Source organism: Prosopis cineraria, unplaced genomic scaffold (assembly GCF_029017545.1).
Source record: "Prosopis cineraria cultivar Desert tree isolate PC_DT_omini unplaced genomic scaffold, ASM2901754v1 PC291, whole genome shotgun sequence".
NCBI classification, from domain to species: domain Eukaryota; kingdom Viridiplantae; phylum Streptophyta; class Magnoliopsida; order Fabales; family Fabaceae; genus Prosopis; species Prosopis cineraria.
Window position 1 is genome coordinate 1 of NW_026555618.1, and position 56,968 is coordinate 56,968.

The 56,968-nt window shown below is 30.6% G+C and overlaps 5 protein-coding genes across 8 annotated transcripts; 2 read left to right on the plus strand and 3 right to left on the minus strand.

Moving 5' to 3' along the window:
• Positions 1-21: 21 nt before the first annotated feature.
• Positions 22-3,906, minus strand: LOC129296263 (protein GIGANTEA-like). The gene is made up of 7 exons (XM_054934852.1): positions 3,724-3,906; positions 3,045-3,227; positions 1,685-1,756; positions 1,468-1,522; positions 1,205-1,347; positions 722-996; positions 22-61 (listed from the first exon to the last, which is right to left on the minus strand). Exons 2-7 carry the CDS (start codon positions 3,129-3,131, stop codon positions 22-24), a joined length of 672 nt encoding a protein of 223 aa, XP_054790827.1. The 5' UTR covers positions 3,132-3,227; positions 3,724-3,906.
• Positions 3,907-16,024: 12,118 nt separating this feature from the next.
• LOC129296265 (probable choline kinase 2) lies at positions 16,025-21,922 on the plus strand. Of its 3 annotated transcripts, XM_054934856.1 has the most exons (9): positions 16,102-16,154; positions 16,364-16,574; positions 17,087-17,452; positions 19,565-19,683; positions 20,441-20,645; positions 20,748-20,865; positions 20,947-20,994; positions 21,076-21,176; positions 21,553-21,922. In XM_054934856.1, exons 3-9 carry the CDS (start codon positions 17,093-17,095, stop codon positions 21,646-21,648), a joined length of 1,047 nt encoding a protein of 348 aa, XP_054790831.1. In that variant the 5' UTR covers positions 16,102-16,154; positions 16,364-16,574; positions 17,087-17,092; the 3' UTR covers positions 21,649-21,922. The 3 variants fall into 3 exon arrangements, with proteins under 3 accessions (XP_054790830.1, XP_054790832.1, XP_054790831.1); XM_054934855.1 differs by lacking the exon at positions 16,364-16,574 and having other exon boundaries at positions 16,025-16,154; XM_054934857.1 differs by lacking the exons at positions 16,364-16,574; positions 21,076-21,176 and having other exon boundaries at positions 16,025-16,154.
• A 430-nt stretch (positions 21,923-22,352) lies between these two features.
• On the minus strand, positions 22,353-26,668 carry LOC129296264 (UDP-rhamnose/UDP-galactose transporter 6-like). Of its 2 annotated transcripts, none has more exons than XM_054934854.1 (6): positions 26,541-26,668; positions 24,524-24,769; positions 24,221-24,405; positions 23,947-24,147; positions 23,383-23,544; positions 22,353-22,983 (listed from the first exon to the last, which is right to left on the minus strand). In XM_054934854.1, the coding sequence occupies exons 2-6, from the start codon at positions 24,651-24,653 to the stop codon at positions 22,693-22,695; spliced, it is 969 nt and encodes a 322-aa protein (XP_054790829.1). In that variant the 5' UTR covers positions 24,654-24,769; positions 26,541-26,668; the 3' UTR covers positions 22,353-22,692. The 2 variants fall into 2 exon arrangements, with proteins under 2 accessions (XP_054790829.1, XP_054790828.1); XM_054934853.1 differs by having other exon boundaries at positions 26,501-26,662.
• A 5,904-nt stretch (positions 26,669-32,572) lies between these two features.
• LOC129296261 (zinc finger BED domain-containing protein RICESLEEPER 2-like) lies at positions 32,573-33,416 on the minus strand. Its single transcript, XM_054934849.1, has 3 exons — positions 32,867-33,416; positions 32,720-32,773; positions 32,573-32,643 (listed from the first exon to the last, which is right to left on the minus strand). The coding sequence occupies exons 1-2, from the start codon at positions 33,414-33,416 to the stop codon at positions 32,730-32,732; spliced, it is 594 nt and encodes a 197-aa protein (XP_054790824.1). The 3' UTR covers positions 32,573-32,643; positions 32,720-32,729.
• Positions 33,417-41,629: 8,213 nt separating this feature from the next.
• LOC129296262 (uncharacterized) lies at positions 41,630-45,413 on the plus strand. The gene is made up of 3 exons (XM_054934851.1): positions 41,630-42,021; positions 43,015-43,095; positions 44,636-45,413. The coding sequence occupies exons 1-3, from the start codon at positions 41,632-41,634 to the stop codon at positions 45,017-45,019; spliced, it is 855 nt and encodes a 284-aa protein (XP_054790826.1). The 5' UTR covers positions 41,630-41,631; the 3' UTR covers positions 45,020-45,413.
• Positions 45,414-56,968: the final 11,555 nt, after the last annotated feature.

A 56,968-nucleotide genomic window follows, 5' to 3' on the forward strand; every position in this document is an offset into this window, starting at 1 on the left:
AAATTACCAGTTATAGGAGGCTTAAGTCTCCAGCGGCATATTACCCATGACTCCACTGCACCTGTTGATGCATGACAATATCCATCATTTAAGGGAAAGGAAACTTACTCGGTGCTCAGTGCCTAAGCCCACAACAGTGAATAACTATTATATGCAAAAAAAAAAGAAAAAACAGTTGACAAAAGGTATTCATCATAGTTAAGATATATGTCCATCACTTGTTCTCAGTTCAAGGGGAGAAAAGACTGAGGAAAACTAAGATTTGGAATGTCAACAATTTGATCTTCGTTCTTCAGACAAATCGAATATATTCAATAATTTTGTGGACCTAAATGATGAAATTCATGGTAAAAGGAATAATTTAATGAACTGGAACACTGCTAATTGACAACAACCTCCTTTTCTTATTTATATGCTGCTGTGAAAAATGCTGACAATTACATTAAAAAAAGAACAGATGATAAACTACAGAACTTTATATTCTTGTAAACTAATTTTTAGATGAAGGATGGGTGATCATAATCCCAGATTATTTTATATCCTTTAATATAGCAATGAAAAGGGTTTTGAGAAAATTACATTATGATTTAGAAGTCAATCAGTTTAGGAAGGAAAAACCAAAAATAGAGGAAATATACCAATAGAGGAAATATACCATCTTCCCAAACCAAAAGAAGAACCAAAATATTCATCTCTATGTTGTAAAAAAAAAAATACCCACCACCGGAAATAATCACTTCTAATGCCCAGAGGTGCAGCCAACAATATATCAGTTATCCAAGGAGACAAGGGCCTTATAGGTTTCCTCTCCAGTTGTGTCAAACAGCTACGGTCACGTTTCCCATCAACAGAATTGCTTGTTGTTGCATGGCTGCCACTAGTGCTTCTTTCTGTTTCACTGCACTGTCTTTCCGTTTTGAATATGGGACGATTATAATGAGTTAAAATTCTCAAAATTTCACCACATGCCAGAGCCCATTGCTCTGAATATTCATTCTGCCAAATAAAAAAAAACAAATAAAATTATTGATAGGGAAGCAGAGTGAAGATGCCTTGATTAAGCAATAAGAAACTGAAAGACAGAATGAACATTCTAAATAATAAACTTCAAACCATGAATCATACTGCTTATAATGAACAAGCCATATGTCCTGTTAAATTAAATCTTGTGAATAAAATTAGAACATCAGCCAAGGGATTTTACCTCACTTTGTGGGCAGAATAAGGAAATGAAAGAAGCAAATGGAGGACTAGTCTTATCATAGACTAGAGTCCCATCAATAACAGATGAAATCATTGGAAGCACAACCGCATGACCATGCTCAGGATGATGAAGGACGAAAGTTGCTGAATGAACATGTCAATACATAAGTAGTTGTTATGCATGGAACAAAAGTAGGTTCATCGTCAAAATATTTTCGTTGAATCAGACACAGCATAAACTAACATGAGTTAAAGCATAAGTACCCAGAACATCATCAAAGAGGAGTGTCTCCCTCGATGGATACCGGTTCCGGATTAACTGCCAAAGTCATACAGATTATTGAGCAAGTGAACATTTGATACAACTCTTGTATGGGAAAAAAAAAACCAAAATTTGATTGATTTGAAAATAAGATTAATTTGTGAATATTTCTCTTGAAACTTTAAATATTGTCTATAAATGAAGTTGCATTCGCCAGACCTCAGCAATATCATCAGGGAATTGTTCTGACGTGAACTGACCAAAGAACTCAACATAGGCAGCAATTTGATCCTAGGAAAACATTAAATTATATCATAAGAAACGAGGATATGGAATGATAATTATGAGCTTTCGAAATGGAAGAATATAAGAGAAACCATGAATATAGACTCGGGAACACTTATTCACAAAATGATTATGCTGTTATCTGACATCTAAAGCATGGAGCAAATAGCTATCCAATAATCTTTGGCGTGAAAAATTACTGAAATAGAACTTATGAATATATCGGAAAAATAGATGAGAAACAACAGGGAGAAAAGATAGCAAAATCATTTTCCAGTTCCAAGTTATTTCACAGTTTAGCCTGTGTCAGTTTAGAAAGACTTCCTAATTATATGTCTGAACAAATCCACCTTTAATTTGCATAATTCAATTTTTCAGATTCTAAACTTTTCTGTAGCAGTATCCTCTACAATTAGGCATTACCTCCAAATTTCTCAGGTTAGTAACTCAAGGCTGGCTCAAGTGGGTGCGAGTTCAGATACAAAGTTGCATATTTAATTCTCCTACTGTACTACAAAGATTTTGTCTGGATAAATAGCCATTAGTGTGATCTAATGATGATGCAAGACCTCCCAAATTAATCAAAACCTTCATACTGCTAAGTACAATAAAGGAAAATGCTTAACAATAACACGCCCCCAAGTAGACTGTGGGCCTCAGGCTTAGCATGGAATCTGAGATCAACTGCACTATTCATGACTTGTAAATATTGCAGCTCCCAATAAATTTTATCGCATATATTGATGATATTGATGTGCTGATTAGCTTCTAAAGATTTCCACCTAATGACATCCCTTCATACATGTTTCCTATGGTTGTTTTGATGAACTCCAGCCTTCAGTGCATATAGCATCAATGAAATAAGAGAATCTTGATGAGGATAACTAGATTGTGGGATTGTGCTTTACATGGAGCTGGAAGTGAGTTACACTATTCACTGTGTTGTATGTGTTTCATAGTTCGTTCTTGTAGTTCAAGAATTTTGAATATCAAACTATGGGAAACATAGGGTACCAAATTTTAAAGAAAATTTATCACTTCTCCTTCTCTTAGAAATAACGTAACCAAAAACCAAAAAAGAAAAGAAAGAAAAGAAAAGAAAAGAAGAAGAATACGTGGAAGGTTCTCCACCCAAATAAAAGTCCTGAAAATCTTCTTCCATTCTTTGAAATAGATGCTTCATATTGAATGTTGAAATTTTATTTATAATCTGCTATTCTGCTAGAAATATTTCTCGCTCAAATCCAGAAGTGACCGATAAACATTTGTAATGAAAACTGGAAGTAATAGGTACCTTTTTTTGTTGACTGTCTCGTGGGGGAGGCCAGAACAACGAGGAGAACTGAAGACGGTCAATCCACCTTTCACTTGGACCAGCCATGGAATAGGAAATATACTTCTAATACCAGAACCAATAGCCCAGAATCCGGCCGACCGGCTACCAATCAAGGATTAAAATATCGTAATTCAACATTCCCTGTTAGAAATGCCCACAGATGTTAGTATTTCCGTCTACTAAGAAAAATGGATCAATCGAGCAAAGCGAATCGCTGTATATTTCTTTCTTCCTTTTTTTTTCATTCTCGTGGGAACCAAACACAAGAAATTATTTTTGTGAGGAGGCAACCAAATGCATCTCCCAGAAAAACGCAGCAATTTACTGCAAAAAGTAGATTTCGACCAAACAACAAGCAAATCTTAGGGAAATAATACAACTGAACAAAACTGAAAGGAAAATGATACTGAATCCTCCCGGAGAGTTACTCAGTTTTCTTCAGAACCAAACAGTTCAGCAGCCAGAAAGAAAGAAATTTAAAGAAAACAATCACTGAAATATCTAAGAACATAAACAAAGGGAAAATTAGATCCACTAATCTAAGAAAACGGAATCATCATCAAAAATAAACAAGAGAACAGCAAAAAATTTTGTTCAAAAAAATGCAGCAGAATAACTCCCAAAAAAGAACCCGTACCTTGCACTCCGTGAATAAAGAACCGATTGATTAAGAAACTAATCACTCTGATTTGGAGGGCGATATGCTAAAACCTGGAAAAATGGGAGTGGTAAGTTCTATAATAAAAATATTTGGTGCATGAATTGGGAAAATTAAGGAGGTGGTGGAGGTTTTACTGAGAGAAAGGAGGAGGGGCAGAGAGATATAGAAGATCTTTAGGAGCTCTAAGAAGCTCGGATTGTGAGCTGACGTGGCAATGATATTTTCCTGTCGCCTCAGAGGCTGGGTGTCACGTCATCTTTGTCTACAGTACCGACCATGTATAGTGTATGCTCTAATCTTTGCTCCATTCCATTCACATGCATGAATTTGATTCACTGTCCGTCAGGCATCCAAAGAGAAAAATATAAATATTGCTTCAAATGCTAAAAGCCAATTTAAAAATAAAAATTCTTCAGGCCAAAAAAAAATTAAAAATAAAATTAAATTTGAAACTGAAATATTCATTCTCTTATCATGGAGAAGTAGAAATATATAAATTCAAACTAATGTACTGTATAAAAAAGCCCATGCATTTATTTTTATTTTTATGGCATCTAACATTTACTAAAAATGCTTTGCTATTTTTTTAAATAATATTTAAATTTGAATTTATGTTATCATTATTTATTTATAGTTTATAACAATTAAATTCAAATAAAATGCATCATAAAAGACGGAACTCAAGAGAGATGCAAAGAAAAGTATTAACATGGCTTAATTAATTTTAAATTACGGGTTCGGCATTGCAAATTTAAAAGAGAAAAGGCATGCAAGGAGAAGATGCTTGCTTGAGGTGGGTAAAAACGGACAAAGAGACTAGGGCAGCGAAATTGCCGAAAGAATCGGGGTGTTAAAATAAATGTATTGAAAATCAGATTAATGATTAAATTAATTGAGACATTAATTCAAAATTGATGGTGAAAATCATAATTAAATCATGATGAAATGAATTGTAAATAAAACAATTCATTGAATAAGTCAAAATGTTAATCCAATAATTTAATAGATTTGACTTCTTTAAAAGAAAAATTAAATAATAAATGGGCGGTGCGGAGGAGCTAGCTAGGGTGAGTTGAGGGGACACGGAGGCAATAAAAAAATAAAATAAGAGTAATAGGGAAGGTGTGCTTCCCTGTTGCGTTGTCAGCTTGTGCTAGATATTTCTGGGTGGTTTTATTTGGACTTTGCCAGCTTCCCTCCAGTTTCACTAAACCACTAAGTATTATTGACGTTTATTTATGCCGTCTAATTGATGGACTTCTCAATCATACCCGTGCGTCTCCTTTTTCATCCAACCTGAAAGTCTTGAACTGCTAGTTTGTGTTTGCCAGAAGCCAGAACGAACAAGAACAAACTACTAACTTGTGTGTTGCACAAATATCTCCCGAAGCTTGAACATGAACCCACGAGGCACATATATGGGAACAAGACACAGTGACACGCTAGCAAGGCACGTCATATCCATCAAATATTGTTAATATTATATGATGATTAATGCTTCTGCGTCAAATAATACACACTGTTTTGAATAACAATTTTTATATTCACAAGCTTAAATGTGTGTAATATATTTAAAATCACACAACAAACATTTATAAACATGAAAATAAGCGGCATATTTTTCTAACCGCGAGGGGTTTGTCATTTAATTTATTGTTCCTGAAAGTAAATTAGTCTCCGACTCTGCTATTGACAAAAGATACTTTCGTTAAAAAAAAAATAATGAAATAATTACGTGCATAGATAGATAACTACCTATTCCTTATTCGTTGTCTAGTTAGCCTTTAATCATGCAGACTGAATGGGGCAAAGATGATGCTTTATGAAGGGAATCATCACCCATCAAGTGGCACCAGAGTGGTGTCTTTCATCCAATGAATATCAATTTATGTGCCTAGTTTTAAAAGTTATGTGTGCATTACTCATTACTTATTATTTAAATTTAAATATATTCATATTTTCACACTACACGGAGGAGTTGACTTTTTCCCCATCAAATGTTTGGTGAAGTGGGATCTATTTATTCAAAACACTTCACACTAGTATAGTGGGTCAACTTGTTTAGTCGTACCATAAATATCTAAACGAATTCCGACCAAGTGAATGAGCGAAATCATAAATCAAGTTGAACCCGGCATACATATACATGTATGGATGTATGTTTATGTTTGAGTGGCTTTACTTGATTTGCCTCAACCAAAATCCAAAAGAGCTCACTGGTTTTTGCTAAATTAAATGAGGCAACCTCATATCTGGCACCCACCCATACACTATATACATCTAATCGGATCTTATTATAATAATAGTATGTGAGCAAATGTTAAGCAGAACATTTCAAATTTTTAATTTAAAGTTTTTGTTAATTAACTAATTTAGATCTCTTGATATTAATTACTCACTCCGTCTCAAATTATAAGGCATTTTTTAAATAAGTTTTTTTATCCCAAAATATAAAACATTTTGAGTAAATTAAGATTTCATTAAATATAACAATTTTAATATTATTATTTTTCTCTTTATAATTAATTTTCATCAGTTTTCTTTTTAATATATTAAATGATGGGTATTTTTAAAATATTATATTTTTATTTTAAAAAAAATAAGATTGTTAAATGTAATTAACGAGAGTTATTGATATGTAAGATTTTATTTAAAAGTATTTTATAATTTGAGATAAAGGGTGTATTAAAAATAATTAAACCCTTGGCTGGCCTGTTGGATGAAAAATGTTTTATCATGCATAACGCTACAAATCATATCATACTAATATATCATCATAAGATATTAGAATTATTGTTCATTTTACTTTTCTTTAAATTCTTTTAGCTAAACCATGCATACGATGGTCCCCAAGTCCAACAATATTAGGCCTTTTTCTATATTCACATTAAAAAAAAAAAAATCAAACTAGGCAAGGTAACAAGGTAGCTGCAAAAGATCATGGGGAAGAACAATCTAGAATCATGACAAGTAAGCTACTCTATCGTATATAATATGTTATGAAATATGTTTATATAAAAATAATAATCATGGCTTTGATGGAAAAGTCTGATCGATATATTCCTACCGGTATTTTCGAGGTAAGTCTTTTGTTGCTTTTTACATTACAAGTCTTTTAGAATCTCAAGACTATATTTTTTCCAGTCCTAATTATGGTGGGCAAAGTTTTAAACTTTATTTAATTTTGAATATAAGGTAAAGGTATAATACTTATTTCTTTTCTAATACTGTCCATCTTTAATGCACTAAGTCGTAATTTCTAGATAAATTTAATTGCAGTCATTAATTTTAGTGAAGGGGGAAAGTGAACCGTCCGACATTTTTTATATGTTTAAGGATATTAATTATCATTAACTGTGAAATTAATTACTTTTCTCATATAGCTAGAAATAGAGAGAAAATTAATAATATTTGTCTTGCTCTACGCTCATCTAATCTAACAATTTAACTATTTTATTTAATAAAGTTAAATGCGCATGCTTGTTATTCTAATGCAATTAAACGAGGGATAAATTTAATAAAGTACTATATTATATTTTTATATATTTAATCATGCAAGAATTTTAAAAGACCAAAGCAGCATTGAAATTTGGAACAGAGGGAGTAGATTATCTTAATTAGAAAGGAAAACGAAAGAAAAGTCTTGGTGGGAATCTAATCACCTGTCGGTCAAGAAAAATCAAGATTCAAATTATTATTAAATGAAGGCCAATTGAGGAGCATACAAGTGTTAAGGAGAGGGGGCCAGAATCAAAAGAGGAGGTTGTTTTTATTGGGGCCAGAAGTCAGAGGACAAAAGTAGACAGTTACTTCGTTGGTTACGGTTTGATTTACTCGGTGGAGCTGCTATATGGACAACGTGTCGCCTCCATATACGTACACGTATCACTGTACATAAAGCTTGGTGGGGCCGTGTCGGCAAAAGATAATGTTATTTTAAGAGCAATGGACGGCTTCAGAATTAAGATAAGCACCCGTGTTGATGTTGATGTAATGCTGGAATTGATTAATAACTAATTAGTATGGAGTATGGTTTAACAATTACAACTGCCAAGACTAATCCCAGTTTTCTATGAATCCATGGGCTCTTTTCCTACTGAAAAATCACAATCATCCATAATTCAGGTTAAAGTTAAGATTTAAATTGAAAGACCCCACAATAAAATAGAATGCTTGCGAGAACTATGAGTCACAATCTTTATAAATATCTGAAACTTACGCTGTTAATTTCTTCTTATTCTTTTCAAACAAATATGTTTTAGGTGCAGGGTGTTTTTAAGGTGGGCAAATTTAATTATGTATACTATAAAGTGAGGATTTTGAGTTTAGAAGTCACACGTGATACTAGAGAGACATGTGTTGCTTGTTCAAATTTAGTTGAAGGCAATTTCTGATGATTTTCCCCTTTTGAGCAAAGAAGGCAATTTACCGGCGGGTCGTTTAATTTGCATGAAACCCATAATATGCCGAATAAATCAAAATTGGAACGCTTCCAATAATCTTAATCCAATGCATGTTCTTGCTAATAGGAATAAAAGTCCACGTTCTAACTTACTCCCTCCGTTAAAAAATATAAGACATTTTTAATCAAATTTCATCCTTCAATAAAGTAGTTATCTATTTTTAAATTAATTAACCATTTTTTTTCATATTCATCCCTATTAAATACCCTACAATAAATATAAAATCATTATTAATAGAGGCACTTTTAAAAAAAATAATAATTACATTTTAAAAGATTAAAAATGCCTTATATTTTTCAACATTTAACTTTTTAAAAATGCCTTACATTTTTTAATGGAGGGAGTATATCCTAAACATCTAAATACTTAGTATATTTTGTAAAATTTAATCAAAGGAATTTCAAAATAACACCCAGAACGGGCTAAGGACATGAATTATGTTGACTCAAAAAATGGCACGTCACGAAATTTACCAGCAAAGCCATTAATTTTCTCATGTCATGAACTGTGAGTGTGTCGACCTTCAACGCTCTATTTCATTTTCAAAAGTAATTAAAGAAGCCTAAAAACGCAACTCAAAGGTGAAACAAATTTTAATTAAACGGGAAAAAGAAGTTGCAAAGAAATGAAAAATCACAAGCTTTGAAAAGTAATAAAGGTTGAGGTTTCAAATGTTCTGACATCATTTATTATATTAGAGCTGACACAATGAAAACACAAATGATATCCAAATTAATCAAATTATGCTATAATAATAACAACAGTCCTGCATTTTTTTTCTCATGCATGTGTGAAGTAATTTCCATCACCACGGTGCTTTGACATGGAGTTTAAAATGAATCACATTATTAATTACTTATAAATAACATGTAATTTTTTTATCACGCATGGTATGTTTTTATTGACAGTAAATTCTATTTAAAATATTGTCAAGAACTAAATATAAATATATTTCTCGATGAAAATTTGAAAAATAAAGCATAAGTTCATCACATTTTAATAACTTAGTCCCTATCACTAAATCTGATTTCATTGGTAATCAAATAACTTTTTCTTGCGTGACATGTGGACATTAACATGCGCAAAAACATGAAGCTGGCTTTCGTTTCTGTTTAGATTATGGGTGAACACTTCATTAGAAAACTACATGAAACCAACATTTGAGCAGAACTTTACAAGGACTAAAAACTGTCCAGACATAGACACGTGCAAATGTTCCCGCTATCCTGCCCATCACTGTTCTCATTTTATCTCACTGTGCTTCCTTCAGAACATGAATGAGATGTTGCTCAGAATATGTTGCGTCTGTGAATAAGTCTTTTTCAATTGCTTTATTCCAGCCCTCTTCGGTACCCAAAAAAAGTGTGGGCTGAGAATTCAGCCCATTAAAGAGTCAATTGCAACCATTTGGGCTTTCTCTTATCAAAGCGGCCTTCTTTAGGCCTTTCATTCTTCGGGTTCTGGGACATCTTGTGGCATTGGCAACTGCCTTCTGGTTCTCTGTTTTCTGGCCCATTTTGGTATTATCCTTAACAACATATAACAAACTTAAGCTTGAATTCTTATTATAAAAAATAGTCACGTTTAATACTCAACAGTTTCAATTGTTTTTATTAAAAGGATACCTGTGGATTGCCTGAAAGAGAAAAACCATATGTTTCAATTTTTTTAAAAAAGAATTTCCTTCTCATTCCAACAATTTATAAAAACGGCAAAATTTAGTACACTTTCCAGTTTTTTCCATTGACATCAGAATATAGGACAAAGTATGAGAACAAAAATTCAATTGTTTTGCCTTCATTTAAAAATATTAGATATATGAATTTAAATATCTAAATTTTTATCTTCCTAAAATTCTTGGGTGAAGCGAGAAAGGTTTAAACTTCCTTGTTAAAATAAATTGCCTACTCTGGCCTGTTTTTTTCACTGTACGAATATGTTTCTGCCAAGGATGTATTATTTCGTGCATGTAAATAAACCGAAATTTTGATGTGTGATAATACTTCATATTTCATGCTAATTGCATTGTAAATAAAAAAATCTATTTCTGGCTTAAGAATCATTTCAAAGTTTGATTCTTGAAAGTATTCATGGAGAGTATTATTTAAAGAAAATAATTCCTTAAATGATGCTTAAATTTTTTAAGAGATTAGTCTCATTGAGAAATAAAAAAAAAAATCTAGTATTCTTAGAAACTAGATCTTGACATACACGGGAATGAATTTTCACTCGTGCATAAGTACGGTAGAACCTACTTGAGATATTTTTGAGTATTTATAAGGATCTTTTATCATTTGAAAGGTAAGCATAAAATAAAAAAAATTAAAATTTTTAAAAAACTTATTTTTGTGTACTTGTAATATGTTGCTTTATGTGAATTTTAATTAAAAAAAATTCTATTTTAAAAATTGCTTTACACAAATATATTAAAGATATAAGTAATAATTTATTTTTATTTTAAAACATAATGCTCCCATATAATAGATTTAAGAAGGCAACACCTATATTTGTGCTTTTCTTTCAATTGATATGAGGGTGAAACTCTGAAATTGTGTTAAAGAATAAAGTTTCTTTACATTTTACCCCATAATTAATTGAAGAAGAAAATTTATTTTTCAACAAATATTATTAAATTTGTTACTATTTGCTCCATCTAAATTTCCAAGTGACAATTTTTATTTTACAATGTGTTTCCCTCATGCATACTAAAAATTATAAATATTTTTTAAAAATTTAGCATATCATGCAAAATAAAATTAGCTTATTTTCTTAAGAATTTGTTGGGCCATGCATCATGAGACAAATAAACCATGTACCCTAATGAATCATGCACTATAATTTATGTCATAATAATACCTATAAATCATGATTATAGCCAAAAGTAAAAATAAATATGAATAATGATTTTAAATTAAGCAAGTAGAATAACCAATATTATAGTATTATTTATTAATCATATAGATGCCTATAATGATAAAAAATAATAACTAAGAGATATTTAGAGTTAGGAGGTGTGCAATGAAAAATAAATTTATCAATCTCACAGGATTAAACTTGAAGTATATGATTGCAATATTTTTAGTAAGTTTTTAAGTTATGATATACTTGTATACTTCATCCGTTTAAAAATGTAATACATTTTTAATTAAATTTTATCTTTAATAAAGTAGTTATTTGTCTTCAAATTAATTTTATATTTTCATATTTATTCTTATTTAATGAGGTATTTTATCATAAAATAAATATAAAGTGATTTATTTAACAGGGTTACTTTAAAAAAATAATAATTACACTTTAAAAGACTAAAAATATATTAAACTTTTAATATCAAACCCTTCAAAAAATGCCTTATATTTTTAAATGCATGGAGTTTATTAATAATAAATTTGCTACCTCATGCATATTAAGAATATCGACAATAACTTATTTTGTTTCTAGGTATACTATTTTATAATTCATTACTCCTATGTATATGAAAAACGTAATAAACAATTCGTTATACATCATATGATGTGTTATTTTCACATAAATTAAAATTTAAATGATAATTTTTTTACTTTAAATTTTTTAATTTTGAAATAAAATTATATTTTATAAGTTAAATTTTAAAATTTACGTATTATTGTATATATATTAAAATTTAAATAACTGGTTATATTTTAAATTTTTCCTGCATACATGTTGAAAACATGAACAACATCCCCTGTATATTAAAAAAATTGTATTTAAATGATATAAAATAATATCTATAAATTTCAGTGAACTTTTCTTTTTTTAATATTTTTTCATTTTATTTTTTATAGAAAAATATAAAATTTTTTCTTTCTTCCTTAAAAAGCCAAACTTCACATAAATTTACTTTAAATCATGAACAATTATATATAAAAATATGTTACTAATGTATATTAAAAATACAAAAAATAATTTATTATTTCTATATGCGTTATTCTCATGTAAATTAAAATTTAAACAATAAAACATATTATATTATAATTTTTTTTAACTTTATATTTTATTGTACAATTTATTATCTTATATCCATACAAAATACAAACAACAAATAATATATCTCATACCTATAATTTTAACTATTAATCTTATATTTGCTATTATTATTATTTTTATCATGAACCCCACATTTATTTATTTTTTACTATAAGGCCCACATGATATTTTAACATACAAAATATTTCTTTTAACAAAATTGTTACAATTCACTTGAGTGTAGATGAGCAGAAATAGTAATACTTTCAAATCTGACTCTTAATAAAATAGTTGTTTGTCTTCAAACTAACAATATTTTTTTATATTTAATTTTATTTAATAGGTATTTCATTTTAAAATATATGTAAAGTAATTTATTCATTAGAAGCACTTTTGAAAAAAAAATATAATGATTATATTATGAAACATTAAAAATATCTTATATTTTTTAATATTTAATCTCTAAAAAACTTATATTTTTGAACATAGGGAGTATGCTTTGCATATATATATCTGTGTGTGTGTGTGTGTGTGTGTGTGTGTAAATGTAAGAAAGTTGCTAGAACATCTCTAGTGTCATTTTAATTTTTCCCCTTCTTTGTTATCAATTCATTGCATGTCTGATAATTATAATGAATTCAATGGTTTGAAACTTAAATTAAAATGTTCTATTCTACATTCTGGAAGAGATATTATGCTAAAATTTTGGACCCGTTGGGTTTTGAAGTCAGACAAATTAAAGTCCTTTTGAAATGAAATTTCATTTGAGACCTTTGATTTAGATTTAGATTTTCTTTAAAAGGTTAATTCCTAACTACTTTTCAAACCATAGTTAATTGTGCTTTTTAAAAATTTAAAAATAATCCTCGTTACTTTTTTTTTGTTTTGAAAAAAAAACAATTTATTTTTTAAAAAGTAAAACCATAACAACCAAAAGGCCCTTGGTTAATTTAAAAAAGGTTAATAGATATCATAAATTTTAAATTATTACGTAAGTAATACCTTAGACCTTAAATTTTTAAAATGTAAAACAACTTTCTTTAACTTTTAAATTTTGAACCCCTGAAATTTTGTATTAAATTAGAAAAAATGATTGTTATTTTTAAGAGGTAAGATGAGTGACTTATCAATGTGCGACTAGGTTCATAACAATAAAAATAATGATTATTTTTTAACTTGATGGTAAGATTTTAGGCATTTAAAAATTAAAAACTGAAAAAAAATGTATACATTTTAAGAATTTAAAATTTAAAATATTATTTGTTTGATATAGTTTAGGAACCGATGCCCTTTAACTTTATTTAAAAAAGAAAAAGAAAAAACAGAGATACATGAAAAGCAAACGGACAACTTGAACAAAGACCCGGACAAAAGACAAGACTACGAAAGAAACGAGGCTCCAACAAAGACACCAAAATTCAACAAACAACACGTGCAACAAGGAGAAGCCTGAGACATCTTTGGAAAGCGTCAGCAGGGGGAAAGATTTGTGAAGCAGCACCACCAGCCAGTCGTCATCTGCTACAGAGCTCCGCCAGCAAACTGGAGTGTTAGGATTTGACGTATTGCAGCAATTCATGAAGAAGCCACGGTCAGAGAAAAAAGCTCATCAGCTATAACAAGTCGAAGATAACTTACAGAAACAAATCAACTATAAAACCGTATCAGGAAAATTCCGAATTGGGGTACAAATATCTATTGTTTTTTAGACTTACCGTAGGTGCCTTCCACGTGTCTCAACCCTGTCTCTGTCAAACGAATCGTAATCACATCACCAGGCTGTGACCCAGGGAAGAACGAGGATAGGAAAATATCATTGCGTTAGATTTTACTTTTTTTTTTCGGGGGGCAAATATCCACTAAACTGAATTAATAGATGCACTGCATTATTCTAAATTGCAGGACAAGTTAAAATAATATTGCGTATATAAGTAAAATATAATAATAATATTTTTCAAATTTATTTTTTAAAAAATAAAAATATAAACTTTTAAAAATATCATTTATTTAACTTTATACATTTAATTCTACATGTGCTATACTTATTTCAATTCTTGTTCCACTTAAAGAGTAATATTAAAAAAGTATTATTAATAAAATTTTATTTTTTATTAAATTATCTTATATCTTGAGATAATAAAATGCTTGTAAAATTATCTTATAATTTGAAATTGAGATTATGATTATTCATTAGAAGTAGTTAATTAAATGTGAAAACTTGTTATCAGGAAAAAATAATAAAAAGGGAAAAATACATTTTTTGGTCGAAAGGGAAAAATACATTTGAGTCAATTAAATTAAATATTTTTTTCGTCCCACTCACATTCATAAATCATATACGATAATAAACTAATGGGGGGAAGCATACTCGAATGATCAATTAAAATAGAATTAATACTCATATCTTTTAAAGTCTAGATATCTGTATAAATCAATAAAAGTCCAGACATGTCTTCAAAAAAATAAATAAATACGCTGATTTGCTCATTCGAAAAACTTTGCATGACAACTATGATTTTTTTATTTATAATTTTTTGTCTATGAAATATAAGAATATCTTAAATTTTGATGTGTCCTGATTTTCAGAACCTTAATACAGTCTTGACTGTGTCTTTTCATTCAAAAAAAAAAAAAAAAGTCCACGCATCTGCCACCACGAAAGACGGAAGTTATGAAGCGAGAACATCAATGAATCATTCTTGAAAAAGTTTAAAATCTGATACCATTTTGGACAGAATGCATGCTGTTAAAACTTAAATTCACTTGTTAATTATTATTTTTTTCAACCCAAAACACCAACCATTTTCCTTTGGCTAATCTTGATTTAAAATATAAACAATTTGGTATATATAATTTTTTTTCATTTTATTTTTTTATTTATTAACTTAAATATTTGTGTAGATGTATCTCTCATTCATAAACTATATTGGTAATTAAAATTAAGGATAAAAAAATTACGTATTTTTATAAAAATGAGTGCTTTATTGATATATAAATTTTGTTTAAAAACTATTTATATTTTGAATGAAAGGCAATAATATTTAGTTGTTAAAAGTTCTCGCCACGTATGAAAATCTTTCAAGGTGGTTGATTGATATTCTCCCAACCATAAAATTCTTTTATATGGTCAAAGTGCTGTTTGCGGATCTTGAATTGAACGGTGATGAATGGATAGAATAGAATTTGGTGCCCTCAAGTCCAAGGAGCTTCACAATCCATTCTTTGAGCAGAGATCCTCTCAATTAAAATTTCTACTTTTCAGTTTCAAAAGTGTAAGCAACTTTCATGATTATCAGAAGGTATCTGGGCAGTCTCTAATTTTTTATACAATATTGGAATTCCCTTTGAAAGTTGTACAAGGTCCGTTTAATTAAACCAAAAAAAAACTTGCCATGCTCATTATTATTTGTAGATTTAAACTATATACCACAATTCAAATTGGAAATCTGATAAGGTAAATGGTAGCTCATATATTGTTCAAATATAAAAAGAAAATAGTTAAATACAAAGGAGGAGAAGTGCAGGGGAATCCTAAAAAAAATTGGAACATTTTTTATGCAATGTGATTTTCTTGTTCTGTTGGTAAAAGCATACTATTGAAAGTCAACTCAATCCAACCAGTTGAACCAATACTTTATCTGATAATTTTTTTTAGGCCAAAATACTTTATCTGATTTAATGAAGTAATTTATTTGTCCAGGTTTGACCATAATTTAACCACCATTTTGGTTATCGATTTTTAAACCAATATTTTGATCGTTATAATGACAGGAAGGTACAGTAAATAAAGAATTAGAGTGTGTGTGTTCTGATTGGTCCAGACTTCCCTTTTTCCAAGCATTTGTTGGTTCCATTTTCTGACTTTTCCCATAAAGATCGTCACCGTCCTCATCCCTCTGCGAAAACACTAAAATCTTTCTTCCGCAGCTCCGACTCTTCCTCTTTTCTCTGCTTTCTTTGGTCCGTGCGCCATTTCCCTCTCCCGTTTTTCTCTCTTAGTTTATGTTTTGTCAACTCTTGATGATTTCTATTACAATTGTGTTCCTTAATCATCTCACTTTTGTTCATGTTTTTCACTTCTGATATCTGCACTTCTCTGTTTCTTCTTTGGCTTGAAAATATCTCAGTCAAACCAGTTATGTTCCTAATATTATTTTCTCATTCTTCAGGTTTTTCTCTTTTTCTGGCGTGCTTCTAAAACACCAATTCAACCTTTAGACTTTTTTCTCATTGGATTCACAGCTGGGCTGTTGAATTTTTCTTCTTTGTTTCAGTGGGTCTATCTGTTGTTCCTTCATGAAAGCTTGGCTTTGCTCTGTTTCTCTCCCTCTGTTCTTCAGATTCGATTGAACACCGAATCAACATTTCACTACACAGGGGGTTTGTCTTGCATTGCAATTCTGCAACCTGTTTCTTAGAGCTAATAATCTTTCTGAGTTATTGAGATGGATGATTGAATTTATTCCAGTTTTTCTGGTCTCTAGAATTTTACCTCATCTTTGTCGGTATGCTCTGTATTGATGTTTTGAAATGATTAATATTTTCTGAAGTTGAGGATCATCTACCTTTAGAGGCAAATTTGATCGTCTAAACAGTACTCTACTCGAAAAATTTCTTCTTTCCTGGTGCATCCTTTTGGATTCTTTCAATCATCAAAGCATAGCTCTGGGCTATAACGTCTATTTCAATTTGCTCTGTTTAGGACCATCTAACTAGCTTGGAACTAAAAATTCTGCATTTCATTTATCCGTTTAAGATCAAATAATCCTTAATTGAAAATCCAAATAGCATTTCAGTCTGAAAAGTGTCCATCTTTCTTGACGACTCTTTCTGGGTTTAGCCATTCGTGAAAGCTTAACCCTACTGACTCTGTTTTCTCTGCATCAAATCAGCTTGAAATGGCGATAAAGACGATGGAACTGTTGAAAGGAGGAGGGGTGACAGGGGAGGAGATAATGGAGGTTCTGGCGACGGTGGCTGCGGAGTTGGGTGACTCCATAGAAGAGGCAGAGGAGACGATGCAGGTTATACCGCTGAAGGGAGCGATGACGAACGAGGTGTTTCAGATCAAGTGGTGGTCCCAAAACGACTGCGTATTGAGGAGAGTGTTGGTGCGGCTGTACGGAAGAGGAGTAGAGATTTTCTTCAACCGAGAGGAAGAGATCAGGACGTTTCAGTGCGTGGCGGAGCGCGGCCAGGGCCCCCGGCTTCTCGCCCGCTTCGCCGCCGGCAGAGTTGAAGAGTTCATCAACGCCACTGTATGTATCCAGTATACCACACTTTTCTTACCTCTACAGTTATATTCATATTGCTGGTGTTACTGGCTACTAGTTTATTTATGTTTTAATATGTTTCATATAAAATTGAATAATTTTACTTTAACTCTTTTTAAATGATAAAATGAATATTGAAATTAAACACAATTGAAGTTTCAATTTTTCGCTAAATTATTTTTCAATTGTAATACATAAATTATTTATTTTTATTTTCGAATATAAGTTTTATCAATAAATTTATGACAGTTAAGTTTTTAACAAAATTTTTAAAAAAATAATTATAAATATTAATTTAAATAGTAATAAATTTAAGAGTTATAATTATAAATAATACATTTAAAATATAAATATAATTGTTACTTTATGGCTAAGTTTTTTATTTTCAACATTTCAATTAATATTTATAATTTATTTTTATAAAAAATTGGTAAAAAATTAATTGTCACAAGTTCTCTATTACAGGACTTTATTGTCATTCTCCCACTTCTACATTCTATACCTTTCATTAAACATAGAGTCAGTGCTATTAATTCATGAGAATTTATGTTATATAAATAACCCATATTTAGTTATTGGGAGAATTTTAATAAAAAATCATTGTAGAGAATTAATTTTAGGTGGATTTAAAAAAATTAAAATTTCAGTTTAGTCCAAAGAAAAAAATTAAAAGATTTTTTATTATAAAATGATTAAAATATCCTTCACTTATTATACAAAATTATTAATTATTAATTTTCTTACTCTACTTGTTAATTTAAGAATATGAGTTGCAAATTATATGAGTTGACATGTCAATAATTATATAAGACTTGACATCAGTTTTTCAATCAAAAGCAGCAGCATCAATTATTAAATTATTAATTTTACTTATTAATTTACTCATATCAATTATAAATTATTGATAAGTCTTGTAATTTACTAACATCAATTGTAAATTATTGATAGGTCTTATAATTTATAAGTAATGTTGGTAAATTAAGAAATAAAGGTAACAATTTAATAACTAATGTTAATGATTTATTGACAAACAGATATAATTTACAATTAATATTGATAAATTAATAAGTGCGGTAAGAAAATTAATTAGTGATCTTGCGTAACAAGTTAAGGATATTTTAATCTCTTCACTATTGATATTCTTTTGATTTTTCTCTCTTAGCATAAACTAAAATTTTAGAATTTTTTTGGACCCATATCAAATTAATTTTTTATAGTGGTCCTTAATTAAAATTCTCCTTTAGTTATTTATATTAATTTAATGGATTATATATTCTTATTAGATATTTGGATCTGCACATAAAATAAATTAAGGATGGGCAAATGATTCAAGGCCAGATGGGATATGAATTTCGTTGTCTGAATTTTTGTTGAAAGGTCTGATTGGTTCCCCTTTTTGTTTTCGTCTCCGCTTTTGACCTTTTTGTTTATCTTTGAAAACTTTTTTTTCCCTCCTCTTTCTCCTCTTTATAATTAGCTTCAAGAAAAATGCTAAACACTAAAGTGAGAGAATGCATATCCAAAGTGATGATTAAATTCATGCGTTTAAGAGCTTTGGCGAATATATGCTCTACTAATGAGTGACTCCCTTTTTCCTTTCAAGGACTGAAGGGTTGGAATTGCCAGATACTGAAAATTAGATTTAAAAAAGATTTTTTTTTAAATTTTTTTGGAGTAAACAAACGAATTGCCATTTTAATAAAGTTTAAAAGCTCTATATAATTAATCTGATTGATATACATCTTTTTAATAAATTCAAGTGAATTTTGACGTGTGAATAGAACAATTTGTAGTCAGCAACTTGCATATTTACCATAAAGTCATTTCAAACTCTTTTAAGATTTGAATGATTAGAGGGTGTGGTGGAATCATGTCTCTTTCTCACAAAAGATGTTACATTGATCCGGAACTGAATTTTCTAACTAAGAAAGCTGATAAAATGATAGAATTTTGGCCACACACATGGAAGTTGTAACAAAATGGTAACTCAAATAATGTTATCTAAAGACGGCACATCACGTCGTATATTCTCACCAACTAAATGTATATAACGAAATGCTTAGTAAATAAATTAATTGGACTTTTTATGTTGATTAGACATTATCAGCAGCTGACATCCGTGATCCAGAAATATCTGCTCTCATTGCATCGAAGATGAGAGAGTTTCATAAGCTTCGTATGCCTGGTGACCGAAAAGTCCAGATTTGGCACAAACTTAGATAATTGATTTCTAAACTATAAATAGAGAGAGAAAAATAGACGTATGAGTATTATATATACTCCTCTGTTAGAAAGATATAAATGATTTTTATATTTGACTTTATTTAATAAAATATTTCATTTAAAAATAAAAAATTAAATAATTTATTTATTAAAGATATTTTAAAAAAACTCATTAATTATATATTTAAAAGTTAAAATTGTCTTATATTTTTTAACATCTAACATTAAAAAAATATTTTATATTTTTAAAAAAATTAAAATTGTCTGTTTAATTTTTATTCTCATTTTGTATTTTTAAAAATTGTTTTGCAATACAAGTTTTAGAATTGCTTTTCAAAACAAAGTAAAATAAAAATTTGTTTAGCTGTATTAATTTAAAAATAATCTTAAAATTAAAAAATAAGCTAATAATGATGATGGTTGGTGGTTAATGATAATGGTTTATGATAGAATTTTGTTAAACTAAGTATATTTCCTATAATCAAATTTAGTGTGATCACAACATTTTTGAAAACAATTAAATTAAAAACATTTATTTAAGTTTTTAATTTTTTTTTATTTTTAAAATCCGAGAACAATTTTTGAAAACAGAAATCAAACATGCCTAAAGTCCCTTGTTTTTTCTTTCTCCATTTATTTGGCCCTAAACTCAGGGAGAAACCTCTTTTCACATAGACACCATGAAAAATCCGGATGATTAATGAATGAAATGAAAATATTGAGTGTTAATTTGGAGATTTATTGATACGCTAGGAAATGGCTTAATTTGGCAAAAAGTTTAAGTAGCACAAAGGACGCAAAGAATTTTGGGTTGGAGGAAATGGATGAAGAAATAAACAAGCTAGAGAATCTGATATCTGATTCTGAAGGACATCAAGAGATTGGTTTTTGTCACAATGACCTCCAATATGGTAACATTATGATGGACAAAGACTTCAGAAGCATCACCATCATTGTAAGTAATCAAACGTTACAAAAATTGTTCATGTCCTAATAAAAATTTGTAATTATAAATATTATGTTACCATGCTTACCAGTTCTGTTATTCATGACATAGGATTATGAATATGCAAGTTACAATCCCATAGCATATGACCTAGCAAACCATTTCTGTGAAATGACAGCAGATTATCACTCTGACACGCCTCATCTTCTTGACTACACTAAATATCCAGGTGAATCCATTATTCCTACCTTTATTATTATTGTTGTTGGATAATATCACATGAATTTCACTTTCGAGATTAACATGACAGATCTTGAAGAGCGTCAAGGGTTTGTGAAGATTTATCTCAGTGCTGAAGGTTAGTGAGTCCACTCATCAAACCTCATCTTCATTTTCTGCACTCTGTTACTTAGGGTATAAAAAGTAGAACTGCATGTAGGCAAGAAGCCAAGCAATGCAGAAGTGGAGCAATTAGTGAACAATTCAGAGAAGTACACCCTCGCAAATCACCTGTTTTGGGGATTATGGGGACTTATTTCTGTAAGTTTCATTTTTACTCTCTATGTTTTTATATATGAGGAAAAAAAAAACTGCATCATACAATTTAAAAAACTTTGTTAACCATAATAATTATGTCTGAAAAATAAAAAAATTAGACTAAAATACCCTATGTTAATTAATATAAGCATGCATTAATTATTTCTCATTAATATATATTATGAGGGACGATTTAAAAAATGTGTAATAAATATTTATTGAAATATATGATTTTGCTTATATAAAAAAATAAGTAAAAGATAATAATTTTTCCTATAAATATAAATAGAGGGAGTATTTCTTAAAATTAATCACTATGCTATGCGAATATAATTGAAGAGCTGAAGAATTAATCAATTATTCTCACATGCAATTGCAGAGTTATGTCAACAAGATTGACTTTGACTACAAGGAGTATGCAAGGCAGAGGTTTCAGCAGTACTGGCTTAAAAAGCTTACTTTATTGGAACGGTGAAGTTGAGCCTAGCATGCATTTCATCATGAATATGATATTTTAAGGCAAGATTTGTAGTGTAAATCATGTCAGTAAGTAATAATTGTGTTGTGGATTTTGATAATTTTTACTAATAACTGCCTTTCAATCCCTCTGTTTTGGGAATGAGCTAGAGAATTTGTAGTAATGTCATTTTTTCTTTCTCTTTTATCTAGCATCCACATGCATTAATTGATCATGTGCAGGTGTTAGGATTACTTATCAATTTTTTATGCGTTTAAATTTGTCATTTAAACCTTCCATTACTCTCAAACTGAATAAATTTACACTACTTAGATATAATTAGATTTCAATTTAGATTAGATTTAGATTTACAACAAAGAAAAATGTACAAAAAACTATATTAAATTAAAATTCATTTAAATATCTAGCGAATTCTCATGAGAGGGGGAAAAAAAATTCACGAAACCATTAACATAGAGTTGAGAAATGAGTAATCCATCCACATGCTATATATAAAGTAATTTGAAATTAGAAGTGAATTGCACAAAATTGAAGTAAACAACAACAACAACAAGCCTTTATCTCACTAGGTAGAGTCGGCTACATAAATTGTAAGACGTCATTGTGCTCTATCATTTATCAATTGCACAAAATTGAAGTATAAAGACTAAATTAAAAATGTATATAAACCTGTGAATTGAAAGAATCATGGCAACAACCGGTGAATTGAACCAGTCAATTTTAGTCTTATCAATTCCAAGCACACACAATGCAGGGTATAATGAGTCAAGAAAAAATAAGAATATATCCTATGGGAAAAAGATCAATTTTTTCATAGAACCTAGAACTACAAGAAATATCCAAAGCCTCTCGGGATCCAAAACAAGAATTCAAATTTTATGAATTACCGAATGTGACTAAAAGTAATTGGAACCGAAAAGTGGTTTTTAATTTAAACACTTCTGCTAGAATCAGCTACCTCTGTATCCTCATCAACTCATGCAAAGAAAACCAAGAACACCTAATAACCACAAAATATCAGTGGGATTCTATGAAAAGAAACTATCGCGTATCAGTTTTCATGGTGGGGAGAGAGTGGCTACGGCGTTCTTTTCCTCCTGGCTTTGAAGAGGCATTGCCGTACCAGATCATTCCAGCAACAGCTATTATCATCCCCAATACCACCTGCAGATTCAGACCCTCCTTTCCAAAGAAGAAGAACCCCAGAATCAAAACAAGAATTGTCTTCATGTGACCTAGAACTTGGAAAGAAACTGCGGTAAATCGGCCGATGCAGATGAATTGGCTGAGATTGGTCCCAACTGCAATACTGCATGACAGGAATATGAAAATCTGCCAAAACCAGCACATAAAAGAGATGGTTAGTGAACATTGAGCAATTGGCAACCAATATTAGACAATGGCAAAGAGCAAGTTATGTTCAGTATAATGGAAATAAACATGTGAATGAAAATGACATTGATTCTCGTGCTAAAAAAATGAAAAGGAATTAGAGTCAATGAATGACAACGAAGGTATTATAAACATTGCAGCGAAAAAGAATTCTCATTTTTTTCTGCACTCATATTCCACTTCCGGTTTCTGCAGCTATTTATTGAGGGGTTGTGAAGCATGCGGGAAGAAACTAGAAGCACACGCATCTCTGAAATTCGCATATACGTCCTCTCATCTTCACATAACAAATATTGAATGTAACTAAATATGTAAGATGGCTTTTGAGCCAGTACTTACCACAGAGCCAATGCTATAATCATATCTGTCTACTCTTTTGTTCGTCAAAAAATAATCTAGTAAAGGGCCCACTAACAATAGTGATGCTGCTTGTGCAGGCGCTGTATGCCCCAGAAGGTTGAAAGAACTCAATGAATACTTCCGTTGAAGAAAATGAACGTACTGCACATAAGATATTTGAGATTCCATGAGTCGTGAAGACGTGAACAGTAAATATACAAGTTAAGACCCAGACTTCTCAGACCATTTAGCGTCAGTCGTCACCAATTTGAAACATCATGAGCTTCTTTGTTACAGAACTGTACATTTATTACGACATAGCAGAATATTGTAGTATATAATGCAATATGAGCCAGAAATTGGTGCGTGAAACTACTTTCTGAGTTAATATTGCTGCTATATTTAGACAGAGATCATATTGCACAGATTTGTTGGTCTCTCGTTTTTTTCCCTTCCTTTGCTCTTCCATGTAAATTGGTGCATGGATCTGTTTATGAGTTGATTCCAACAATAAGGTTTCAAGTTTCAACAGATACAATCCAAGTCATGTAATGTACTGCTTACATATTGTTGCAGAGCAGTGCTCCATACTGCTATAAAGGCAGCGATGAATCCTTTTGCATTAACGCTCACATCCGTAACAGTGCAAACACCAACACCCAAAAGAACAAGACATATGCTTAGTTTTGTGTCTCTTGAGTAGCGAATCTTGTCAAAGACAACTTCCAATAAGCAGGATACAGGAATCATGCTCAACTTTGCAATCTGCCAATGGTCAAAAATTATAAATAACTGCCACACATGAATGGACCACTAGCTAAAACACAGGCCAACTCACTTGATAAAATCCAACTGAGTTCCACATAAGACTAACGTTCATTCCAACAATGGAGAAGTTAGCAAAGAGAACAAATTTCAGAAGATCAGGGGGTGGTAAATGAGAGGCTTGGACATATCCCAGACACCTTAGTATGGTCGTCATCAAAGTTGTAGTGACAAAGTGCATCCCTGTTAATGTTGTAGCTGCAGATGGTATAGGCAATTAAAAGAAAATAATTTAATATATAGGCATGCCAATGCATTAACCAAGAAACAGAATAATAGATCAACAAAAGGAATGTCATAGAAAAAAGAAATTTACCAAAACTGAAGCCATAAGAGGCCATCAGGGCTTTGTTTACTATGATTATTCCAACGGAAGTGACAACATTGAACATCCATGCAGCTGCATCAACTGCTGCCTTCTTATCAGCCTTAGTGGGTGGAGCCATGTTCTTTTTGTTTCTCACAACTTGCTACTGGTCTATTCTAACAGCCGCCATAACATTCAATCCACATTCTTATGATGATCCAGTCTTGAGAACCAACCCACTTAGCCGAATGCAATCTAAAATAGATGAAGATGGTCATGAGATTTGCACATTTAAGATAAATTGGAATATATGGAGAATCGGGCTATTTAATCACTTTAAAACACTAGCATTAAATAACTGATATCAACAGTCTCTGTCAAAGCAATTATTATCTGAATTCATCTTATGGCCATCAAAAGGGTCAGAATCCATATTAAGATATGTGAATTCAACAATGAACCACTGGTAATGTTTTTTATTGATAAGTTTTGAGTTTTGAAATGATTAATCAATGCTTTGAAATCTAGCATCTCCCTCATTCTTTCCTCTTATTTGTGGAAAGTGTCCACAATAGTCAAAATTTTGCCCACTGATAAAATATGAATTATTAAGGATTAAAGCTCACGCTACAGAATGAAAAATTCACAAGCCTAAAATACTGTCAAGAAATAAAACACTTTATACTCTTAATTTAAGAATTTAACAGGCCAATACCAACCCTTAAGAGATTTTTCCCTAGCAACACACTCTCATTTTCTCATCTGTCAGTCACCCTACCCTCTGTAAATCAAATAAAAAGCAATCCACAATTGCAAATGCACACTCTCCCATTTTCTCATCTACCAGTCACTCTACCCTCTGTAAATCAAATCAAAAGCAGTCAACAATTGCAAATGCACACACACTATTGATGATCCGTGATGTGAGTTCCACACTCACTTTTGCTAACCACATTTACATGCAATCACCAGCCACTACAACACAACTAGAGCTGCAATTCAAAGACCATGGTAAAATTCTACTTCTATATAAGATCCTTTCACTGATATCCTCAAATATTTTTACCACCATTAAACAAGTTTAGCCATGAATTGACCAACTTCAAATTATAAAAGAATAAAGAGATGTATGGGCTAGTTATCTCCAAAATCATATTGTAACTTCTTTAAAAATTAGTCCGCAAAGCAAGGCTTGAGTGGCCTACAATTCAGGCCATCATCGTACTTCTAAAACAATTAATTGAATATTCAACAAGCATCGAATGAGACTTCGTTGTCTGCTATAAAGCTGTTTCAGCAAGGAACCAACAGATCTAAAAAATTATATGGTGAATCCCTTACTCATTCCTCATTAATTGCAACTACTAATGTTATATTGAATTCGACTGAGAAACAATGGAACGAAAGATCACTGAACCAAATAGATCGCAGACCAAAAACACTCATCATATAACCACATTTCTTTGTCATTCTACCGCAAACAGCCCCCTGAGCGATGCATCATTTTAGTTTGTAAGCTGCACAACAAAGGGAAAACGAGGGCAGCACACACCACACGTTTGAATGAAATGCCAATACCAATTAGAATTTGGATTCATTGAGAAAGAAAGATTCTGGATTTACTAAACGATCGCGTTTGGAAGCAACCATGTGTCCAACTCGATCCATTATACCAACCGAAACCATTCCAAATTCATTAAACTCCAAGATACCTTTAAGTTTTAAGAGTCCAAAGCTGATTCCATAAGGATTTGAAAAGGCAAAACAACTCTAAGCTCAATGTAAACAAAACTCTAATCCAACTTTATTTTTCACATCCATCAGAGAGAGATCCAAAAAGGGTTCTCAGATCCAGAAGGGTAACATTGAGACGTAGTGGGAAATGACGAGATCCGCGTGCTGTTTTACTCCTAATTACAAAGATTTTTTTTTCCCAAACAAAAGGGAAGAGACGAGATTCAATTCAGAACGTCGTGAATTACCAACCTTGAACTGATTATGATATGATGAGAGAACAGATACTTGCCGTGAACGGAATTCCCGAGTGAAAATGCCGCCGGCGGGATCTCCGGGAGTGTTGCAGCCGTTGGGAAGCGGGAGGAATGGAGAAAGAGAAGCTTTACGGGGTGTTGAGTGGAAGTTCGAGTTTTCATTTTATATGATATGATGCTCCTGCAACTTAACATGTTTATTTGATTTTGTTATTCATACCCATCTATATATTTGGGGGAAAATCATAATTTATTTGGCCAAGAAGAAAGCAATGATTTGATCCTTATAATGTATTATATATACAAGTTTTTAATTGGATTTCCTATTCCTATAGGTTTAAATCTGTTAAATCACTCCTCATAATTTGTATCATTAAGCAACTTGGTTTTTATACTTTTCCAACGTTTTCAATCAAGACCATATAATTGCCAGCTATATAAGACACGGTTTGGTCCTTTGGTTGGGGTTCATGTGTTTGGCAATAGCTAGACGCTGTGCATGTAGGATGAAAACAAGGTGCGTGCGCAAAATGATCAGTTTAAACAAATCGCGTGATTTTATTTGTGAAAAGAATCGAATCTAATCTAATTTCCATATGTTTAGATTGGATTTTGATCAACTTTTTGATTAAAAAAACTAACTAAAAAATTGATCAATTGGACCTCTCTAACCTTTTGACACTTTATTTAGAGTGTCAATAGCTAGGACGAGAACATGCATAACCAGAGTTTAAAATTCAAACTCTATTATATTTTTATTAATTTAACTATCTTTAATCTAAACTTTATTTAATTGTGCATTATGTAACTAAAAATTAGACAACCAAGTGACCAGTAGATTGTCGTCGCTTAACCATGGATAACTTATTTTACATTAAAAAAAAAATTTACTCCCTCCGTTCATAAATATAAGACATTTTTAATTGAATCTTATCTTTCAATAAAGTAATTACTTAGCCTTCAAACTAATCATATCTTTTATATTTACCTTTATTTAAAAAATATTTCACCTTAAAATAAATAAAAATAACTTATTTAATATGGATACTTTGAAGAAAAACAATAATTACTTTTAAAAGACTAAAAATGTCTTACATTTTTTAATATCAAATTTCTTAAAAAATGTCTTATATTTTTAGATGGAGGGAGTATATATTTAGCTCTGTGTATTTAAGATGATTGTTTCAAATCAAATTAATATATGTAAGTCTTTTATATATTATTTATTTTATAATAAATCTTGAAATAAAATACACTAACTTCCCTTCTATATTACTAAAATTCAAAGGCCTTTCTTATGTTTTCAAAACATAAACACCGTAAAGAATATTTTATTAAAGATTCTAAAGTATTTAATTTTTTATTTGTAATTATGTTAAAATTTTTAAAATTATTTTTTTACAATCTAATTGTCCACTTGCTGTGTCAAATTTAAATATATTTAAATAATTAAGTATAATAATATTTAAAACAATAATTTTAAAAAATTACATTAAAATTATAAATTTTAAATGAAAATAAACGTAAATTATATTGAATAATTTATATCTTATTATATTAAATATCTATTTCAGTAAGTTGTGCATATATGTTGGAATACTATTTTAGCCAACTTATGTATTTTATTCTTTAGAAATGCTAAACAAATAAGTTTTCATAACTAAAAAAATTTAAAATACAAATAAAAAGGTAAAAAATATATATCCCTTAAATATTTTTTGTATAACTTAAAATGATTTTTAGATACTCTTTTCGTTAAAAAATATAAGATATTTTTTTGAAAGATTAGACGTTCAAAAATATAAAATATTTTTAGTGTTTTAAAATAACATTAATGTATTTTTTTTCAAAAGTGCTGATGATAAATAAATTACTTTACATTTATTTTAAATTAAAACATTATATTAAACAAAGTTATCCAAGCTAGCCTATTAAACTGGTTTAATTGACAATCGACCAGGCAATTGGTCCAGAAGCAAGGCAAAATGAAAGGGAGGAAGAACTTTTAGTGAACTGCCCAAATCAGCCTTGAACTAGGGAAAATTATTTTTTTTTTTTGAATATGAAAGGACTTTGGCTCCTCTTTTAATCATTCTCAACTCTCAAATTGCACACGCTCATCGCTCTGTGCCCTAATTCCAAATTTCCCTATGCTCTTTTCACCACCATTTTGCAATTGTGGTCGCCCTCATCATTCTTCAAAGGTCAACATTCTTCCTTATTGTCTTCTCAGCCAAGCTCGTCATTCATTGTCCACTATCTCAGTGTAACACTCTAAAAATTTACATTGATTTTTTATGAAAATACAATTTAATATTCAAACCTTAACTATTAAAAACATTAACCATAATAGAAAAGTGTCTATCATTATGATAAAGAGTGGAACTAAATTTTTCAAAATACTACCATGGTAAACCATTATTTATCATGGTAGAAATAACTTTAAATATTATTTTTTTAAAACCCTAGCATGGTAGAAAGAGCTTCCATTACAATGAAATATTTTATAAATGAACTATTATGGTAGAAAATGTTTAAACACGACAAAAGAAGCCTATCTTGATAGTTTAGAAATTAAATAATGTAATTAAATAGATATCAATGGAATTGGTATCAAATAAAGGTACCCAATAGGATCTCATTGCAAACAAATATATAAAAATTTACCATTTGATTGGAAAAACATAAATAGGCAAAAAGCGTTGTTCCTAAGGCAGTTTAATCCTAAACATTATGTCAAATACATATAACAGTCAACAAAATGATTCAAATATACACCTCTAACAAGTACATTGACCTCTAGTTGGATGACCATACTTTTCAAACATAAGGTTAATCATCAATATCTAAAATGGGTTCAAACAATGCTTTTCCCACTTTGATACCATGATTCATCCAAAATTTACTTTAAGATGTACACTTGACCATAATAAAATGAACTTTGTCATTAGTCTATATTAACTCTACAAGCCAATGACTTGACAAACGGATCAACCACATAGTAAGTAATTAAATTATTTATTAAAGAGTAACTAGGAATTTGGGATCTTAAAGAATCAATCAAGGTTAATTAAAACTCTTTTCTAAAGATTAGCGTATATTGGAAATATGCAGAAACATGGAATTACAATGCATAGCATTTAAAAAGGACACAAGAAAGGTAAACAATTATTTATAGTCTTATTGAACTTGTTTGTTGTGGCTAATTGCGGTTTGACATGATTGTTGCAGCAAAATACTCACTCATTATGGCTAGCTCTCATGCGCTCACTTGCTACTACTAACTCAAAGTTGCTCGCTCATAGCGGCCAAACTTATTGTTCAACATGGGGAACCCTCGTGGACATGATAGAAAACAATAAGCATCACCTAGCTTTATATCTTCCTAATTAATCACTCGGCCCTCCAACTAAAGCTATCCAAGCCTTCCTATATAATACGCCCTTATTTAATCACCATTAAGACAATAAACTAAGGTAGTCAGGGGTTAAACCCATAAAGAGATTACCAAGTTATACTTTCAAAATAAAGGAATCCCAAGTTTTTATAAGTTGAAATAAGTTAAATCCATTCATCAACTCTTTAATCAAAGTAAAAACAAGTTATAAATGTATAAGATATCTCAAAGGAGTGAAAGAAGTTAAAAACATCAAGTTTGTTGAAAAACAGAGTAATTTGTCATAGCTCGTACACTTTGCGTTGCAGCTTGTTACATTCTATGCCATACATCATGGCTCAAGCACCAATGTGCTATGGTGTGTTGCACGTTCTTGATAGCAGATTCTATTGTCATTTGACACTAGAATCAAGAAATTTTAACGCGCACTAAATTTTTGTTCGATGTCCAAATGACATGATCTAGGTGTTAATAGAAAGCTCTTTTCATAAATAGTTAATAACACAGGTTTTACTTCTAAAACAAGTCACATTAGAAAGTTAGACACTCAAGTACATTTTCACCATTTTTCACAACTAAAATGTGTCCAGAATTCAATACAAGTGTCAAAAGCCATTCCTAACACCCAAACCATATTCATTAGACCTACGACTATTAGTGCAATATATCACATACGCTCAAATATCTGAATAACATAAAATTACTCCTTAACCCCTTTAATACCAACATAGAAGGGGGAGGTAATTTCATTACATTGCTTTCTAAATCAACCATATCATGTTTAAAACAACAATTCTACACTTGCACTAGTATTTTGACCCTATCAATATATATAACTTATCAAACATAATTTCTTAGGCCCAAAATACAATCCAAACAACATAATAAATTATGTAGTACAAGTGTGACCAAATGCATCCTAAATTGACAATAATATACTATTACACAAAGTAAATGAATATTATAGGCATATAAAAAGAAATGCACAAATTTCTAAGCCTCAGCGGCTTTGTCCCTCTCAATACTAAAGCTAAAGCTTGTAAAATATTAAATGAAAGGGGTGAATCTAACCTCTCAATAACTAAAGTAAAACCTACCCTATGTAATTATATATTAATTAAAATAAACATAAGAGTATGAGAAATAGATTTTTCTTGAAAACATACATTATATTGTTTCACATATTACACAACACATCACTTCTCAACTAATTTCCTTCCTTTTTAAATCACAAGGTATATAGTCATGAGAGATTTAGACATATGACCATGACCTGATATCAATATAACTTGCCATAACTCAATCATGCGACATGTCATAGATTTATATAAGCAATGATCAACCATCCTTATTTTTTCCAACTGAAATTATGAGTTATAACATCGAATAAGACTTTATTAGTGTGCTTGGATCATCTAAGCTCACTAATTGTAAAGTGTGACCTGGACAAAGATCACAATACTCATTTTTAAATCATGATTTTTCCTTCTCTCAAATCCCTAGGGTGTCATATACCCTAGGCTACTTTTCTTGATAAATTAGTGGAGATAGTTGGGTTTTAATCCCTCAATAAATTGTGGAATGAGGCTATACCCCGTGTATTGGAGGATGATTGAAATATCATATAGATTTTAACTACTCTCAATCCCTAGGCGAACTCCTGCCTATTGATCATACCATGTACATTGCTCACTTATTTTTACAAATTTCATTTATTCATTATTGGAATCAACACAATGGGCTCACAATCATGTACTACTAAAGTGAAAGACAATACTTATTTTCACATCTATCACATAAACTATACTCATTTTCAAACGCAACACATTCCTTTTTGTCAAATTCATCATCAACTATTTAATTTCATACCATATTGCAAAATTGCAACTCATTTCAAAATCACTTTTGCAATTTTAAAATTCATTTTTAAGCAATTATATATAGGAGTGAGTATCGGTTCCAACGGTTCGGTTCGGTTCTGATTTAAGTGAACCGAAAAAACTAAAATTTATCAATTTATTCAACCGAACCAAACTGAAAGTTTATAAAAACCAAAGTGGAATCGAACCGAAGTTTAGTGGTTCGATTCGGTTTTTGTATTTCGGTTACTGGGCCTTATTTACAATACTTTGGGCCTGATTTTGCAGCATTTTAGGCCTATTTTTGGAAGCATTTTAGGCCTTTTTTGACAGCATTTTGGGCCTTTTTTGACAGCATTTTGGGCTTATTTAAAAAAAATGCTGATCAACAAACAATTTAAAACATTAAAATCTAAAAGGGGGAATTAAGGGATTTTTAAATAGACCTTATAAGGCTATAAAATCTGAAAATGTTAAAAAATAAAATAATCAAATTCAGTCATTCAGATCTACACCTATAAGTTGAAGAAGAAGAGCAAAAAATACATAATTTATAAATTGATAATTTACCTAATATAAATTCTTAACAATCCAAAATAATCCACCAAATAACAACAATAATCCCTTAAAAAATTACAAATAAGTTCAAGAGTTTTAATATAATCTAAAATAACTAATCCATTAGATCATCACAAGTTGTTAGCTGTCAATGACATAAAATCTTTGCTCCAGCCTATATTATAAAAGAAAATAGTTAAACATCTAGCCAAAATATTACAAAACTAAAAAAATGAACAAGCTTATTACAAAACTAACCACCAAAAAGACTAGAATAAGACAGCAACAAAACCAACAGTCCACCAGGCACCAGAAGTTAGAAAACTACAAAAAGCAATAATAAAACAAATATCACAACTACATGAACCAATTTCCATGGACAGCAATAATGAAGAGTTACCTTAAAGAGTTCAAACTATATCCACTGCTGATTCTAATCCAATTCTTTGAAAATCTACAAATAAATCAATTTAGGAGTTAAATTAAATCGTAAACAAGTGAATTTTAAAGGTAACATTGCACATACATAACATTATAAAATTTTTACCTCTTTCAATCCTTTGAATATCATCTAATTTCTCTTCCACAACCACAGGAATGGAGTGACGAAGCCAATCTTCAGCACAAATAAGGGCTTGCACAACTTTAGGAGTTAAAGAACTCCTAAATGCATCCAAAACACGTCCTCCAGTGCTGAACATAGATTCTGAAGCAACTGTGGATATTGGTATTGTCAAAACATCACTTGCCAACCTTGAAAGAATGGGAAATCTAGGACCATTCAATTTCCACCAGCCCAAGATATTAAAGTTAGGTCTATCTATTTCAATTTCCTCATTCAAATATTTATCAACTTCAGTCCTATTACTTTTTCCACTAAGGCGGTCACTTAAAAATTTTCTCTTTTTTGATTCAAGCAACTTTCTAACCTTCATAGCAGGGTTATCCTTATCACCAAAATCAGATTGGATTTCATTCACAAGTTGCTCCTTTTCAGATTGCTTAGAGGAGGAGACATGTTCTTTGTATTCATGATATAAAGCAATGAAAACATCCTTCACTTGCTTTGCCAAATTTTCACCTTTATCATTAAACATTTTACAAAGAGCAAATTAAACCCATTCCAACTTATATCGAGGATCTAGAACAGCAGCAATATAAATGAGTTAGTTCATCTTTAAAGGATCTCCCCAATACTTGTCATATTTTTCTTTCATTTTAAAAGCCATTGATGATAGCTCAAAATCATCACACTTTGTCCATTCATCCAAAAGGCGATATATCATGTAAATCTCATAAAACAAGCTATTGGATGTAACATAAAAAGCACCAAACACACGCAAGGTCATCTCATAAAAATGACTTAAAAACATCACCATCCTTCTAACATTCCTCCAATCAGCAGCATCAGGCACCCCCTCCCCTTGTTCAAGATCAATGCGAAAGTAAGGGTCTTTGTCCTCAAACCTCTTAAAAGCTGCCTCAAATTTTTGAGCACTCTCCAACATTAAATAAGTGGAGTTCCATCTAGTAGAGACATCTAAAGTTAAAAGGCTCTTACTTTGAATCTTCTCATCCTCACAACTCTCTTTAAACTTTTTCATCCTAAGGGCAAATTGCCTAACAAATTGAACAGCCTCCCTAACTCTCTTCACAGAACTCCCTATTAATCTCAACCCATCAACAACAATCAAATTTATAATGTGAGCAACACATCTCATGTGTAGAAACTGACACTTCATGATAGAAAAGCCCCAATTAGAAATTTTTTCTTTCAAGTACAATAAAGCAACATCATTAGAAGCAGCATTGTCTACCGTAATAGTAAACACTTTATCAATTCCCCATTCAAGCAAACACTTCTCAATTTCTATTCCAATATCCCTCCCCTTGTGACTAGATATTGGAACAAAATTCAAAATCCTCTTAGTTAAATTCCAATCAGCATCAATAAAATGAGCAATAATACACATGTAATTGATTCTTTGAATAGAAGTCCAAGTGTCAGTTGTTAGACAAACCCTTTGTTTGTTTCTAATCAAGTGGTCTTTGAATCTAATTTTTTCATCCATGTAAATTTTAAAACAATCATGAGCCACTGTTTATCTAGAAGGAACCTTAAATCTTGGTTGAGCAGCAGCCATAAAGCGTTTAAACCCAAACCCATCAATAAATTTGAAAGGAAGTTCATCAGTTATAACCATGTTTGCCAAAGATTTCCTAATTGCTTCTTGATCAAATTTCTAGTTAGCAAGAATAGAAGCATTATCATCTATACCAAAATTTAAATGGGTCTGTATGCCTTCTTCAGGAGGAGGCCGTTTCTTACACACACCCATATGATTTTTAAGTGCAGTAGTCCCATTCCTTTTGGATCACAGAAAAACTCCCTTTCACAATAATTGCACTTACCTTTGGTTTCTCCATGCTCATTAACATATTTGTGAAAATGCTCCCAAACTTCAGACCTTGGCTGTATGACCTTCCTTTTTCTTGAACTCACTTTAGTATTAGATGTTGAAGATGGAGTTAGTGTTTGGCTGTTTGGAGTGATTGTTTGTCCTTCACCTTCATGGGAGCCAGACATCTGAACCATTCAACAAAATAAAGCTTAAGACATACTTCTCAAAAGTTCAAAAACATGAGATGAAGAAAGTCGCTAGCTGGAACCATACCTTGCATTTATAAGTTGCCCTTATTTGAGAAGAAAGATAAAGCTTGAGCTCAGACGAACTGGACTTGAGAAAATGAAAGGAGATGAACGCTGATCTAAGGCAAAGGGAAATTAACACTGATCCGAGCCGAGATCGAGAGAATGATGGAGTTGAGGGAGACGAAGCCTGAGACCGAGAGAGATACTCAAATACAGAGTCACAGTCTCGCTCGCAGATACTCAGATACTCAGATACAAAGTCGAGATCGAGAGAGAGATACTCAAATACAGAGTCTGCAAAGGATGCCTGAATCGTGAATGTGAGATAGAGATATTCAGATACAGAGTCACAGCCTCATAGAGATTTCTATTTGTTAGGGTTCGTGAGTCGTGAGTCGTGACTTTGTGTGGACTGTGGAGTGGCCGAGTGGGAGATAGAAGCTAAACCTAAGTTCTCTGATGTCTGATCTGAGTCTCTGGACTCTGGGAGCGATCGAGCGAGAGCCGAGAGTGAGAAGCCGAGAAGTAATGACTGACGCAGACTGGGCTGAGACTGATTATGGGCCGAGACTAATCTGATCACTGTAGCTTTTGCTAAAAAAAAGAAGGGCACTGTGGGTCTGTGGCAGAGACTGATAATGGACTGGGCTGTCAACTGGGCTACGTTTTTTCCCCACCCTCTTTCAATAAATATATGATATTAGTATTTTAAAAAATATAATCTTTAATAATATAAATCAATTATAATATTTATAATTATAAATGTATCTAATTAATTTCGGTTACTTCGGTTTATTCGGTTTCACAATTTTCAAACCGAACCGAACTATTCAAACCAAAATATTTTTTTAAAAAAACCGAACCAACCTTTTAAACTGAATAAACCGAACCGAACAGATCAAATGCAATTTGGTTCAATTCAGTTTTCAGTTTCGGTTTGGTTTTGCTCACCCCTAATTATATAAACACATAGTTTTATAGCATGTTACACATTTCACAAGTCACAAATCACATGCTAAACACACATTTCACATTGCATTACAATTAATAAATAACTACTTAAAGTAAAGTCTTTTGGTTATTTTAAATTTTTGAGAGGTCAAATATTTACCCCTCAATATTCTAGTTTCCAAACTTGACTTCCTAAGCCACAATGGTGATTCAAGAATTCAATCTATAATCTACAAATTTTTGGATTCATTAACATGATAAAAGCACACTATCAACTCTCACACTATCACTTCTACAATACCCAACATCCCCAATTTTCACCTCTAGGCTTACCCATTAGGTTTATTAACTTTTGTTAGTCCTCAATAATCTTAATGAACAATTAAACTTTTATTAATGGCATTACAACTCTTCCAACAACTCTCATTAATGCTAAATTGACATATTAACAAGGTACAACAGTACAATAACCAAAAATCTAAAAAATCATTATCTCTAGGTTTAAATACTTAAATATACTCTCATTAACTTCATTTGAGTCAATGAATTTGGACTTATAATCTATATAGATCAAAAATCATCTCCCACCATTAAACCCTACCCACAAACTTTATAAATGTGGAAGAGATTAGAAAAAATAAAATTTAGGGCATTTACCTTAAGTGTTTCTAACTCCAAAACGTCCCAAATATTACCCAAGTATAAATTCTAGCAGAGCTCCTCACTGGTTCTTCATTTTCTCTTTCTTTGCTTTCTTTTATATGCCTCAATTTGTGATTGCTACACGTGCTGCGGTTCATGTCATAGAAAGGTCCCTTCTTGCTTCAATTGTGTTTGTGCACCATGGAAGACGTATTACATATTGTTGCGTGTAGCACAAAAGCACTTCTTTCTTGTTTTCTTCTCCTTTCGATGTCCGATTAGCCTGGCTTCATACTAGACCCATAATTAGGGTTGAAACACAACCCAAAATTAGGCATTAAACCTTCATAATCACACACCATGTTAGTTTACTTAATTATCATAATTAAGCTTAATCAATCTAGGGATTAAAATTCAAGATGTTACATCTTATACAATAATTAAAACAATCTAACAATAGTACACTATATAATCCAATCTAGTACTACTTAAGGATCCTGGGACACGATGGGACAATTTGAGCCTTTAGACTCTGTGTTCAAATACAATTACCTCCCATCATTCGTCAAACCAAGTCTAGCAATTTTAATCATACATCAATACTCAAATCATGCTTGAAGATTCAAAACATGAATTTAATTACTTTCACATAAAGTTAACTAGTTAATCATCAAAAACTAAGCATTTGCATGACTAGCCTCTTAACCAAAACACAAAGGCAACAACCAACTAAATTGTCTAAGTTAACAATTAGGCTTATATGTAAATGAATTATAAATCTTCTATTTAATAAGTACATAGAACTTGTCCTGAAGTTGGAAAAATAACATTCAAATACATAAATGCTGACTAGATACATTACAAGTATATCTTTAGTTCTTTGGCGTCAATGCCTTACCCTTTCCCTTCATCTTATTGTCTTCTAGAAAAACATTAACTAACTGAAGTGAGATTAAACAATCTTAATAACCAAGAAACTTAAAAAAACATATGAAGGTGTGGTAGTTATATAATAAAGTAGGCAATAACCTTGCAACTAAAATGCCACATAACTCAATTCCAATATATAAATGCTTATAAGTAATGCAACCACTTTGTATCCCTTCTTATATCATTAGACTAAACCCATTAGCTATTTAAAATATACGGGTCCAATTCATATGACTAAAGCTAGACTAACTCTCCAATTGTGAGGGGTCACCTGGCCAAAAATTTCCACACTTAATCTCAGATCATGAGTTTTCTTGACTCAAATTTTAAAGTGTCATATATTGCCTAACCCATACTGTCTAGTATAGAATCAGTGATACTGATCATTGTGCTCGATCTATACCACACCCAAAGGTTATTGACAATATCAAGCACTTTAGTAATCAAAGATACCAACCATTGTTCGCAAACTTAGTGAAGATTACACCACGTGGATTTAACTAATCTAAGGTAAACTCCCACACATTGGGCTTATGCCAGTTGAATTAAACATATACAACAGGCATATGATTTAAACAATGGTACTTGCATTCTATTATAGTTCATGATCACATATTCATCAAATTATAGCGTATAATCTTTATCCAATATAGTATATTAACTCATGCAATTTTAGCAATCTCTAATTATATCCATCTTACTCGTAATTTGCATGCTCAAGTTACATGGCAAATCAACAAACATATAACCATAAATTAGCCATTCGACTAGACATTCTATTATTACATCATTACATTTAAGCCATCAATCACATAACAAGTCCATGTCAATTATTTATATAAATCATTGTAGCTAAATTAGTCATAACCACGAATGCAATGATTCGCATTAATTAGAGTCTTAATTACATCAACTATTGGGTTTACTACTTCAAAAGTGTAAATTTAGATTGTAAAGGAAGCTTCCTACCAACTTAAGCTCTAGTACACTATGCTTTACACATAAAGCCAAAGAAACCGTATTAATGACTAATCATAATTAATTATTTATTAATCATGATTAGGGCTTAATCTTCTACTAAGCATGATTAAGCTTATCTAACCCAAAACTACTTTATATTAGTTATTTAACTCCCAATCAACCTAATTGCCATTGTCATTAGCTCCAAATAGCCTTAACTTAATTATTTAGCATCAGAATTACATTACTAGATGTCAACCGCTAAAACCTAGATATAAAAGTATTAAATAATAATCATAACCTCCATTAATACCTTAGAAGTTGCTGCAACTCAACCCTAAGTTCATATTTTCACTCACCATAAAAATAAAACCCTAAAAGAAGGTAGGAGAAAAGTATTTAGAGCTTACCCAATACTTAAAATACTCTAAAACGCTTAAGATACTTCCCAAAGGGCAAACCCTAGTTGAGCACATCACCCTTATCTTAGTTTCTCTCCTAAAAAGTCTCTCAAAATGCTATTTGATTGTGTTTCTATGATTTTAAAATTATAACATACTTACTACAACAACTTGTGCTTGTTCGCCGTGGTGAATAGCTTAAAACAAGCAACTTAACTAAAGCCTTAATTTTTGGCCCAATTCAGACCTAAAGCCTCTCAAACCTTATCCTAAATCCTTTAAGGGGTCTAATACACTTAAATGGCCATCCTAACCCAATAATTAACTATAATTAACCCAATACATTACTTAAATAACTAATTAATTAATTTAAATCCTTAAATTAAATTTTGGGATGTTACATCCAACACATTTACAATTAACATCATCTAGCAAACATACCTTAAATAAAAAAAAATAAAGTCATAGTTGGATTACAATCATTCAACACAATTGTATAATCATAAAAAGCTAATCAAGATTTTCTAAAAATTTGATCATAGTATCAATACTTCAAGTAAGCAATCAGAACCATGAGAGATAGAAAAAATCTTCATGACACCATATATGAGTTAATAAAATATAGGGTCTACATGTCCAATTGTAATCATAATTATTCTAGGTTGGCAATTATATAATACATAACCCAAAAAGAGGCAAGACAAAATAAACTGGTGTCTCATACACCAATTTAGGCCTCTAGTGCTCCCCTAACTGGACTCGCTCCTGTAAAAATATTAACCAAGAAAAATGAGATACAAAGATTTCAATAATCAAAATTAATATGTAATGATATATGTGATGCAATTAACCATGTTTTGAGTAAGTGGGTATATCATAATAGGTTTCCAAACACAATTTATCAAAACAATTTGAACAAAAATGCATGACACACCTTGTATCCCTCCTCACACCATACCTGAAATCAACAAATCCAATTAAAGATAATCCAAGCTAAGTGCCACTCATTGGGTCTATTGAAAGCATATCATGTGGTATAATATCTCTAAATAGAAATCACCAACACACATATATTTCAAACCCAACAAGTCATGCATATTAGAATATATCCAAACAAAAAATATATATCTGAACACTTTTTCATGCTTTCAAACACAAAATTTCATACTAAACAATGTATGTATGTATACAAATATATATAGCATCCCACTTAGCAGATAATTTTTCAAACATAATTTAATTTCCAAACACACTGACAACACACATAGAAATGTTTTTTTTGTTGGGTTTTGGATAATAAAAAACTATTTTCAAAACAAGTTGTCAAATAAGCCCTAGTTTTGTTTTTCTTTTTTTCTTTTACCAGCTTTCATCATATGTTTACCCAAAAAGTTGGTATATTTAGTTTAATTTTTTATCACTAACATACCATTTTAAATTTTATGAAAGCTTTATCACTTTTAAACTGAAATATTGGATGGAATCATGTAAAAACAATCTCCCCATGAATGCATGCAAATTAAAGAAAAGATCAATATAGCAATGTTATATACAACATAATATAAAGCTGACACACTATTCGTCAAATATAATCATCAGCACCATAGATTATATACATAAAAAATAGTGAAGTAATAATACCCACTATTTTACCTTTAGGAAGTGTTTGCACGTTTTTTTTTATGATGGAATGTAACGGAGTAGCATAATTAGAAGTTTGATAAAATTGTTTGAGAGTTTTTCTTTAAAAAAGAAAAGAAAAGAAAAGAAGAGTAAAATGGCTTGGTGGCTTTTCAAGTTATTATTAACCATTTTAAACAAATTTTTTCTGACTCCCCAATTTGGGGATTGTTGATGAAATAGTTTAATATAAATAATATTATTATAAAATTATCTCTATTCTTCTTACCTTTTAACTATTCCACTTACTCCCATCCTTAAATTTAAAAACATAATTATATCCAATTTAAATATATTAATTTTATAATTATTTTTAAATAATAATTAAATAAAATTATTTATTTCACTTATAAGACTTCCAAACAATTGAATATTTCATTATGTTTTACTTTGTCTCATTCCATTTCATTTCACTCATAATAATTTCTTTCAATTCTATCATCCATATATAATTTATAATATGAAAAATTAATATTTTAATTTTTTAATTTTTAATTCATTTATAACTCAATTCCTCAATTATGACTTATTGTGACTTAATTTTTCAATTATAACTCGCTACGATTCAGTCCCTCAACTTTTAATTCACCTATAATTCGATCTTTATTTTTTAATTTTTTAAAAAATTTCTTATCAAATAAGAGGAATAAAAAAATACTCATATATTATTCTAAAATACCCTCCTCTTGCTCATTGATGTGAGATATAAGTTAACATAAAAAAATTAATAAAAATTCAGGGACTAATTTGTAAGTGATTCAAAAATTGAGAGATTGAGTTATAGGCAAGTTATAGTTGAGGAATTGAGTCACAGCAAGTCATCATTGAAGGACTGAGTTATAAATAAATTAAAAATTAAAGGACTAAAAGATTAATTTTTTTATAATAATAATAGTAATAGGACGTTGTTTTTGGATCATTTTCATGCACAAATTATTCCTTTCAAGAGTGAAGTTATGAGCAGACATTTTTTTAATATGTGTGTGTGTATATATTTATATAACACAGCTCTTTGTTAAACAGCTGAGTTGTGAATCAGATTATCAGAATTATCAATTTCCCAGACATGCTTGGAGCGATTGTCACGTGTCTGGCATGCCCTTGATACGGACCATGTGTTCCCGTCCCTTCCCGTCTCTGAAACCTTCCTCCGCAAAACAACAAAAGCAACCACACCACCCTCTTCCCTTCACCTTTTTCCCCTTTCCCCTTCTCTTTCTTTCTTCCAACCCACACCCTCTCTTCTTTCTCCGCGATTCCTATCACAGCCACCGCAGTTTTGGGCCGCGATCCTCTACCCCCGACAAAAGGGTCGTCCTTGAGTACATGGCTAAGAAGAGAAAGTCCATAGCTTCAAGCCTCGATGAGGTGGATCGAACCATGTATGCCTCCTTTTGTAGTGCCGCCAATTCCCTCTCTCAGCTATACACTCAGGCTATGAACCACCAAAAGCTTTCGTTTCAAGCCGGGGAACGCCATGGCCTCGTAAGATTTCTCCTCCTGACCCGAGAAAATTTTGCACCCAATTTTTAGATTTTGTGAAACGGGGTTATGAATTGCAATTTCGATGCATTCATTGATGCTGCCTTTTTACTTGTAAAGATTAATTTTGTTCCCAGCAGAGGCTTTCGCTCCACCTCGTCCTTTCCCCCCCTTTTACCGCTTCTCATGATAGATGATGATAAAGTTTCTGTTATGATCTTCACTGATAATTCTGTTGGTGCGAAGACATTATATCTTTATGAAACTTTGTTTGGTGTGCTATTTTTTATAGTTAAATGAATGTTTGAATCCATATAGGTAGGGCATATGCTTTTCTCTTCTGTTTTGCAATCTTTTGAACCCAATAGAGTATTTTCATTTTTAATTTTTTATAAGGTTTCAGCGATTTTCTTACTGCTCAGTTTAATGTCTATTGTTTTACTTTGTAATTGTTCAGTTCAATCTCAGCCCTTATCATTCGCTCTATTTTGTAATCATGGATTGTTGTATCCTGGTCCGATCTCGTTAGATTTATACTGTGCTGCTTCGTATCAATTAATCATGCTTTAGTCCAGTGCCTTCTTGTCCATTGAATGGATTTGTTGCTAGGCTTTGGAGGCTGATTTCAAATCGTAACCTCTTCTGAAATTATGTCTTTTCTCAATTCTCTGTTACGTAAAATTTCTTGACCAATATAGCCATTGTTTTTGGTCTCTTTCCCTTGTTTTTTAACAGCGTGGTCGCTAGGGTAAACAATTTTAAATTTCATTGGGTACTTGACATGCTTGAATCACAGTTTATAAGAAAAGACGTGTATTAAGTAACCCGTGCATAGTTTTCTTTCAAGTTCTGACGACTTGAAAAGTCATAACAGTTTATGATCTCATTGTCGGTGCAATGCCATGTTCTGTCTGACTTCAGATTTTATGGAGCTTGGATGTCTGTATATGGCTGCAAGTAGCTTGGTCAATTAACTTATCCTATATATCATTTCAGGAGAAACTCTATCAGTGGATCTGGAGACAGCAAGAGGGTGGATCAAGAGTTGCACCAGTTGATATACTTAGCTACATTCAGGTTGGCTTGACTGTTCGCTCTTTTGCTTATGATACGTCTCCTTCCATTCTCAAGATTAAGTGGATTTCTTTTGCCAATTCAATGCATAAGAAAGTTGATGTTGGCTCAATCTATCTACAAATCAGTAGCATATGATACTTTGTAACCTTACTAAGTTATCCCGAGAACTCTTGATAATTAACAATGATAGCTGAATACTGTATAATAAATATATATATATATGTGTGTGTGTGTGTGTGTGTGTGTGTGTGCATCCTTCTACTAATTCGGCATGGGTGTTTCTGTGTGTATCAGTGAGAAGGGGATGGAGGCAGTTGGACGATAGTAATGGAAGCATTGGAAAGAAATTTTACATTATGAAAGAACAGTAGATTTACTGAACTCAGTTTTAGACCATATTTCTTCTCATTTAAAGCAATAGTTGACTATTGATTTTACCATTGATAGGGGGTTAGCCATTGAGTTTAATAAAGTTTTTTAAGTGATCTTAGCCAAGCCTAATAAAATGCTTTAAAAATTAGGCTTTAGCCTACCCATGATTAGTTCAGAAGTGATTTTTTTTTTTAATTACTTTAGAAGGATAGAGAGAGAGTTGTCTCACTGGTTCAGCATACTTTATTTACTTGTTAAGTAGTTAACTCGTTTGTGTAGACACTTTTACTGTCAGTAACCTTTTGTCAGCTGCTTTGTCTGTGAACTCTTCTTTTATTGCTGTATTTTGTCACTTTTTTTGGGTGTTGATGTTAAGAGTATGATAGAGACGTGGTAATATGAGATACCAAGCTCTAAATTGAGTAATATGGGATGCTCAATGAGATATTTAATTGGGCTGGTTCTTCCACCTCAACAGCTTGCTTTTGGGGTAGGGTCACTCATTCCACTTAGGTACCTTATCAATTGGTATCAGAGTATGGTTGTCAGTGATTTTGGAGAGGGCTACTGACGGAGCAGAAAGGTGAGTTTAGTGCCATGGATTGTGGCTGCTAGGATGTTGGCTTTCTGTGGGGGGCAATTGATGGAGACTTGGTAATTTCATATACCAAGTGCCACTTTGAGTAGCATAGGATGTTCAACAGGGTATTTAAATGGGTTAGTTCTCTTATTTCAACAGCTAGCTTTTGGGGTCTCTTATCTCAACAGCTAGCTTTTGGGGTAGGATTTTCCATCCCACTTTGGGACCCATCAAAGTAATACGTTGTTTTTTTAATGACTATAGCAGTTTGTGTTGTGGTTAAACATAGATTGATTTTTTTCCTTTTTAAGTAACAAATATATGCTTATTTGCATAGTGGTGTAAAATAAGGCGATAATAACCTCTGATCTCTTCTTTTACCATGTTGGAAATTTGCGATTGACAATTTCCTGGATCAAAATGGTGAGCATGGTTGATAGCTTGTGTTTTCTTGTGGCAATTTAGATATCTTGAAGTTGTAGTTGCATTAGCCGCATTTTTGTGGAAAGTGATGACGATGTCGATAATCTTGAGGTGGCTTAGTGATTCAAAAGTATTGGTTTATGAAATTTACTCCACTGCTTGCAGAATGAGTTGGATTATTGTGGAGAGGAGCCATCATTGTCTCCTAGAGCACCACTTCAACATCAACAGTCTCAACCATTAATGCATGTCAATGGCGCAGGCTTCCCAGTAACTCCAGGTTCTTCTGGCCAAACAGTCATTGCTCAGGGACTTCGGTCTGAGAATGGCGATAATCAACAGAAGAATTCTGTGTTTTCAAATGCTTTGTCTAGCCCTGTTCGCCAAAGTCTTCAGAACTATCATATTGGTGAGGGTGGGTCCTGCCCTACCAGCCTCTCCTTGGGTAATGGAAACAGGAACTCTGAACCTGGCTTTTTTCAGCAGCAGAGCAGGGATTCTGCCGCATTCAGTGCCAATGATTCCGCCATGGATATGCATGCAGATTAGTCATACTTACTAGTTTATCTGCTGAAAATTCTTGTGTCACAGGCCTTCTGCAAATAACTGCAAAGGAAGTGAACGACTATGGAATTTCATACCTGGTTTGGCCCATCGCCTCCCACACGAAATGACACGGCAGGGCGGAACCATTTTTATCAGCCTATAAGTATGCTTATGTCGTCGTGGGGATTGATGAGTTCGAGTCTCCCTTGATCTCTGTAAAGCTATCCGTTGAATAGGTTTAACCCCTTATGGTGCAACTTTTTCCCCCCGTTTTAATATCATTCTCTTAAAGACAGCTTTTTTAAAATAGGTATTGCTTCTGTATTAAGTTCCTATGTAAATCTGTTTCTTTTCTAACAGATCTATTTTGGCAATCTGCTGTTTCTATTGTCTTGAATCCTTTATTTCCTCGTTCTTTCTTAATTTTGTTGCCTGATATAAATTTATTAAGCTTACAAGGGATGGAGGAAAACGAGAATGCCACTGGACGGCGGGGTTTTTTTTTTTTTAAAAAAAAATTTATTTGAGAGGAATTCGATGAAACCATATTGCCAAGGTAATGATGGTGATTATGGATCATGAGTTGAGATTTCAAGAATGGGATGAGAAAAGAAGGGAAGAGACGCATTCCTGCTCTGGACCACGAAGCTTAAAACTTGGAGCAAGGAAACGAAGAAGATGGAATTTTCAGTTGGATTTTTGGAGGTAATTTATGCTTCTGTGTGTCCGCAGTCCCGAGGATTATTTAGCCGACGAAAACTTAGATTAGTTCAGATCAAATCATCTTGTATAGGCTGGTTAAAAAAAAAAAAAACCAACAAATCATCTTGTATATAAATGGGTTTTATTGACAGGTAATCTACTAATCCATTAGTATTTTAACACCTTCTAAGCCTTGAGGCATGTGTTTTTTATTTATAAGCAAATGAAGTAGATTCTGCCACTAGCAGATAACATTTCTCATGAGATATTGAGAGTGAAAGTGAGACCTTTTTTAACGAAATTGTCATATGTATAAGGGTTGAAATTGAATCTCTCAATTGCTTATTTAAATGACGAGACCTTCTATCACTTGTTTAAGGCATGCATTTTTAATTTCTTGGGATTCAATTCATTTGAACCTTCTCTTTTTAAGTAAAAAAGAATGATACTCCTTTTGATGCACCTCAAGTAAAATTCTCTACGGTTAATGCACCTTTATCAATGTTAACAACATTGGGGCAGTGCTCATCCTCGTCTCCAGCACAGACATATGTGATGTTCCCTTCTTAACTTTGCCATCGCCCACCAGTCATTCCTCTTTCTCCAGATCATATGAGATAATTTGTATAAGTTAAAAAAATATGTGTTGAGTTGGGTTCAATAAATTTTACATGAATTAAAAAAATTTCAACCATCATGAGTTGGTAGGTTAAATAGGTTAACCCACTAATTTCTTTATTTTTTTGCATGAATTTTTTGAAAAAGGGTTAAAATATATTTTGTTCCTATATTTTCTTTTGAAAAGTGCTTGACAACCTGTATTAATAAGCATGATATTTTTCTTAAACTAGTTTCTAGATAAGCAAAAATCTTTCTCTATTAATGGATCACTAATGAGGTTTTTTGCTACTATGGAGAATGATTTAGAACAAAAAAATGGTCCACTTATTAGTACAAAGTGCCCAGCACTTTTCAAAAAAAAAAGTACAGAAATAAATATGCAATTTAATCATTTAAAAAAATTACAATTAAATGATAAGTTTTGGTATGATATTTCACATAACTGAAAAAAATCACATTATAAATGTATGATATTGATCTGTTTCATTATGATTCATTTCAAATCCACTTTTCTTGTGGATTTGTGATACTAAAGCTCCCTCCATTTTATTTTTTCTTCAATTTTTTTATAAATAATATGCTTTAAATTGGATGATTTTAACCCATCAAAATTAGGCAATTTAGTTAACGGGTTATCTAGTTTGGGATAAAAAAATAAACTTTTATTTAGATAAATTTCTTTTTAACCCAACCCAGGCATTTTAGACTTACCCATCCGACACAGATTTTCAACTCTAAAAAGTGAAATTTTAATTTGACTCTTTGTGTGGCGTTGCTCTCCCTACATGAAGAGTCCGTTAGGATTTTAGTTGGGTATAATAAATTATGAAAATAATTAATTAAGTAGTAGATTTTAATCATAATTGATTATGTTATGTCGCAATCTGTTTGGATACTATTTTTTTAAAACTGATTTTAATAGAATTGAAAATGTTTGGATAATTTAATCAGAATCAATTTTAGTTATATAAATTACTATATAATTAATTTTTAAATATAAAAAATTAATTTTTGAGGATATAAAATTTGAATTTTATTAAGGAAAAAAAAGAGAAGAGAAAAGAGTTTAATTTTATTTTTATTAAATTGTGTTTTTATTTGTAATTTTCTTGTGGGTTTTCTTTTGTAATTTTTTCCAACGTTTTTTATGAATTTTGGCAAAAGCTGATTCCATCAGCTTATGAAAAAACGCGCATGCGAGATTTAATTTTTGTTTTATTTTGACTGTTTGGACAATTTGTTGAAAAAATTAATTTTGGAGGAGGGAAATCGATTTTTTCCCTGGAAGAAGGTGTACCCTAGGCCGGCAGAGTTTAATATGGAGAAGCATCATGATTCGTGTGAACGTGGAAAGGGTCATCGCATCACATCACCTTAGAACTCTCCCGCTTTGCCTTCACATTTCACTCTGCATCATTACATAACAAACTCACATTACATTATTAATCAACCCATCATTTATCATTACGCTTCTAATTTCCCTCTTTTTATATTTCCCATGTGCGACAACCTCATTACTCTTTCTTCTTCATTAAAAAAAGTACTGCTAGTAGTTAAAACCAATGGACATTTTTCAAGAACTTAATAATTAAAATCATTAAAATAAATCGAAAATCACTGCGATTTCAAAGTTCAAACCAACAGCCCAGATGGCCTGACACAATTTCCATGCACTTGCATAAATCATTGAAAGCTGTCACATGCCTCGTTTTTGGAGGGGAAAATGTCCTTGTTAATTATAATTCCACGTACTTGGATAAAATATTGTTTGAGATCTACTCTCTCATTCGTATATATATAATGAATGAAACATTACTAATAATAATATAAATTACAAAATTTATTACAAACCATCACTCTGTTTCAATCAATAAAGTTGACCAAAATAAGAAAAAACAACGCTACGAGTGATTACAAACGCTATTCATCTCTCAAAGTCCACGTAATGTAATGCCCACCCCACATCTTGTTATATTGTAATATTTTTTGACCAACAGTTTCCGTCGATAGCAATGATAATTTTAAACATATTTAAATTAAATTATTATATATATAAGGATTGAAATTCAAACACTAACTATTGGATTAAATGATGACAATCTCACATGATTATAAAGGAATAATAATGTAGCAAATTTGGGAAACAATCTGCTGGTAGGCATACTGTATGTATGTCTTATGGCTTCTAAAGCTGAGAGCAAATAATTTTCTAGGCCTATGTTTTGATAGGGAGCAGGGACGACAAAGTGGTGGATTAATCTTGACTATTTTATTAATATTTATATAATATTTCAAAATCTAGCTTGAACGAAGACAGATATTTTGTATGTGTACTGTGGATTTGTGATATTCTAATTTAAAAAAAAAATTGATGTGGGTTAGTTGAATTTTGTTGACGTGAATATTTTATAATGTGGAATTGTTCCATGTGCAATATTGGATCCTTGCATTGTCATATATTTTTCATGAAGTTTTGATGGCTGCAAAAGGCAGTGTCCTTGTTGCCAATATCAATATATTAATCGAATCTAAGGTGGGTATGATAAACAAAATCACTTGCCTTTAATGTTGAGAGAAGGACAATAAAATTTCAAAATAAAAAATTTATCCCTTGCAAATTTTTTTAAAATAAATTATAAATATTAATGTAGATAGTTGTAAATAGGTATTGCAACTATCAACTGAAAATTATGTTTGAAATTTAAATCTTTTATTTATAATTAAAATTTCTAAGTTTACAATAATCTAAATCAATATTTGCAACTGATTTTTCTAAAAAATTTATCCAGAATCTAATTATCAAATTTTTTTATTCTAGGATTTTAATATTATTCTCCTTTTAATTGATTGACCTCTATACATATGATGAATTAATTTGGGGGAAAATTTCAGGCGGGAACCTTGACCTAAGATGATGAAAAAGAAGATTTTGAAATTTTTAAAATTTCACTGAAGGACCCGTTTGGAATTTCTTTTGAATTTGTCTCGAAAATGATAAAATTATCCTCATATAAATAAACAATATAAACAACTTGTTCTTTCTTACACTGCGTATTGTTCATTTGCTTCTTGAATATTGTTTGGTTCCCTACTTCACTTGATTTCATTTTAAGGGCCATAAATAAATAAAGTAGGAAAACAAACAACATTTGCAAGTAAATGAATAATATATGGTATAGTAACGAATAAGTTGTCTTATCACAAATCAATATTTGAAATGAAATCAAGTGAAAATAGAATTATAAATAAGTAAAGTAGGAAAGCAAATAATATTTCATAAGTAAATGAAAGGTACATTGTATGGGAACGAACAAATTGTTTATATTATTCATTTAAATGAAAAAAATTTTATCATTTTTATTACAAATTTATAAAAAATTTCATACGGGTCCTTCAGTGAGATTTTAAAAAATTTGATGTCCTCTTTTTCATTGTCTTGCGTCAAAGGTCCCATCTAAAGGTTTTCCTTAATCTATCCAATAATGTAGGGCCACATGCATGCATGAAGCACTTGCTTCTTTTTACAAAGTTAAAGTTGCAAGCTTTACTTTGAAAACTTTTAGACACGTTGATCAACTTCGTTTACGGTGGATAGGATAATCAATTTTTAAGCCCTTGATTTTATTAAAAGGTGATGTTAATTAATTTCTCCTCATTTGATGGTGAAAGTGACAAAGCTAGCGAACTAACAAACATGTATATTGAAATAATAGGGATTCATTCATTCACTAAAGTTAATAATTTGTTGGTTAATAAATTAACTGGTGATTTATGGAGTTTTGAACCCTTACATACAGTTCGTGGGAGATCAAAATTCTCGCGTGTGGTTTCATGTGAATGAGCATACTCTTGACCTTGCAAAAATGTTTGTATATAATGAACCATTTATAAGATACAGGATCATCTTGAATTTTGATTTAATCTAACTTTTGTAATTTTTCACGGTTTTTACCGTCTCTATGTATTAAAAAAATGTTTGTATATATATTTAATGAGATAATTTATTCAATTTCTTTTTTCAGTGTTAATTCGTACGCATTTTTAAATTGTTATTATTCTGGGAAACTATGATTGCATGTATGGAATCATCACGCTCATACAAACTCACAGAAGTTGGTTGAACTCTATATCCAATGACACTTGGTTCAAATAATAAATCAATTTATTTTAAAATTTTAAATTTGAATTTTAGAACATGCAGTCATGTTAAATAAATATTTTAAAGATGTTTTTAAGGTTCTCATGAAACCATTGTTAATAATAATAATCTTACATGATAAGGGTTTGAATTAGTTGGAAGGAGATTGTAATACCTTTAGAATTCCTAAAACACTGAGTGATAAAAAAAGAAAAAAAGAAAAAAGTTGGTTGAACTGTGCGTCTCAAGTTGTTAGGAAATTCACGAGCATTGCTCCCCATGGAGATGCATGTATGGCACTGTATGGCTCCGTTTGGTAGGCACAAATGAAATACTTTTTATTTCATCAAATTAAAATTAAAATATACTTCATCCAGTCTAATATAAAGGTGCAGAGACAATAATTTTTTAATCACATTTACAAGTCATGTCATTAATTTTTTTATAATAAATTTTTCTTTTATTCCCATTAACTGTCGATGAGGGAAAAATATGTTATTAAAATACTTCTTTAGTCATATACTCCTATTTATAGAACATAGAAAGAATTAATTTTAATTCTATTTATATAATACTTCACTATTTTTTATATTTATATTCATCTTTTTATTCTTATTAAAAAAAGTTTTTTTTTACTTTATTAAATGATAAAGATAAAAACTTATTAAATTTTAAAATATAATTCATAAGATTGAATAATTTTTTTTTAGTAAAACATGCTGGAATGACATATAAATAGAATAAGAAGGTGTGTGTTTTTAACAGAAATACAATTGAAAAGCCATAAAACTTTTAGATAAAATTAACAATTTTAAAATTTTTAATTATTGTAAAACATATTTAAAGTGATTTATATACATAAATATTTGAATTTGTTTTACACGTCCTTCCCATTGCAATTTGCATGCTTTGAAACTCGTATTTTTTCTGTTATAGCAATATCATTAAAGAGGAAAGTGATACAAACAAAGCCCGAATAAAATCTAAGCAATAGATTTTCTTTTGGCCAAACCAAAAATACAGAGAGAAAAATTTTAATTTAATTCTCAATTTTATTTGATTGAGAAAAAAGGGAGAATGACAATAAGTTTCAAAACATTAAAATTCTATATAGTTTTAAAATCTCTGAATTTTTTTAAAAATATTTGTAAATAATGACACAAATAGTCATGAATTCAAGAATTATAATTGCAGATAAAATATTTAAATTTTAAATATCTTTAGTTGAAATTATTCTTCTCTATTATTATTTTAAATTGATATTTATAATTTATTTTTTTAAATTTTGTCAGGGACTTAATAAATTTTTAAATTGAGCCTTTATTTATTATCCTTCCCTTGAAAATAAAAAGTGATTGGGAGTACTGTTATATACGAACGTATTGGTTATTTAATTTGCTTTTCACGAAGCGGCCCATCCTATATGTAGAAGCAAGTGGGGGTGAAAATAAATCATGTCTCTCCCCGCATTTAATTACATCTATTTAGTTAAGTATGTCAATCTTATTTTACAAGGCTTAATTTACATGCTTAACAGGCTGGCTTTTATATATATATATATATATATTATTTGTGCAAATACATTACATATTACATATCACTTTTGTCATTTCATTTTTTTATCAATCTATTCTTTTTTATTTTTAGTTATATTTTTAATTATATTAGACTTGATATTATTACTTAGTGTTATATTGTAATTGGTAAGTCATCTTATTTAGAATAAGTCAATCTACAGGCTAAAAAAAATAAAAAATCTTGTGTCCAAAAGATACAGATCAAATTCTTAAAATTTGAAAGTATGGCTGGTTTATTTATAAAAGGTTTGTCATTAATATACAATAGTATATCATTGACAATATAATAAAATGATTAATAATACAAAATATAATAAATGTTGAGCTATTTGATTAAGATTGATCCTATAACATGAGTTATATCTACAAAAAAGCCTCTCTAATTATTATATACTGTAATTAATAAATGCATTATATTATAGCTATAGATTTTAATTAATCTTAAAAACATATTTGAAATGTTTTAAAATTAATATGTAAATATATTAAAAAGGTTTACTTTTCAGTAGGCTTTTAAGTCAAGTCATATTGTAGTAGTTTTTTAGATTTAAATCGTAACAAAAAAAAAATTTTATACAAGTTTTAAGTTAAACTCAAGCTTCTAACATATATATAGGACTCATACATGCTTGCCAAAGCCTAGATCTCAGCCATTTTCATCCTTAGAAGGAGGGTTGCTTGGAAAGACGCTTGGATTGGATTCACACATGGACATTCTAAATCCCATGTTCTTTCTCTCTTTTGGTAAGCAAAATTTGATTCATTATGGAACGAATCTCCCTGTGGTGATTTCTTTTTTGCCTGAATGATTCTTACGCAAAAAAAGTTGGTGAGTTCAATAAGTGCGAACTAATACAGTAGAGATAATTTTCTACCCTTATTTATCGTGTCATTTCTGACCATAGTCTCTTCAACATACATTAAATTTAAATCCCCTTTCCATTCTTTATTGAATTCAAATTCTCTTCTTTCTTCTTAATTTTCAAAAAAATACATATGTTATATAAGTGTGTGTGATTATTAATTAATCTAAATTCAAATATCACTAGATCCCAAATAAAAATGATTCTACATGAAAAAAATTTAGTAAACTTGCATTTGACATCATATTTAAGAGATTGGCCTCTTTCTGATATTAATAAAATAGAATTCTTTTTTAATAAAAAAAGATTGATTGATCTATATAGATATATATATTTAACTGTTATGATTTTTGTATATTACATAATATTAAATAAATAAGTCATGCCATCACAATCAAAAAACAATGTTATAATTTATCAACAAATAACATGATAATTTAGTTGGGAGATATATATTCCTTACTTTCAATATCTTGACAGCAATATTTTATTGATGGAACTTACTTCTCCATGTACAAAAAAAAATACTGTGATTTATTAAAATGAGTTAATATATAATTTAATTTAAAACTATATATTCAGGAATAATTTAAACCTCAAACTCATAAATGATATATCATATATTTTGAATCTTAATTAATTAAATTAAAAGTAATCTTGCCCCATCAATAATTCTAAATTCACGTTCGTCGGTTTACACTTGGCGGGGGCCATCCTTTTTGCCTTGACAGCTCTCTTCCCCAGTGTGTTTGTCGGGAACGCCCTGCTCATCCTTGGATGTCCTTGAAATGAGATGCTCCATCCAAAATTTAGAGTACTCCTTTCATTTTAAATTATAAAATATTTTTAAATGAAATTTAAAATATAATAAATTTTATTAAATATATTTAATAATTTTATTTTTTAAAAAATAAAAATATAAAATTTTTAAAATACTCATAATTTAATATATTAAAAAGAGAAGTAATGAAAATTAATTAAAAAAAAGAAAGAATAATATTAAAATTAGTGTAATAAAAAAAAAATTTTTTAATCTACGTAAGATAGTTTATATTTTAAAATAAATTTTTTTTAAAAAATGTCTCATACTTTAAGATGGAAGAAATATATTTTATATTAATTATTAAATAAAAATTTATAAACATAAATAAAATAATTTAAATAAATTTTAATTTTTAATATGATCTATATTTAATTTACATGATTTAATTTAATATTAATTTTTAAATTAAATATTTTAAATTTTTAGATGTACTATTACAATTTAAATGTTATATCTGAACTATACAGAGTTATATAAATATCAATATATTTTAATTAGAAAAAAATAATATTAATTAAATTTTTTAAAATTAAATTTAGATTAAATTTAAAATAAAAATTTATAAAAATTATTTTATAATTTTATAATTTTTACAAAATTTTTCTTTTCTAAACTAATATAAGTTAATATTTTAAATTTGCATCGTCCAAAAATTTGGATGGACCAGCAGGAAAACTGTTCCCTGTGTTTGTCTCTCTCTCTCTCTCCCCTCTCTCTCTGCCTCTTCTTTCTCCCAATCTTCAACCTCAACCACCATGCTTTTACCGACGGCTTCGCCAGATCCTTCTGCTTCACCGCCTCGAATCCCACCTTCCTGGCAGTCTATAAAGCCCACCAACGTACGGAGAGCATAAGTTCTATGAAACTGCAGAATTAAGTATCAGCAGGTAAATGATAGGATATAATCACAGACATGATTACATCTACCAAGGCTTCCCCACTTGGCAATTGGAGAAGCACCACTAAACCTAGTCAGCCTCCACTGGCTATGTTGCTGCAGCGTCCCTTATCTCCGTATATAGGTGTTATCTCCTTTGTCACATTGTCGTTTGGAGCAATGAATCAGAAAATGATGGCCCCATGGAAATCCCGTTGGAGCTACAGCCTCCTTGCAAGAATGCCTCGTACATCGTCAATGTTAGTGGATCCAAGGTCCCCGACGCGTCGCATATTTGCGAATGGTTCTCGCCCCCCCTCCCCTAACCATCCTACACTCTCAATGTCATCGTCGCTTATGAGTCGTGCGATGATAGATGGTTGCTCATCACACATTCCTGCAGCCCATTACATCACATGCCACTCATTCAACTCGAATTCAGTGGCAGCACCAATTAACACTGCATTTGCACTTGTAGTGTTATTTTTTTCTTTTGTTGTTTTAAATCACAAAATTATTATTATAATAATAAAAAATATTATAAAGTATATTTTAATACTTAACAATAAATAAATTTAATTTGTTAAATTTGACTTGAATAGTTCAGATAAAAATTTTAATTTGAATAATTGAGAATTGTACCAAAACATTAGTTCACCTCTCCTGCGTTCATGAAATTCCTACCAAAAAAGGCATAACCATGTTATGTACGTTTAAAATTTTTCTCCTCAAAATACCTTCATTTTTAACTTTTTTTATTATGATTTAAATGTATCTTTTTATTAAAGATAATCTTGCTTGCATCATATTCAAACATTAAATGCAGACATTTTTTTGAAACAAAATTTGGATATTTATTTATCATATTGCAAGTAACTAGTCCTTCTGCTGTACTCAAACCTATGATCCTTTTTTGTGTCATCTTTTACTATTTTCTCTTTTAGTTACCGTTATTTTTTCCTTTTCCATTTAAGTAATCCATACATATATTATTAGGAAAATGATAAAAAAATTTAAAATTGTAAATGACAATGATATTTTTGACATGTTATAATTCTTCTCAAATCTATGGGATTTTTTTTTAACATTAATGATTTCTGGTAAAATTTCTAAAATATCTTTAGTTTAAAATAAAAAAACAAGGAAAAATTATAGTTGCTTATTTCTGTTTAGTCACTGTTAGAAGAAAATAGTCAATATTACTTGATTAAAGTAATTACTGATATTTATAACACTTGAACTTCACTGATTGAAAAATATATAGGAAAAGGTTAATTTGATTATTGCATTCTTATCATTGCTAGAAGCCAAATAATTATTATTTAAATTAAAGTAATCATTAATATTTACAACATTTTAATTTCAAATAATAAAACGTTTTCATAGGGGAAGCTATAATGCTTATGTTGTTTTTAGTTATTATCAAAGAAAAAAGTAGCCATTACTTAAATTAAACTAGTCACTGATATCTATTTTTTTAGAGCAGGACTGTTATTTTTTATTTTAAATTAAAGTATTTTGGTTATTTCATAAACAATATTAAGTCAAAAAAGTCTTTAGAAATTTGAAAAAAATTATAACATTTTTTTAGAACTTGACTGTCATTTGCATATTTAAAATCTTTTATGTCATTTTCCTATATATTTCATTAACAAATTCCAGGCTCTTAATTACTTTCAATCTTTTTTTTTTTAAATTGTGCACACACTGATTATTAAATTTAGAATATTTAATTAGATTTTAAATGCCTGAGAGTATGTACGAGTATCTCCAATTTCCATAAAGTCATAAAGTAATATAGTCGCACACAAGGTACAGTATGTCTCATAAAAGAAGAAAGGAATTTGCCCATTAAAAAAATGGGGCCCATCGCTATCATGCGCCTTGGGTCAATATCCCTATCCTCCTTTAAAATAATTCCAACCAGCCCCATTCTTAATTTTTCCTTTCATCCTCCTTTCATTGAATTTACTCGCCGATTCTTTATTCCATGTGGCGATCGGAGATTCTCCTGCTAAAGCCCTTCCGATTCCACGCGCCACCCGGCCGGTGACCCTGCTCCTTGATCTCTCCAATACAATTCGGTACGGGCAATTCGGTTTCTTCCTTGATCTGTTTCTCTATCCGTTTCCCGAGAAAGTGAAGGAAACTGGCGCTTGGTGTCCTTCTTTACTGGTTTAATTTGATGGGTGTGAAAGGTCAGGGAGTAAGCCACATATAAAATAAATAAATAAATAAATAAAGTCTATTTCAAAGAATTAGTCCAACTCCAAGTCGTCGTCAGGTCTAAAATAAGCTAATTCAGGGATTTCATTTGTTGGCGCTTTCGTTAGTTTTGTTTTGCATTAGAA

Bases quoted from the DNA above. Each gene is read 5' to 3' on its own strand.
- LOC129296261 (XM_054934849.1), bottom strand. From the start codon at position 33,416: ATGTTTAATGATAAAGGTGAAAATTTGGCAAAGCAAGTGAAGGATGTT. The intron at 32,774-32,866 runs GTAAAAATTTTA...ATTTATTTGTAG, and splicing joins TATTCAAAGGATTGAAAGAG to ATTTTCAAAGAATTGGATTA.
- LOC129296263 (XM_054934852.1), bottom strand. From the start codon at position 3,131: ATGGCTGGTCCAAGTGAAAGGTGGATTGACCGTCTTCAGTTCTCCTCG. The intron at 997-1,204 runs GTAAAATCCCTT...TTTATTTGGCAG, and splicing joins TATTCTGCCCACAAAGTGAG to AATGAATATTCAGAGCAATG. The intron at 62-721 runs GTGGGTATTTTT...ATGCATCAACAG, and splicing joins AGAAGTGATTATTTCCGGTG to GTGCAGTGGAGTCATGGGTA.
- LOC129296265 (XM_054934855.1), top strand. From the start codon at position 17,093: ATGGCGATAAAGACGATGGAACTGTTGAAAGGAGGAGGGGTGACAGGG. The intron at 20,866-20,946 runs GTGAATCCATTA...TTAACATGACAG, and splicing joins TGACTACACTAAATATCCAG to ATCTTGAAGAGCGTCAAGGG. The intron at 21,177-21,552 runs GTAAGTTTCATT...ATGCAATTGCAG, and splicing joins GATTATGGGGACTTATTTCT to AGTTATGTCAACAAGATTGA.
- LOC129296262 (XM_054934851.1), top strand. From the start codon at position 41,632: ATGCCCTTGATACGGACCATGTGTTCCCGTCCCTTCCCGTCTCTGAAA. The intron at 42,022-43,014 runs GTAAGATTTCTC...ATATCATTTCAG, and splicing joins CCGGGGAACGCCATGGCCTC to GAGAAACTCTATCAGTGGAT. The intron at 43,096-44,635 runs GTTGGCTTGACT...CACTGCTTGCAG, and splicing joins ATATACTTAGCTACATTCAG to AATGAGTTGGATTATTGTGG.
- LOC129296264 (XM_054934854.1), bottom strand. From the start codon at position 24,653: ATGGCTCCACCCACTAAGGCTGATAAGAAGGCAGCAGTTGATGCAGCT. The intron at 23,545-23,946 runs GTAAGCAGTACA...TCTTATGTGCAG, and splicing joins GCACTGCTCTGCAACAATAT to TACGTTCATTTTCTTCAACG. The intron at 22,984-23,382 runs GTAAGTACTGGC...TGGTTTTGGCAG, and splicing joins ATTATAGCATTGGCTCTGTG to ATTTTCATATTCCTGTCATG.